General features: G+C 44.5%; 1 protein-coding gene and 1 long non-coding RNA gene across 2 annotated transcripts; one reads left to right on the top strand and one right to left on the bottom strand.

Annotated features, from left to right (window-relative positions):
* Window positions 1-28,875: 28,875 nt before the first annotated feature.
* On the bottom strand, window positions 28,876-55,018 carry GDF6 (growth differentiation factor 6). The gene is made up of 2 exons (XM_082363192.1): window positions 54,125-55,018; window positions 28,876-39,411 (listed from the first exon to the last, which is right to left on the bottom strand). The coding sequence occupies exons 1-2, from the start codon at window positions 54,546-54,548 to the stop codon at window positions 38,450-38,452; spliced, it is 1,386 nt and encodes a 461-aa protein (XP_082219318.1). The 5' UTR covers window positions 54,549-55,018; the 3' UTR covers window positions 28,876-38,449.
* A 591-nt stretch (window positions 55,019-55,609) lies between these two features.
* Window positions 55,610-71,513, top strand: LOC309615214. Its single transcript, XR_014236637.1, has 2 exons — window positions 55,610-63,142; window positions 63,463-71,513. It is a non-coding gene; the product is annotated as an uncharacterized lncRNA (long non-coding RNA).
* Window positions 71,514-72,089: the final 576 nt, after the last annotated feature.

The following is a 72,089-nucleotide window of genomic DNA, read 5'->3' as shown; positions in this document are numbered from 1 at the left end:
GTGACGGGATGAAGTGGGATGGGATGGAGATTGGGATAGGAAAGTGATTATCTTGTTCTGTGTACTTTATTTTTTCCATAGTTTCCACAATTCCATTAATTACCTGCATGTTTGGTTGTTACCATTTTGTGTATATTATTAAGGCAAAGGATAAAACAGGATCTGCCATCCCTAGAATACAACCTAATTATCACCATGACCAATTCTGAACTTATTTTAAGATGGTTTTGTGATCCTAGAATTGCATAGTAACTTACGTGTTAGGGAGAAGATTGAGTTTTGGGGGGATTTGGAGACACAAAGTACTTTAACTTTTGTCTTAAGATCTATAGAAAGTGGGAGGAGAAAGATCTAAACAGGGACCATCACTGAGAGGAAAAAGGCATTGAAGCTCTGAAGACACCACAGCACAGCCTTGTGCGAGGGCAGGACTGAAGTGGCAGACACAGCTAACACCTGTGTGTCTTAGAGGGAAAAAAATGCATGAAGCTCACAGGCTTCACACATACCCAGTTGTAAAGATCTTTTTTCCCTTTTGGGGACCTAATTCCAAGATTTCCAAATGCTGGTCCTCCTTACTCAATGCTTAAAGCAATGCAATAAAGCTTGACAAACTCCCACACTATAAATAACCCTTCCTGCCCCTCCCCAATCTAGACAGGCAAATAGACACCACCTAGCAGAGAAAATGAGCTTTGCCAGACCTCTTTAGGGCAATGAGAAAGCTGGGAATAGGATCAAGCAATTGGGTCCCAACCCCTGTTCAAAATACACCAAGATCTGTGAAAATTTCCTAAGAGCAAAAAGAATGAATGAAAAGGAGTAGACAATGATTTAAAGAGAAATGCTCTATTCTTAAATTTGGTGCACCTCTGGGTTGTTAGGTTATTTTTTTAAAGGAAAAAAAGAAAGAAACACTCAGAAGAGAGCCCCTTGTGGTTACAAAAATCACATAGCTATGTTATGAGGACCAATAAAACTATTAGCTATTGGCCCAAAGCCAAGAATCCATTAATGACAGACTGGTATCTATCCAGGAATGTAAAATGTTTTACTAAATAAACACTAGAGCAGGAAACAGTCAACTTCTGTCATTATGTAAAACTTAAGTGTGATTCTATCCTGAAGTGCAACAGCGAACAGGCCAGTTCAAAAAGAAAAAGAAGAAGCAGCTCTCTGGTACCAGGAGGAACCAACAAAACTTAAAATATGCTACAGAGGAACTTACAAAGACTGCTATATAAAGCATAATACTATTGTTAGAGAATGCCAGTAGTGGCATTTAAAAACGAAATGAAAGAAGGAACTTGTTTAGAAGGAAGTGGAGTTAGCCACCCAGGATAATGGTTAGTAATTAAGCTATAATGACTGATTTTTACAGCTTTTCAAGGCTATACAAACAAAAGATTAAGGCTAATTGAAATATGGGAGTAAAATAATGATTACTGTTTTTTACTTGAGGCTAACTACATCTTTCTCACACATATTTACATATTTCTTCGGTGTAAGGAAATCTTGTGAAAAATTACCAATAAATATATAACAAATTCCCTGAAAGGATAGAGCATCCAATAATAACTTGAAGCAGACTAATGTCTCACCACTCCTAAAACACTTAGGACTTGGTATGTATCTCGTGACATTTAGGATTTTTCATGTTAACTTCATCTGCATTCTCATAGACTACAGGGAATAGTTCTCAATCTGATTATGCTTGAATCAGCATTAGCTTTCATCAAGATTTAAAACTTTATCTAACTGAAGAATCCGTTAAGGAGATCTATGATCACTATACACAATTGCATCATTCAAGCATTTTAGGACACACTAGGGTAGCACCAAACAAGTCATTTTGACTAAAACCATAACATTTAAATAAAGAATACACAGCTTGATATTTCCTTCTAATGTACTTTTAACATCTTTTTTTTTTTGGTTGCACCGCACAGCTTGTGAGGTCTTAAATCCCCCACCAGGGATTGCACCCATGCCCTTTGTAGTGAAAGTGTGAAGTCCTAACCACTGGACGGCCAGGGAATTCCCCTCTTCCCATCTTCCGACACAAATCTGTTGTGTAACTTCTATACCGTCTGGATGTCTTTTATCCTTGGGAAGCCAAAATAAATGTTTAAAAAAAAATGACAAGACCCGAATTATGTTCTTGGAAGAGACTCAGTCAGTGATGAACCAGCTCAGGCTTCTCTATTTGTAAGACAAGATCATTTTCAGGATATAGTTTTTCATCCTCAGCTGTCAGATGAAAACTCAGTCATATATTATAGGGCTCAGGAAAAAAGAAATGTGAATTTAGGTACAGCTTCAAACCTGAGGATGTGAAAATAGAATCGGAACACAGTCAGGCACTGGCTACTGCTACAACTTGACAGGCAAGTACGAGCTCCATTAAGGGGCTAGGAATTTAAGGGGTAGCTCTACAGAATGGCAGGGTCAAGTTAGTAAAGTTAGACCCTTGATCTTTCAAATATTATTACCACCTGTTGATAACACAGAGGTAGAAAAATCTCTGCGTGAGGACACCAGCGAGGGTTGCCATGGTGACAGCATTCACCCAAACCCTTCTCCAACACTATATTATTTCCATTAGAAAGTCCAATTTAAATGTTTTTTTAACAGGACACAAACAAATACTGCAGAAAAGCATACTTTTGAAATCCACTTACTAAAGGTGCTTTTCTAGTACAGTAATAATTCAGAGGCAACCACTTTAATTAACAGGAAAAATAAATTCTGAATTCATGAAGTATGAAATGATAGAATTTTAAAATAAAGGCGGTTTATTTCAAATACATAAACTGCTTGCTATAATAAATAATCTGTTTAAAATTTGAGAATCTCTGCAATCTTATTGAATCACAGTGAAAACTTTATCTCTCTGGATCCTGTTGAGTTTTTGCTGCAATTCACTTTTAGAAGAACGTGTCAACTCACAACACCATAAGTCTGCATCCGAAAATGTCTTTTTAAATTTCCATAGACCCAATATCCTAAATATTAACATCTAATGACAAATGCAGATTTATGACTATTGTCCAGAGTAATATCCCTGAGGAAATATAATATCCATAAACTGACTTCAATTACCATATTAGCCAAAATAGAAAAAGGGGATATATTGGGAAAAACCCAAACAAACTTTTTGGCCAACCTAATATTTTTACAATGTTTAACCAAAAAAAACTTTGTGATGCAAAAAATGCAATGACCCTGTCAAGATTTCATCATACTAGGTTAATGTTCTCAAAAGAATTTGCTCTCTACAATCTGCTTTACACGATTATTTGCTTAGCAAACCCCTCATTCTACAGCAAGGGTATATTTAAACCCATTTCAGGATGAATTATTACAAAGTCTAAATTAGGGAGCTCTTGATTAATGGGTTTTTACCATTTTAGGATATCTCTACCCACAACCTGTTTTACCAAAATCCTGCTGCCTATTGCTGGTAACAATCATACCTGATTTGACCCGAAAGTTGAGAAAAACATTTTACCAGGCCCTGTAATATCAGTGTAACAATAAGTAAAGAAAAGATATTCCCATAGCTTGAATCGGTAAGAATGATTTTTTAAAAAATAAACTCAGGAGTGAAAGAAAAGTTTTGACGTGATACAACAGTACAGAATTGACTGTAATTAGTAAAAAAGGAAAGATTAGGCTAAATCTGGAAAACCTCAGAACAAAAGTATTAGGAGTGGAAGCAGCTTTGCTATTTGAAACAACAAAAATAAATAAAATAATGGGCTGCATGTTATAGATAAAGCTTGGTAACACAGATACACAGACTTTTTTACATTCTCTAACCTTTGTGATCTAATTATTGGATAAAAAACAAAATGTGAACTAATTAAGCAATTATTTGTAATATGCACCAAGAAGACACTAAATTAATATTAAATTTGAAAGGATTGCAATATACAGGTTTGGTTTTGTTTTTTATTATACAAACTAAAATACACATGAAATATTTACATATACGAGTGCCAGAATATAGCAACGTCCTTCTTGGGTCTTGGTATTAATAGAGATATGATGTGTGTGCACAAGTACACACCAACAGCTGGCAACAGTATTCCACAAACAGATAAATGCTAAGGGTAGGAAATATGAAGGTGGAAAAGTGATAAAGTCCTAATGACTCTCTTAAATGAAGTTAAGACCAATTAGGTCAAACACTGCTGGGTAAATAAACTAGTCCCTGGTGTAAATTAGAAACTTTTGGAGGTGCATTAACTTTTTCAGGCCCTTAAGGTACCATTTAGTAAATTACTGTTCCAGTGAACCAAATGATACCCTGGGGGCCTGAAAGACTTCATGCACCTTCAAAAATGAGCCACTGACTCTCTTGTCACCGGTAGGATATCACACACCTGTGCACTGTGCCTCACCAGCTGAGTACTTCAGCTGAAATATATTCATTCATTCGTTCCTACATTCATTCACTCACCCACTCACTGTTCACTGAGATCCAGCTCTGAGCGAGGCAATGTTCTAGGCTCTAGGAATAGAGCAGTGAAACAACAGAAAGGAAGACAAACTTTCACAAAGTTGACATTCGGGTGGGGAAGGACAAACCCTAAACAAGTGAAGAAACAAGACACATCAGAAGTGTCTGCAAGAAAGACAGTAAAACAAGGTGACGTGCTAGAAAGACACGGGAGAGCTACTCTGTCCTGGGTGTTCTAAAGCCTCCCAGGAGCCGACTTGTAAGCCAGTGCCTGAATGCAGAGAAGGAAACAGAAGGGACTGTCTTGAGCGTTATTGTTACACGCACCAAAAGCTTCACACGCAAAGCCCAGCGTCATCAAAGAACAAAAAGAAAGTCAGTGCAGCTTCAGTGAGAGTGGGCAGCAAGAGGAGAGGAGCCCACTGTGGACAAGAAACTCCCAGCTCTGTCAAGTTCACTCTTAGAAAGCAAGCTGAGGGGGGGAAAGGGAAGTGGGGGAAAATCATAATTTTTAAAAACTAGAAGAGTAAAACGTCTTTGGGATGCTCAGGAATGCTTGGACACAGCTTTCCTGGAGGAAGGAAATAACAAGCTGCAGGAGATCCTGGAGGAAAAGTTAAATGATCACTAACAGTTGTAAAGAAATCCTGTTCTAAACAGGACAGGGTCTCTACTAGTTAGGATTCTCCAGAAAAACAGAACCACCAGGAGATAGATAGAATATATATATATATATATATATATAATCTACATATATGTAAATAGATATGTAGATAGATAGATAGATAGGGAGAGATTATTGTAAGAAATTGGCTCATGTTATTATGAAGGCTTGGTGGATCCGAAATCTTCAGGGTAGCCTGGCAGGCTGGAGGCCCAGGGATGAGTTGCAGTTTGAGTCCAAAGGCAGTCAGCTGACAGAGTTCCTTCTTGCTCAGGGGAGGTCAGTTTTGCTCTATGAAGAACTTCACCTAATTGGGTAAGGCCCACCCACATTATGGCAGGCAATCTGCTTTACTCAAAGTCTACTGATTTAAACGTTATTGAAGCACACTCAAGCAACACCCTCACAGAAGCATTGAGAATAATGTTTGAACAAATATCTGTGTCCTTGTAGCCCAGCCAAGTTGACACATAAAATTAACTATAACAGGTTCACAAGAAGAAATGAGAGCAAATGACTCATGTCAGGGGTATAAACCCACCTCAGCATTTCCAGGGCTGTGAGTACCCACTTCCTGTCCTCACAGACCCCACACCAGGTGAGAAGGGTCCTGAAGCCGTTCTGCCATGACTCAAGGTCAGAACTCTAAGAAGCCTAGAGCCCCAGGCCATGCCATTCTGATGGGAATCTGACTTCAGAGTCAGCCAGACCTGGGCCTGGATTCAGGCTTTGTCACAGAACAGCTGTAGGAGCATGAGCAAGTTATGTATTCTAGCTGAGCCCCACATTTTTCATCTGTAAAAGGAGGCAACAATTGTAAACACCTCAGATGAGAATTTTTGGTGATGACAAAATGAGATCACACAAACTGTGCCCAGTTCATAGTAAGCGGACGGTAAATGCGAGTTCTAATTGTTCACTGAAAAGTCTGTTCTCCGAAATCCTTGAATCCTTGTGCACGTGCGTGTACACATGGGCTTTTGAGTGTGTGCACAAGCGTGTGTGTGTGTGTATTCGTACATGTAGATGGCAAGAGCAGGGATATGTCCACAGTAGAATCCCCCTGAGCATGTAAGGAAACCACAAGTCTCCCAGTAACCCAACACATTTCAACAACCAAGGAGAGAAGAAGAAACTTCTTCGGGGGACACACCCCATGCCTCAGAGAGCAAAGTAATTCTTATCATCCTCTCCTCCTCTCTCCCTCCCACTCTTCCTCTGAACGTTCTCAAAGGCCCTTTTCTCCAAAGGTTTCAGGAAATTCTAAAGGCCCAAACTTTGTCTTTGCATCCCCGAAACTAAAGTAAAGCAGGCTAAATTGATTTTCTCAAGGGTGTTGAAGGAATTGGCTGCAGAGAGTCTTTTGAACTCATCTGTAGAGAAACTGGGGGATAAACTAGTATTTTCTAAATAATTTCAGAAAATTATTTGCTAAATAATAATTCAATCTTGCTGTTAAACACCTACATGAATCAGGTGTTTTATAGGTAGCATAATAATAAATCCTAATAATTACGTGCCTGTAAAATCAACATCTTGCTGCTAAAATACTACCAATAAACACAATGGGTTAAACCCCTACTGTTACCTGAGATGTGTGAAGAGGACAGAGCCCTGGGTCTCTCCCCTTGGATCACTCACATATTGTTCAGTAGTCAGTGCCTTACAAGAGAGGATGTCTTTGAGTGAGGGGAGTAAACGCACCACACAAGTTGTGTCAAGTTGGGTCAGATAGCTCACACTGTACGGCACAAGCCTCATGGTCAAAAGCACCCACATATTGCAAGGCGAATCCTGGCCATATTTTGTCATAACTGCTTTGCTGAATGTAAGGCAGCCTATTTAGAAGCTGCTCCACTTAACAGGACAGCTTTTTAAGTAGACCACCCCCATATAAAAGTGAAGGGAAGAGACAACTGGGGCCAAGAACTGAGTAGTTAGCAATTGCTTATTTGTAGAGAGCCATTGAAGAAAGTCATGGATAGCCAACTTGCCTCTGGGCAGAAGATAACCTGATAAGACTTTTAATAAAAAATTTTTTAAAAGGGTATTCTGTTCTGCTCCAGTTCTTTAAAGAAAAAAGAAAAAAGATTGGGATCTAGGATCTGGTGGTCCTCTTACAGTATCAATAGTAGTCCTACAGCTCACAAGCACTCTGTTACAATTGCTACGTAGGGAAAAAGCCCTGGGATGCCAAACCAGAAGTGATGCTTTGGGCTCTAAGTCTCAGCTAATTCACTGGGTTTTGTGTACTTTAAATATAAAGTTTAATGGAGAATCGATATATGGACCAACGATATCAGTCTTATGACATTTTCCTATTCGTTTCCTGTTCATACTCACAACAAACCCCGAAGATAAATGTAGGCGAAGGGTGGTGATGCTTATTTAGTCTGCCCAAAGTCTCATGACTGCTAAGCAGCACAATCAAACTGAAGGCCTTATTTTCAACGTCAATGCTCGTTCACTAAACTACACTGCAAATAATCATACCCTTTGAGGGCCAGAATCACATGCCAGAATGTATGTGAAATAGGTGTGTGTGCCTGTTTGTGTCCTTCTATCCTCATCCCAATATGTCCACAGCAAGCTATCATTGAGTGAGTGTTTTGTATCTAAGGCAGGTTTAGGACATTAATAATTGTGTAAATGACTGTTTAATAAGAATATTTTATGATTTTGGAAAATGTTCATAGCATTTTTAAATCAAAACTTTACATAATGGCATATATAATGACTCCAATTTTGTAAGAAGCCAAATATAGGCACGTGTGGTTGTGTGTGTGTAAATAGACACACATATTCATAGAAAGCAAGCCTGGGAGGTGGATGTCAGCCTGTGAACAGTGGCTGCCTTCCAATAATGGGATTATACTTCATTTTTAGTTCTTTTTTGTACTTTTCTACATTTTCCAAATTTTCTAAAATGAACATACTTTGCTTTTTTAGTCAGAGATAAAAGAACATACATTATCTGTAAAAGAGTAAAGTCTTTTCTTCAACTATAAAAGAGCAAAGTCACCTGATACTGAAATAATGTTTAATTCTAACAATGAGCTCTTGTAGATGACTCAGGAAAGTGTACATTCCTGCAAAGCGTTTGGAAATTACTTTGGCAATACGTATTGTGGGAATTAAAACTGTTCATACCTTCTGAGCAATAACCCCACTTCTGGAATTGATTTTAAACCATCCATCCTAGACGTTTGTGCCTAATGATACATACAACATTAATTATAATAGCAAAAAAATGGAATTAACCAAAATGTTTAACAATAAGGGATTGGTTAAGAAAATTATGACATCCACTCAATAAAATATTAAGCCAGTATTAAAAATAATATTCGGACAGAACTCTTTAAGATAATGGGAAAGGTCAGGTTATGTAATAAATTTATAGAATTGCATAGATTTTAGTCCACAACTCAAGGGTGAAAAAATATTTTTTTATATTTTTTCTGTAACAATTTAATTTCCCTTTTGACATCTGTTCTTCAGAGTGCTAGAAACTTAACCTCAGAATTCCTTTCTCCTAGAGGCTCCTCAATACCAACAGGGTGCTTAGGCATCTATGGAGAAATCCATCCCCCAATCTGGCCATGGTCCTCATTTCCAGCCAAAGTCGTCTTCCAATCTTGGGTCATCCTGATGCTTCCTGACCACAGTGCAGGATTGGACATTCCATGAGACTGGTTTAGGCTTTGTTGCCTGGACACATCCGCAGCCATTTCTTCCCTATAATTATACCACTTCCTCACATCCCACCTGGAAAATGGAAACAACGTCCTCTACTCTCAGATTTGACAATCTGTCTTGAGTTGTTGCCACTTTTCCTGGAGAACACACCCTGAGACCCTCCTCTGAATCCTCTGAATGTCTCCCATGTTTCCTCTCTCTCCAGGGGAAGTGTGTGTGTGTGTGTGTGTATGTGTGTGGGGGTGTTGGTGGGTGTGTGTGGGTGTGCGTGTGGGTGTTGGTGTGTGTGTTGGTGGGTGTGTGTGGGTGTGGGTGGGTGTGGGTGTTGGTGAGTGTGTGTGTGGGTTTGTGTGAATGTGTGGGTGGGTGTGGGTGTGCACGTGGGTGTGCATGTGGGTATATGTGGGGGTGTGTGAGGTGGGTGTGGGTGTGGGTGTGGGTGGGTGGGCAGGTGGGATGAAGGGAAAGATCCTATCCTCCTCCAACCCTGTTCTCAGAACTCTGGTCTGTGATCTCTACACACACAAGCACATGGGCATTTCAAACCCCGAAGACAGGGAGAAACTCTTTGCTCTTTGCTCAGTGACATATTTCTCCAGAAGCAAGGAGCCCAGAATAGTCCAGCTGTTTAGAAAGTATTAATAACCTAAAATGTTATATTTATATAATCATTAATAAGCTAAAAGGAATTAAGTTTAGGGAGAAAATCCACTAGAAGTAAACACGTTAAAATGTTAGTACTGGCTATTGATTCTGGAGAATGGCCTTATCGGTGATTTGGCTTTTTAATTTATTCCCTCTACCAAGTTTTTCTGAAAGTCTGAGACTATGAGGGGTGAGATATGGAACAGCTAGCTATTAGGGAAAGAAGGAAACACAAATATATATATACATGTACTATAGAAAAAATAATAATTGAGATGTTACTGAAAACACAAAATCAATTTTTTAAATCTTTGAAGATAGATTAGGCCAAGGTATAACATGCAGTAGACAAAAGAATGCCATTGAAATGATAACGTAAGAAAAACCGTTTAAGCACTGCTAGGCTATACGCTGCACTGACTGTCTCAAAATACACATTTTACATCTCTTAAGTCTTCATTTTACAGATAACATCTGGTTGCAAAACACTGTTAATTCTACCTGGTGGACTTTGAGAATTTCTACAACATGAGAGTCCAAAACACTTCTAGGTATTCTGATGGCTCTGGTCATTTAAAAGAGTCTTGAGAAAATGAGAAGTTTTTAATTGGGTTGAGCAGAGAATGTCTCTGAAAAAGCAGATTTGAAAGTTAAATTTATAACTGTGCTAGTGCCTACTAGCCTATTGACTGTTCAACCCTATGAAGTCACCAGGATCCACAGTTAATTTTTCTTTCCTTTGGCTTTGCTTATTGTATTGTCAGTTTTATAGCGTTTGTAATGTACTGTCTAATTACATGCTGGACCAGATGAGCTTCAAAGAACTTTTCTACTTTACTGAATGTTTGGTCTCTGCCCCCATTAAAATTAGGTGTTCTGTTTCTGACTCCTGAATAGGTAAGTTCCTGTGAGAAGTACTTCCTTTCAGTTTGTCACTGACAAGCTATGTGACTTGAGTACATCACCTCTCCCTTCTGGGACTCAATTCTTCCTTACTTTCAAAATGCAGGTGCACATGCTCCATTCTGGAGCTTCTCTGCAGACAGTGGGCTCTGAACATAACTGCTGTTTCTCAGGCTGGAGCTTCTCAGACTCCCGCTCTGGTCCCTCATTTGCTTTGGACTTGTTAACATCAGGTCACCCTGGGTTCATCTGGGGCTTCTCCCCTCTCTAAATTCACGCTGAAGGTGACTCCTCCAGACTCATGACTTTCAACCTATACCATTTATATCCTGATGGCCCCCCAGGTGATGTCTCCAGCTGGGACGGCCCTGCTGAACTCCAAGCCCACACATCCACTGATGTTCCTGTGGAATATGTAATTATTGTCTCTGACATAATATGTCTAAATCCAACACCTGCTCTTCCCTCAAAAACCTGTTGCGCCTGCCACTCTCCACATTTCAGTTAACAGTCACTCCATTCTTCCTGTTGCACAGGACAAAAGTCTTGGGGTCATCTTTGACTCATTTTTCTTCTCTCACGCACTATTTCCAACTCATCAGGAAATTCAGTTGACTTTACCTCCAAATTTTATCTCAACTCGTCCACTGCTCCCACTTGGGTCCAAGCCACTGTAATTCTTTTACCCTAGTGGATGCCTTACCCTCTAAATGTCCTCCCCGCTTCCTGTTGTGCCCCCATTAAAGTGCCAGCCAGCTCACTGCTCTTCTCTATTCAAAGTCCTGCAGTGGCTTCACCCTCACTCAGGAGAAAGCCAGATTTTGCAGTGGCTCCCAAGGCGCATCTGCTGCTTCTCTCCCCCTTGCTCACTTGGCTCAATGTTCCCTGGGCTCCTGTCCCCCAAACACGCCAAGCCACCTACAGCTTTTGCCCTAGCTTCACCCTCTGCCTGGAAAGCTCTTGCCCCAGATCCACATGGCTCATCCCTCACAATATACAAGTCTTTGCTCAAATGTCACTCTCAATGAGACTTACTCTAAAAGACATCCATTTTTAAGTTGCAACACCAAATCAATCCTGTCCACCCACTCTATCACATTGCTTTATTTTGACTCCATGACACTCATCACCTTCTAACAAAATTGTCATCATTTACTTATTTTTTAAATTGTGGTAAAATACACATAACACAAAGTTTACCATCTTAACCATTTTTTAGTGTATAGTTCAGTAGTATTAGGTACATTCACATTGTTGTGCAATCAATCTCCAGAACTCTCATCTTACAAACCCCAAACTCTCTACCCATTAAGCAACAACTCTCCATCCCCAACTCCTGTCAGTCTCTAGCAACCACCATTCTACTTTCTCTCCCTGTGAATCTGATGACCCTAGGTACCTCATGTAAGTTGAATCATACAACATTTGTCTTTTTGTGACTTGTTTATATCACTTAGTATCATGTCCTCAAGCTTTATCTATGTCTTAATATGTGTCAGAATTCCCTTTATTTTTAAGGCTGTGTAATATTTCATTGTATGCGTGTACCATAGTTTGTTTATCCATTCATCCATTGATGGATACTGGGGTTGCTTCCCCCTTTGGCTATCGTGAATAGTGCTGCTATGAACATGGGGGTATAAATATCTGAGGCCCTGCTTTCAATTCTTTTGAATATATTATATACCCAGAAGTGGGATTGCTAAATAATACAATAATTCTATTTTTACTTTTTTGAGGAACCACCATACTGTTTTCCATAGCAGCTGCACCATTTTACATTCCCGCCAACAGTATACACAAGGGTTCCAATTGCTCCACATTCTCACCAATACTTGTTATATTTTTAATAGTAGCTATCTTAATGGGTGTGAAGTAGTATCTCATTGTGGTTTTGATTTGCATTTCCCTAATGATTAGTGCTGTTGAGCACCTTTTCATGTGCTTTTTGGCCATTTGCATATCTTCTTTGGAGAAATGTCTATTGGAGTCCTTTGCCCATTTTTTAATCTGGTTAAGTCTTTTGTTGTTGTTGTTCTTGAGCCGTAGGGGTTCTTTATACATTCTAGATATTAACCCTTTGTCAGAGAGATGATTTGCAAAAATTTTCTCCCATTCCATAGGTTGTCTTTTCATTCTGTTGATTTTGTCCTTTGATGCGCAGAAGTCAGTTATTTATTTATTTATTTTACTTACTGTTTTTTTGTCTGTCTCCCCCTCTGATATATGAGCTCCACAAGGGCAAGGCCATGTCTATTTTGTCCGCAGCTGTATCCCTAGTGCTGAGAACAGCGCTTGGCACTTCGTGGGATCTCAGCAAATATTTGTGGAATAAACGAACGAGGGAATGGACAGATCAGAGATGTGGTTCGGGCTTTTTGCAGTTCCTAAAACCTGCAGGCATTGAAAAAAACAAATCTGAAGCATAATTAATACTTATCAAAAAGAATAATGCTCTAAAACAATAACTTCCCAATAGCTTTCCTGAACTTTTTTAAAGTTCTTGTCTCATTGGAAGCCAGTTTCCCAGGCTACCTGGGAGCATGTCTGCCTTCTCCTTTGGAATCCATTAAAGTGACAGCTCTGGATGTGTATGAACACAGACCTGCTCCAGTGCCCACACCCCATCATTGGCTCTCCCCGCCCCACCCCTTCTTGCCTGGACTCTCTCCCCGCTTCCTCTTCCCTTTCCTGTGTGGCTCCCTGTGGCCCTCTCTCACACTGCAGGGCCATGGCTGGGCCCCATATCTGCTTTGTGTCCAAGGTCCCAGCCTGTTCTGTCAGGGATTACTTTGCCTCCATTGTTCCACTGAGGACCACACACAGGGGCAGCTCAGGTACCCTTCACTCTAAGGAGGCCTGTGGGAATCTGGGAGAAAAGCATGAAAAGGGGCAATGATTGAACAGTACTTAGGAGAGGGTTGTTCATGTCAGCCCCGATTAATGATAATGGTAATTTAGAATCCGCTTGTGCTTTCCATTGTTAGGTTTTGCCAAGATGTTTCTAAGTGGTATTTCAAAGGGTTCTGGGTCTGGCTGATGCTGCGGACCTACTTTTCACTGCAGGGACGCCAGCGGAGCAGGGTGGTCATGCCCAACACAGTGCATCCAGTCGTGAACACGGGTCCTGTCTGGTCAGGTAAGTCTTCATCTTTATCCACCAGTATCCACCCACCCCAGTGCAGCCTTTAGAGACTGGAAACCTCAGTTATTTCCATTATAAAGACAAGTTGTTGAGATTGTCTCTTCTCTTTACTCCCTTTTCTCCAGAACAAAGGACTTTAGTAAGCTTTGTTACCAGGAGGAGAGGTAAAACAAAGTGGGTAAGTCGAGGTTCAGATCCTGAGCCAGCTGCTTTCTAAGCCTTAGGACTTTCAGCAAACCACTCAATCTCTCCAGGATTCATTCCTTTCATCAAAAAAATGGTGATGATTGTAGAATCTACCTCGTAATCTGTTATGAGAAATAAATGAGATACCACAGGTAAAACCCTAAGAACAGTGTCTGACACCAGGCAAGCGCTTGACAAATGTTAGTTATTACTATCATTGCACAATTAGTGAGGGTCAGGGGTCTCCTCCTTTAGCACAGGGTTTCTCAACCTCAGCTCTATTAACATTTGGGACCTGATAATTCATGGTCGTGGGAGGCTGTCTCTGTATGGAAGATGTTCAGCTGCATCCCTGATCTCTACTTACTAGATGTCGGCAATGATCACCTCTCCTTCCCCCTTCCGCCTACCCTCCCCAGCTTTGACAATCAAAAACATGCCTCCAGGCATTATTAAACGTCCTTGAAAAGGAAGAGCGGGAGGGAGGGTAACTTCCCCTGGTTGAGAACCACTGCTTTAGAATAAGCAGCAAAAATTATATAAATGTGGGTATCGGTGACTATGCCCCAATAGGGGAAGCAGTTTTCCTTAAATTGGGAATTTCAATCCTCCCAGAGGGGCTTTGAAGAGTTATAAGGTCACAGAAAATAATCCCAACACACTTCTTATCCTTACATTCTTGGTTGGCCACTGTTAACACCTCCATCCAGCCTTAATCCCTGCCCTCCACAGGGTGGACCATTCCCTAGCTCCCATCTGTCTCAACTCCCACTGCAGGAGGCGTGGTGCGTGTGCCTCCCTGCACGATGCCCTGCACATACTAGGGGCTTAAGGAAAATTTATTGAATGAAAGCAAGAGATAAGTCCAAGTGCGTTAGCTCAGTTTCTTTTCTTTTTCCATTTTCTGTTTGATTTTGGCTCATAGAAAAACATCATCTTTCCCAAGAGCAGCAAATTTCACACAAAACAGAATCTGAGTGGCAGAACAGGAAAACAGGAGGCAACAAAAAGCCCCAGGAATAAAAGAAAAACAGAAATTGACGAAGAAGTGACTGTGGGGTGTCCTCTGATCACCACTCCCACACCCCCTCTCCTCTGGGGAAAATTTTACTCTCTTTTTAGATGTTAATGCAGTCCTTTCCCTATTTTAGGGATGTAATGAGCAAGGGAACGTGAGGAGGGAGAGGGATCTTTTCTAGAGCCTAGAGATCAAGGCAGTTTTCTCTCCCCCCTCCCCATGCTGGCTGCCCCAAGAAAAAGGTAAAGTAGGGGGATCACTTTGACAGAGTCAGACAGTCTCCTCCTGAGGAAAATGAGAGCTCAGAGCAGAACTCAAAGGAGAACTCAACATGGAAATAATACCACTAACACCCAGCCCTGAAGCCGAGATGGGAGAGAATGGGAGGGGAACACAGGGAAGCCAGGGAACCACCTGGAGATGGTGCATGAAGGGGAAAGTCAGGATTGACCCTGAGGTTCTACTTGCTGAGAGTCAGTCATCTTGGTTCTCTTTTCTCTTGGCCATAATCTGGGCTCAGATCAGGCCATCTGAATTGTGGGCACTTGATAGTAGATCCTTTGTTGGGAGAAAGCCCCAGATGGAAATATTTTACTGGATTTTAATGGAGGTCCCCCCAATTCAGTTCCCAAAGAGAAGAAAGAGACAAGTCCTCCACACTCAAATCCCCCCAGTATAACAAAGAAGAACAGGGACAGAAAACGCTAATTCTGGAGGGGAAATGGGGCCATGTTGAAAGCTAGGTGAACTGAGATCCTGGCTCTTTGCTGAAATTCCCTTCTTCTTTCTTAGAGAATCCTGATTCTGCTGATTTTCTGAGACAAAGGTGTTCTTTTGCTCTCATCCTCCAGAAATTCCATGTCACCCATCCCTTTCCCTGTGCTCTCACAGAGAAAGCTTTCAGACAGGACTTGGTCCTGAACCTCTTAGATTAGGAGATTCCCTTGAAGAGCTCTTAGATAGTGGATTTTGCTGATGGCTGCCTTGAACCCATGGGCAGAATGTTGTAGATAGTTGTCTTGGCATTGTTGGGGATCTATTCTTCGTAGTAGCTGCTGCTCTTGTTCAGTAGCTTGAGCATCTGTTTATCTACTTCCTTCATAGACGTCTGCCCTCAGAAAATGATGGCAATGGGTCGCATGCTGCTATCTTGCACTAGCATCGAGGGTTTGCTGGGTGAGCTTTGGTTAAGTCAGAACTCAACATTAGCAGTTGGCTAGGCTGGTGCATGAGGCAAAACCTGGTATAAAGAAGTGAGATGAGAAACAGGGACCAAGCAGACCACCTGCTGTAGAAGTTAGTATTGAACTGCCCAGGGAAATGGAGACAGGCAGACCAAGATGTGGTGGTTCAGGTGTCTTAGTTTGAGCTGCTGTAACAAAAATGCCATAGATTGGGTGGCTTAGGCAATGAACATTTATCTCTGACAGTTCTGACAGTTCTGGAGGCTGAGAAGTCCAAGGTCAATGTAATGTGCCGGCCAATTCAGTTTCTGGTGAAAGCCTGCTTCCTGGTTTGCAGACAGATGCCTTCTTGCTGTATCCTCACGTCGAAGAGGGAGAGGGAGAAGGAGAGAGGGAGATAGAAGGAGGGAGAAGAAGGGTGGGAGAGAGAGGGAAGGGGAGAGGAAGGAAACTCTTATTTCTCTTCTTATAAGGGCACTATCATAAAGGCTCTACCCTCATGACCTAATAACTTCCCAAAAGCCCCATCTCCAAATACCATCACATTACGGATTGGGTCTTCAACATATGGATTTAAGGGGAATGCAAACATGCAGTCCATAACACTCAGGTCACAACTTGAAGTTTCAAGAGCAGATGAGAGCACTCCATTATTGATGGTCTCCATCAACCAGTGGACAGAGCAGTTGGTGTTTGACCAAGGTGTCTGGGACTTTGGGTGAGGGTACCGTGAGGTGGTCAGGTCCCAGGAAAGGTCTTGCAAATGAGCAGGGTGCCCATGCCAGAGCCCACGTCCCCCACCCAGAGTCAGTAGGAAACCCCAAAGCCTGTAACAGCTCTACATACCTGGGATACCTTCTCATGATGGAGCTTCTCATCCCTGCTTCTTCCTTTCTGTGGCCCTGGTCTGTTCCAAACTGACTAAAGACAAAGTTGTTTGGCCTGAAGATCCAACCAAAAGGACTTGAGCAAATGTATTTCATAGTCCTTGGTTTATAATCGTTCTAGATGGCATGAGGAGCAAGTCAACTACCTGTAGCTTCATGGCAGCACGTGGAGCTCTGGTCTAGCTACAGATCAGGGCTCCACTGTAAGTGGTAGGGGCTCATCGCTGGACACCAACCAGATCTCAGCACCACGTGACTGCCACACAGGACAATTGGGATAGGCAAGGCTTCCCTCAAGGGTAGAATTTATTTTTATTTTTTACTCACCTCAAAGGATGTGGAGAATGAGAGAATCGTACATTTTTTTCTGCTTATCACATACTTTAAGAATGGCATGTGGCCCAGGAAGCTGCAGCCGCTATGCCTGAGTCCAGGGATTCTGCAACCGCTGCATCTCTTTATGTTTATTTTCCTAATTGTTTTTGCCCATTTTAAGTTAGAAGCTTCTGAAAGGCAAAAGAGAATGTCTTCTCCATTCTATTAGCTGTCACTGTACCTAGAAGAGTGTTCAAGGCTGACCAATGATTCAATAATCATTGACTATCTAAAAGAAAAAACCTTTGCAGACTGTCAACTTAACAGATGTCTCTCGTGCTTTTCATTTCTCAAACATGACACGTGGGTGGATTTGGCTTGAAAGAAGGAGAAATTTCAGTGGTATCAGGACAGCAATTTTTCAAGGCTCCATTATTTTCTGATGCTCACTTTTCTTGTTGTCAGAACTGAAGAAGCACCAGCTACACATACATCAAGATAAGAACTGTGCTTCCATTAATGAAAGGGGAGGCTTCACTGGGAATCAAGGAGTTTTTTACATTACAAATGGTAAAAGGGAATTTGTTTCAGGGCCTTATCTGGCTTTTGATCATCTGGACAGGCTTACAGAAGGAGAAAAGTTGGTGTTTCTTTTAAAGACAAAAATTGCTTTTTTATTGCATCGAATATGTGTTGCAGCTGCTTAGACACACTGCTCTGAGAGGTAAATAGGATGAGCCTAGATATACAAAAGAGTCAGTATACTGATTTTTTTTTTAAAGAGAAGAACTGTACTTAGTGCAACCAGTTGGTGAGAGTCAAGAGGACTTTCAAAATCCACATCTGATTGCCTGGAGGAACAGCATCCTACAATAACCAGAGGTTAACACAGTTAATAAGTCAGTGTCCATTCTCATTAAGAGAAACAGAACAGGAAAACAGAGAGAACCACATTCCTCTTTTCCAAAGTGGGACCAAGACTCCAAGAGAGAACAAAGTTCACCTAGACTGCCAATGCCAAAACCAGCAGTCATTTGAGGCATCTGATAGATGCACAACTTTTATTAACTTATTATGTCTGTGTAGATCCCTCCCTCTGGCTCCCTCTGAGCTCAGACTCGTGGACTTTGCTCCAGTCTACAGACCACCCAGAACTATGATGACATCTGACTGCTGCCCTGTCTCAAGGAAGCACTTCGAGGGAGAAGACTATTACTTTTCTCCCTTATGATTCTCAACAGAGTGTTTTGCAGATACTAACAAACTTTTACTGAGCGAATGAGTGAATGAATGAATGGGTTTCTATCAATATTCCAGAGTGTGATTATCATCACTAGAAGTTGTTCTCTTGGTGTTCATGAGAGAAAAATATTTGAATCCCCAGGGCAGCTTCAATTCCCAGGCTGATGTCCATAGTGAAATATACTGTCCTCCAAGGGTGCTCTTCACATGTTAAATGTCTGACCAGCCCTGGTCAGGCCATCTTTTCCTTTTAATCCCTATCCACCTTATTTTTATAAACTTCAACAATCTCTTTGCTTCTGCCTCTCTTCCATTCCCACACTCAACTATCTCCCTTCTTCGGTCACCTTTTTGTGTTTCCATAACCTTTCCCCTATATCCTTTGATCCATTGTAACTCTTTCTATTGCAAGTAAGGAAACCCAATCCAAATGGCATCCAGAGCTAGAGCTATCTTCAGGCTTGGGGTCCAGATGATTACCGTGGGGCTTGGTTTCTCTCTCCATCTGTTAACTGTGCATCACACTGTGTTGTCCATATTCTCTGATAGGCTCTCCCCTCGAGGCTGTAAACTATCTGTAGCAGCTCCAATTTATAGTCTTCGAGGTTCAAATCTAGCATCAAAGAAAGGGTCCTCTCCCTCAGTAACTCCATTATGAATCCCAGAATTGAGCCTCCCTCACTCTGGCTTAGCTATGTGCGTACGCATGTGCCAGTCACCATGCCCAGGGGGTAGAATACACTGTTAGCACTGCACCAAGTCTCACATTCCTGTGCTGGGGTTCAGTGCAATCAACTAAACTCTAAGCATGTGAGTTAAACTTTGAACAAGGATGGTTTCTCCAAAACAAACCCAGGGCATTCTCACCTCAAGAAGTAGGTATGAATGTCAGGTGGCAAAAACAACCAACACCCACTACCGTCTTCAACTTGCTTTCTGGTTCTCTTATCTTTTCTTGCATTATTGGCACCCACAGGATTCCATACGCTCTCTCTCTTTCTCATCCCTTCTCTATTGATATATCAATGCCTATCAAACACACAGTAGTTCCATTTTTGTCCCTGGCTGCTCTCTACCTCTTCAGCAACGTTTCTTTTTCTGCCTTCCTTCCCCAGTTTTCACCTGGATTTTAACTCACCAGCATCATCTTCAAGAATTAGAATACCTACTGGTAGGAAGCCTTGTACCAGAACTGTAACATCTGCTAGAACTATTTGCTTTCTCTTGTGACCACAGAATCTCCCTCATTTTTCATCAGCTTTTTCCTTCTGTTTCTATAACCCCATCAAAACCAAATATACCCAGGCTTCCCCATCCATCTTAGAAAACAAGACAAAACTACTTTCACTCAACCTTGGCAGTGTGCCTGCCCCCACCCTTCCCCTTCCTGTTCTCAGTCTCCTCCCCCCAGCTCAACCCCCCCAGGCTTAAGCTCTCTCAACCTGTCTCTGCTTTCTTTCACCAAACTCATTTCTTACATCTCTGAAGTTCTGTTTCTGGGGCTGTCTCCTTTCACCACCCTCCCAAAATTTCCTCATAGTCAAAATATTTGAGTCCTCTCTCTCCCTCACCTTCCACATCTAAATTGCCCTTGAGACCTTTCAAATAGACGCTGCAAGAGTCCCTGAGCTCCATCCCCTCCTCTCTATTTCTAATACCATATCATGATCTCGCTCTCATAGCTCACCTGTCTCCCTTGTTCCAGCCTCTCCATCCTTCAATCTGTCCTTCCCTCTGACGCTCAGAGTTAATTTGGGAAATACGCCCCTTCTTTTTTTTTAAACTTTGGGTTTTATTTATTTATTTATTTATTTATTTATTTATTTATTTATTCATGGCTGTGTTGGGTCTTCGTTTCTGTGCGAGGGCTTTCTCTAGTTGCGGCAAGCGGGGGCCAGTCTTCATCGCGGTGTGCAGGCCTTTCATTATCGCGGTCTCTCTTGTTGCGGAGCACAGGCTCCAGACGCTCAGACTCAGTAGTTGTGGCTCACGGGCCCAGTTGCTCCGCGGCATGTGGGATCCTCCCAGACCAGGGCTTGAACCCGTGTCCCCTGCATTGGCAGGCAGATTCTCAACCACTGCGCCACCAGGGAAGCCCTATTCCCCTTCTTTAACAGCTTGTCATGGTGAGCCACAGGATAAAATGTATGTGCTCTGGCTTTGAATTCAAGACCACTCATCATGTGCCCTCATCTGCTGTCTCATCCTAGAGATACTCTGCCCGCCTGCTGCAGCTCTCTGCATGTGCTCACACTGATCGCTCCACTGGAACAATATTCTCATCCTCCCTTCTGCCACCTCTGTAACTGGAAAAGCCCTATTCTTTCTTCAAGGTTGGACACTAGCTTTGGCCCCTCTCCTGCAGGACCCTCTCCCCACCTTCCTGACTGTCCTCCTCTAAATTATCACTTTGATTTATTACTGTTTGTCATTGTCATCAAGTGCCAGACCAGGAACACCATGAGGGCTGCCTCTGTACATCACTCACCTCTGTCTCTTAGGCCTAGCACAATGGCCGGCACACACTGGAAGTGAGATCTTCACCACCTCTCCATTCCTGAAGCTTCATCTGCTCTGCATCTCTTTCATTCCCAAAACCATTGCCTCCGTATTTCTATTCTGTCCCCTGTATCCAACCCAGCTAGGAGTGAGAATCCACAGAGGCCTCTGAGCTTCTTCCTGGAAAATCAATCCTGCTTCCAAGTGGTCACTCTCAGGCTCTGGTCTCTCCCCTTCTTCACATCAGGCTCTGGTCCCTCCATCTGCGCACAGTTTCATTCATCTAACAAGTGCGTATTGTTTGTTTGACATTTTTTATTTAATAAATATCAGTTGTCCCTAGGGTCATGCTATTCAACGGAGCAATGCATCGTGCCCTCATGGTCCCCCCATCATGTCCCCTTGTGACAGGAAATCACCAATTAAGTCACTTTTCACTGTTCCCATCACCATGTGGGTTTTTTTTGCAACAATCTCTCCAAAATCTATTCCTCCCCCTCCATGTGCATAGCTAAGTATGTGATTTATTCCTTGACCATGAACCATATGTAAACTAAGGCTAGGGTGACTTTGTCTTTGACCAACCAAACCAGGACACTAGGACAGTGAACAAAGGAGCTATTAATAGTTTCCTCCGGGCAACAGGTATAAACTGGGACCTTCCCTGGCCAATCAGCACATCTGGCCTCCCTAATAATTTTGGCTTTATTTCTCAAATTTCCCCCCACCAGGATCCCCTGCTTTAAATGCCTCCCCCATTATCTGAGGTGGCCAGCACCATCATGTCCCTACTCTTCATTGCAGCCTCAATGCTTTTCAGTCATTTCCCACTGCTTTTTTTTTTTTAATTTTTTAATTTATTTTATTTATGGCTGTGTTGGGTCTTCGTTTCCGTGTGAGGGCTTTCTCTAGCTGCGGCAAGCGGGGGCCACTCTTCATCGCGGTGCGCGGGCCTCTCACTGTCGTGGCCTCTCTTGTTGCGGAGCACAGGCTCCAGACGCGCAGGCTCAGTAGTTGTGGCTCACGGGCCTAGTTGCTCCGCGGCATGTGGGATCTTCCCAGACCAGGGCTCGAACCCGTGTCCCCTGCATTAGCAGGCAGATTCTCAACCACTGCGCCACCAGGGAAGCCCCTCCCACTGCTTTTAGCATCAAATTCATGCTCCTCCTCCCCCCCGCAGTTTGCCGCAAGTCTGCCTGATCCTAATTCTTTATTCCATCTGCTGTCAAGAAGACACCGGTGACTTTGTTCTTTTTTACATGTTCTTCTTCCGTCACATTCTCACCAGTAGGAATCACTGCCCCTTCAGAGTTTCAACTGACTTTTCTCCTCCTAATTAAAACTCAACCTGAAGTTCACTTTTACCAGGAATTTTGCCATGACTATGAAGAATCAGGGGAGAAAATATTCCCATCCAAAGCCAAACATTAACCCCGCACATTTACTTGCATTCTGCATTATTTACAAGAAAGAAACACAGAAAAAATAAAGGGGGGTGGAAATTAAGGTGTTTATCCACATAATCTCTTTTACATTTTATCTTATCTTTATCTTAAGGCACATAAGATTAATGCCTTCGGTTTCAAACCCTGGCACATGTGTATCTTGACAGTAACAGTATCAAGCATGTTGACGGTTTTCTCAAACAAGTAATGCACATTTAGGGGCAGCTTCTGCATCTTTCAAAATGAAGTTGCCCAGAATGGTACCCAGGGGCTCAGAGCTACCAGAAAATATTGGTAGCTTTCTGTCCTCGGTGGCATTTTTTTTTTAACATCTTTATTGGAGTATAATTGCTTTACAATGGTGTGTTAGTTTCTGCTTTATAACAAAGTGAATCAGTTATACACATACATATGTTCCCATATCTCTTCCCTCCTGCATCTCCCTCCCTCCCACCCTCCCTATTCCACCCCTCTAGGTGGTCACAAAGCACCGAGCTGATCTCCCTGCGCTATGCGGTTGCTTCCCACTAGCTATCTATTTTACATTTGGTAGTGTATATATGTCCATGGCACTCTCTCGCTTTGTCCCAGCTTACCCTTCCCCCTCCCCGTGTCCTCAAGTCTGTTCTCTAGTAGGTCTGTGTCTTTATTCCTGTCTTGCCACTAGGTTCTTCATGACCTTTTTTTTTTTTTCCCTCAGATTCCATATATATGTGTTAGCATACGGTATTTGTTTTTCTCTTTCTGACTTACTTCGCTCTGTATGACAGACTCTAACTCCATTTAACAGATGTTTTTAAAAGTCCGAGCCTTTGGGGAGATAGGTGCCCATTCCAACGTGTGTCAGTCCACTCCTCACCTTCCAACGGAAGCTGCTCCCTCTTCTGGTCAACACGAAGGGAAAGTGCTGAGGAAGGAACGACCTCTCCCTTTCCCTGGAGCGCGCTGAGATGGAGTGTGAGAAAGACGGTTCATTGTACTTTGGCAAGACAAACGCACAGATGTGAGGTGGGCTCAACTCAATTATCACATTTGGTTTAATCAGCTTTGTGAGGCTTTCAGTCTCATCAGAGAGGCAGAAAATGCCCACCATCATTCTCAGCAACTCCAGAGAGTGAGAACAGTCCCTTCCTTTCTCAGAAGAGCCTGCAGCCCTGCCAGCACGCTGGATCCCTGGAGTTCGGGCCCACCCTGAGCTCCACAATGGGGAGCCCTGCCAAGCCGGAGAGGAAGGAGACGGCAGTTTGGGTCATTACAAAGACTTGCCAAAAAGTGCTCAGAAAATGAACAATTAATTTCGGCTGTCAAAACAGATACTAGAGGAGCCTAGTTAGATTTCAAGCATTTTTTTCTCTACCAGCAAATCCAAGGCTTTGTCGGTGATAAGAGATGGAGCAGATTCTGGGGATGTTTGTGAGACAATATTACATAGTGGTTAAGACTGCTGTGGGCTGTGGGATCAAATTGCCTGGTGTGGATCCCAGCTTTGCTTTTTTTTCTGGCTGTCTCCACAGGCATTTTATTTAACCTCTCTGAGCCTCGGTTTTCTTATCTGTAAATTGGGGATGGTACAAGTAGAGAGGAAGAAATGAGGGGGGAGGGGCAGGATGCAGGGGAAAGCACTTAGCATCCCTCCTGTAAGCAGTCGATAAATGGTTGCTGTTGTTTTTTTTTTATCATTATTGGTGGTGCAGATATTATCACACAAAAACTCCTGCTTCTCTTGGAAGTTAAGGGGTTCGATTTGTTTGTTCCCTCCTCCTGAAAGATTAGTACTTTGCCCAAATTTTAGAAAATTTTCTGAAGATCAGTTCCTTTGGGGAACCCTCACTGGTTAAGCAACGATTTATTGACTCATTAAAAATGTTCCCGGCGAATGTAAAACCTCAAAGAAAAGAGAAATACTTTTTGTTGTTGTTCTCCCCCGGTGAGGCTGTAGTGTCTATGACACATACATAAGTAAAATGGAATTTGAAAAGCAAGAGGCAGAGCATTTTGAAAAATTTAAAGTTTCTTATAAATCTTTATGAAAATGCATCTGTGTCAACACAATAAAAATAATATCCCAGCCTACTGGTTTTCATCTTCTAGCCCCGGGTAAGCACTAGCTCATTAACCCTTCCACTGCTGCTCACAGGATAGGAAACACAACTGCTATGCTCTTTAGGAACCGTAAGTGAGCACTCAGTCCTCATCTTCTGTGACATGAGCTTTCTCCCCTCATAGGGTCACAATTTTCCAGATAATTGAAGAAAGCAATATCTGACAGTACATTGTTCAATAACAGTAAACAATATCAATGATAAATCATCTTTATAATTGAGAAAATAGGCAATTTTTCTGGTTTGTTTAAAAAAAAAAAAAAAAAGCCTGGACATAGAGAATAGACCTGTGGTTGCCAAGGGGGAGGGAGGTGGGAGAGGGTTGGATTGGGAGTTTGGGGTTAGCAGATGCAAACTGGTATATATATTGATAGAATTGATAGACAACAAGGTCCTACTGTATAGCACAAGGGACTATATTCAATATCCTGTGATAAACCATAATGGAAAAGAATGTATATGTATAACTGAGTCACTTTGCAGTAAATTAATACAACATTATAATTCAACTATACTTCAATAAAAAAATTTTTTAAAAGAGCTAACCCTACATTTCTGGCTCCTCTTTCTTCCCATTGATAAATCCCATACTACTAAGGAGAATTTATGCGAACACTTTTCTTTAAAACCAATACCTTCCCAATATCCATGTCCTCCCTTCTTCCATGATTACAGAACCTGTTTTATTTCCAGAAATTATGTGCCCAGGTAAAAGACTACATTTCCCACCCTCGCTTGTAGCCAGGTGAAGTCACATGGCTAAGTTCTAGTCAAGGAGACGTGAGTAAAAGTGTTATGTGAAACTTCAGAAAGGCTCCATAATGGTACCTGACTGCTAGGATAATTGAGCTGAGCCTTTCTGCCTTTCTTCCTCTTTCTTGCTTACTAGACCATGGATGTGATGACTGGAGCTCCACCAGCTTGAAGTATGTGGTAAATTTGAGGATGGAAACCACATTTAAATGATGAGAAAATTCCCTGATGACTCAGAAATCATGGTAGCGACCCTGAAATGTCAAATTCCAATTGTTGTGGGGGTTTTTCAAAAAAGAAATAAACTATCTGGTTTGAGACACTCTAACTTGGGGCTTTCTGTTTAAGCAGATAAACCTGATCCTAATGGACACACCTATTTTTTTAACCTTTTTTGGCCCCAGGATGAATTCTCTGCATTGACTCATTTGAATATCTGTCCTCAGAGTTTGTTCTACCCAAGATAACATAGCAAGATTTATTATAATGCTCACCCTATAATTTTTTTTCACACCTCTTTCCACAAATGACTTTTTTTTTTTTAACATCTTTATTGGAGCATAATTGCTTTACAATGGTGTGTTAGTTTCTGCTTTATAACAAAGTGAATCAGCTATACATATACATTTATCCCCATTTCTCCTCCCTCTTGTGTCTCCCTCCTTTCCACCCTTCCTATCCCACCCCTCCAGGTGGTCACAAAGCACGGAGCAGATCTCCCTGTGCTAGGTGGCTGCTTCCCACTAGCTATCTATTTTACATTTGGTAGTGTATATATGTCCATGCCACTCTCTCACTTCATCCCAGCTTACCCTTACCCCTACCTGTGTCCTCAAGTCCATTCTCTACGCCTGCATCTTTATTCCTGTCCTGCCCCTAGGTTCTTCAGAACCTTTTTTTTTTTTTTTTTTTTTAGATATCATATATATGTGTTAGCATACGGTGTTTGTTTTTCTCTTTCTGACTTACTTCACTCTGTATGACAGTCTCTAGGTCCATCCACCTCACTGCAAATAACTCAATTTTATTTCTTTTTATGACTGAGTAATATTCCATTGTATATATGTGCCACATCTTCTTTATCCATTCATCTGTCAATGGACACTTAGGTTGCTTCCATGTCCTGGCTATTGTAAATAGTGCTTCAATGAACATTGCAGTACATGACTCTTTTTGAATTATGGTTTTCTCAGGGTATAGGCCCAGTAGTGGGATTGCTGGGTCATATGGTAGTTCTATTTTTAGTTTTTTAAGGGACCTCCATACTGTTCTCCATAGTGGCTGCATCAATTTACATTCCCACCAACAGTGCAAGAGGGTTCCCTTTTCTCCACACCCTCTCCAATATTTATAGTTTGTAGATTTTTTTTAATGTTGACAGACTTTTCTTTTTTTTTTTAATTGATTTATTTTATTTATTTTGGGCTGCGTTGGCACGTGGGCTTTCTCTAGTTTCAGTGAGGGGGGGAGCGGCTAGTCTTCGTTGCGGTGCGCGGACTTCTCATTGCGGTGGCTTCTCTTGTTGCGGAGCACGGGCTCTAGGCGCGCAGGCTTCAGTAGTTGTGGCACGTGGGCTCTAGAGCGCAGGCTCAGTAGTTGTAATGCACAGGCTTAGTTGCTCCATGGCGTGTGGGATCTTCCTGGACCAGGGCTCCAACCTGTGTCCCCAGCATTGGCAGGCAGATTCTTAACAACTGTGCCACCAGGGAAGTTCTGTTTGTAGATTTTTTGATGATGGCCATTCTGACTGGTGTGAGGTGATATCTCATTGTAGTTTTGATTTGCATTTCTCTAGTGATTAATGATATTAAGCATCCTTTTATCTGTTTGTTGGCAATCTGTATATCTTCTTTGGAGAAATGTCTATTTAGGTCTTCTGCCCATTTTTGGATTGGGTTGTTTGTTTTTTTAATATTAAGCTGCATAAGCTGTTTGTATATTTTGGAGATTAATCCTTTGTCAGTTGCTTCATTTGCAAATATTTTCTCCCATTCTAAATGTTGTCTTTCCGTCTTGTTTATGGTTTCCTTTGCTGTGCAAAAGCTTTTAAGTTTCATTAGGTCACATTTGTTTATTTTTGTTTTTATTTCCATTTCTCTAGGAGGTGTGTCAAAAAAGATCTTGCTGTGATTTATGTCATGGAGTGTTCTACCTATGTTTTCCCCTAAGAGTTTTATAGTGTCGGCCTTACATTTAGGTCTTTAATCCATTTTGAGTTTATTTTTGTGTGTGGTGTTAGGGAGTGTTCTAATTTCATTCTTTTACATGTAGCTGTCCAGTTTTCCCAGCACCACTTATTGAAGAGGCTGTCTTTGCTCCATTGTATATTCTTGCCTCCTTTATCAAAAATAAGGTGACCATATGTACGTGGGTTTATCTCTGGGTTTTCTATCCTGTTCCATTGATCTATATTTCTGTTTATGTGCCAGTACCATACTGTCTTGATTACTGTAGCTCTGTAATATAGTTTGAAGTCCGGAAGCCTGACTCCTCCAGCTCCGTTTTTCTTTCTCAAGATTGCTTTGGCTATTTGGGGCCTTTTGTGTTTCCATACAAATTGTGAAAATTTTTGTGCTAGTGCTGTGAAAAATGCCAGTGGTAGTTTGATAGGGATTGCATTGAATCTGTAGATTGCTTTGGGTAATAGAGTCATTTTCACAATGTTGATTCTTCCAGTCAGGAACATGGTATATCTCTCCATCTATTTGTATCATCTTTAATTTCTTTCATCAGTGTCTTATAGTTTTCTGCATACAGGTCTTTTGTCTCCTTAGGTAGGTTTATTCCTAGGTAGTATATTCTTTTTGTTGCAGTGGTAAATGGGAGTGTTTCCTTAATTTCTCTTTCAGATTTTTCATCATTACTCTATAGGAATGCAAGAGATTTCTGGGCATTAATTTTGTATCCTACTACTTTACCAAATTCATTGATTAGCTCTAGTAGTTTTCTGGTAGCATCTTTAGGATTCTCTATGCATAGGATCATGTCATCTGCAAACAGTGACAGTTTCACCTCATAATTTTTAAGATAGCTTATTGAAATGTAGGCTCCACATGAATTTGCTCAGCAAAGTTAATATGATGTGTATCAAAACTTTGATTCTCCAAAGGCATAGTTCATTTTAGGTAGAGAAAAAAAATAATTTTGTAACCACAAGCTGCATACTAGCAAGGCAATCCACCTCACCAATGTAAGGGATTAACAATCAGGGTGGATGGCTCACTAAAAACTCGAGGGAATGCCACTTTTGTAGGAAGGAGATCTGCTTCCTCCACGTTAGCATATTGTTCAATTCTCTAATGATGCTTACCACATTGTGCCCCAATGATTGCAGCGAGTCTTCTCTTTTACAGAGACTTTCCTATTAAGTCATTCCTAATGCCAAGCACAGCACCTGGCATATGATAGATGCCAAAAAAGTATTCACAACTCTTTCATGAATAAATGAGATCTCTTATAGAGGACTAGCTCATTTGAACTATCATTTCTCTCAGCAGTCAAACATTAATGCAGCTTTCAAAAATCTATCCAAAAACAATATAATAATAATGGTGATAATCATTAACAATTACTGAGTACTTTATACATACTAGTTCATTTGTTAAACTTGAAAAACCCCTGTGAGAGAGATAAACATATGTGTGTGCATATTTCTATGTTATAGCTCTGTCCTTGGTCCACGTTTTCAGATCACACATACTCTCAAAAGGAGCCATATCATTTGGTGCCAAGATCACGGAAAGCCCCTCCTCTCCACACCCACACCCACCTGAACTGACTTCTGAACATCTTGTTGAGCATAATTTTTGGAAGAAATATTTGTTCTCTAATCTACCTTTGGAGCAAAAGAACACATGAAGTTATTGGGTACTCAAGGCTTGGCCCAAGAATGAAATTCATCTGTTAACATTCATAGAAGTTTACCATTTTGCCCATCTGTAGAATAAAGATCAAAGTGTTAAATAATGAACAGAGCAGAATGTTTGAGATGTGGGGCAAAGATGCCATTTGAATGCAGATGCATTATTTACAGAACTTCACAAAACCCCACTGGAAACATCCAAGGAGTGGAATACTGTTTTTGGTTTTGTTTTTCATTATAAAAAGTGTCACAATTATCACTGACACTATAATGTCTTGGAGTAACCTAGTCTTTTCATCTATTTAATTAAAGGTCTTTGGTCCAGAGGCTAAGGAGATTTAACAATGGTTAGCTTGACTAGTTCTTACCTCTATCCACTGAGCACTGACCAAGAGCCCAGGTTAGCACTGCATTTCAATCAAAATTTGGCTTGGCACCTACAACTAACTTGAGTTTTTACTTATTCCCCATCATTGATAAATGACAAAGTGATAGTCTCATGGCACATACATGACGTTGCATAAAATAAACTGATTTATAGCAGTGCTTGCCAGCATTTTTGGGGCCAGAGCACACATTGAAAGTGGTAATGTTTCTGAAACACTCTGGGACAAGCAGACGAGTCTGCTCTTGGATAGAAGTGATCTGCTATAGGCTCTGATTGACCCAGGCCCAATATCTTAGCACACGTGTAACCCTTTCCAGGCCCATTGGTTACAGAGCTCAGAGTTATAACACTATTGCTTTATATTATATATAGTACATGGAATATATAGAGATATAGAATACATCTGCATCCATATAATAATAAGCTTTTTTATTCATCTATAAGTATCTATGTCTTATACACGTACAGCCTACTAAGAGCACCTACAGTAAGAAAGTTAAGGTTGAGATGGGATCTCCCACCTATGCCGTTTCCCTTATCATCACTTTCCCACAGGAGGAGGAGTTCCTCATCTGATGGGTCAAAGTCAATCATTTGCCTTCCTGGACAACACTCTCCATATGTACTCATTCTCTTCTTTCAGTTTAACCTTCTTTGTTTCTGCAATTAAGTAGTGAAGTCAGATTGGTGTGCATTTTCAGCTCTGGAAGAAGGGAGCAAAAGGCTTTGGTCTTCCAAGCCTCAGCCTGGTTCTCCAGTCAAGCGTTTACTAGAGAACCTGCACTTTTCAACCATCGCTTTAGGGACACTTGGTTTCCCTGTGGTTAACTGTACTGTATGTGAAGAGCTCTCAGGGCTAGGAAACCTCCAGGGAAGAGGAGGCATAAGTGATAGGACTGGGTCTATGCCGTAATACCATAGTATTACAAGGCTACTTGTTGCCTAACCAAAAACAGCCATATACTATATTGAGTAGGACTGAATTTCCTAGTCTCCCTGGAAGCAATTGTAAGTATGTTCTGGCCAATGAAAATTAAAGAGAAATGTTGTTTGGGATATCTGGGAAGGCTTCTTAAAGGGAGCTGAGCCAGCTGGGAAAAGCCCTTTTTTTCCCTTCTGGCTTTCTTGTTTCTTTTGGCCTACAGCTGGGGTGTAATGGCTGGACTCCAGCTGCCATCTTGGGCCATGAGGTAACCTTGAATATGAAAGCCATGCACTAGAATGGTGGAGCAAACAGACAGAAGGGGTCTCAGGCTCTGAAGACATTGTGGAACCCTCATTAAACCTTGGACTGCCTATCATTAAACTTTTCCTTTTTTATGTGAGAACTAATTTTTCGTATTGAAGTTACTCTTAACCTGAGGGTTTCTGTTAAATAAAACTGAATAAGCCTAAATGATACAACCATCTATTATCATCAAATATTTATCTCTAATTTCTAATGGTTAAAATGACTGACACTATCATTACAATTACCACCACCATTACCTATACATTATATAAATAGCAGAGAGTCGAATTTCACCACCAACCACTAAATCCACGAACATACCAGCAAGAGTGAGCAAAGTTCCTGCCCTAATAACCTCTCCCTCACACTCTTGACTTGCTAGGAAAGATATAAATTTCTGTCTACTTCCCTGCTAGAGAACAAGGATAGACCTACAAGGACCCAGGAAACCTGATCATAGAGTGACCACCTGAGTCACACCAAGAGATTGGAAGACACTAATGTGAAGGAGCTAGATCTGCCTGTACCTGAACCACACCCCTAAACAAACAGCCCAAATTCAAAGATTTGGGATAATGTGGAAGAATTCTAAGATACAGTGGTTGTTCAGATCATGCCTCATATGGGTCTTCTTCAACCACTCTGCTGTTCCCCTGTTCAATCCAGGACACTCTCACTGCCAACTAGGCAACAACAACTACCAATGTGCTGGCTAAGAAGTCACTTTCCAATCGATAACAAGTAAACATTAGAAAACGGAAATTGTTTCTTAATAAAACACTTATTTGCTTATTTGGAAAAACTGTTCACTGCAATGGCAGAGGTTCTTTCTCACTGGCAACTCTTTCGCAGCAAACTTCAGTAGTCAGGTTTTAGTAAAAGTTGAAATCTGGAATGAATACATACAATATTGTTTAAGCCTAAACCAAACATTCTTATAAGTTTTGTCCATTTGTTCTGGACAGCAATTTTAAAATGAGCAACATTAAAAGTTCTTTCTGATATGAATAAACTATGAACTGAGCCCTCTAACCAAGGGCCTTGAATACATTTAAATCTTCTACCATGATGTGAATGCTATTGGTGTCCAATAAACATTAACCACTAGTAAGGACAAAAATTGTAATATAACTCAGAAGCTAATTATCTCAATGGTTTGCTCAATTTATTAGAGATTTTAGGTATGAAACTGGAGATAAGGGAAGTTTCAAAATTAAAACTGAAACTCTGAAACTTTTAAGACTGTCTCAACGTAGACAGGTAAATATTCCTCCATGTACATGACTGCAATAGTTTCAAAGGAAAAGAGTGAAGACATTTGGCAGTCCAAGTGCCCCTTCTTTCTGACAAACTGGGGCACATCATTTCCCTAGAACTTACGAAAGAATTCTAACAAAGTAGAGATCAAAGCAAGAATTTTTTTTAATAAAAGCTTAAGGCACAGCTGGCTGGTGTAAGTCACTTGGCACTCCCAAGTAAACCATTAGGTCTTCAGGATAGAGATACAAGATTCCCTCTGTTCCAAAGAGGGGCAATCAAACATGGAGCTGTGGACAGCTGAATCTCTGCATCAGGGATGTATCCCATTTGGTCATTGCCCTAGGTCAAGAGTAAATAATCCTGTTAAACTTGTTTTAAAATTCCCTGGGCACTTACTGTTGGTTTCCTATCAGTTTTGAGGAGAAAACGCATATTAACTAGTTTCACATTCCTGCTACTGAAAAATTATCATGCTTAAGAACTCCCAATAGAGGTAAAGGAATCATCACTTGGAAATATGAATTTTCAAAAACAAAGTTGCATCAAGAGGTCCTAATTTCCACTCATGTGATCATCCTCAGTTACATCTGGTGAATTCTGCCTCTAGTCACAGATGACACTAATATATAATAAGTATTTATTAAATTCTTTCTTTTTAAATCAAACACATTTTATTTCTAATAAGTTTGGACTTTCTTGGAAGGGTTAGCGTTACACCCTTTGTAATTCTGAACATCTGAATGGTACAGAGAACCCATGGCTGCAAATATTGCCCTTTTCCTCATTTCTCAACGTCCTATTCTCCCTGCTTCCTCAACAGTTATGGATGAGGGGGGATGAAGATTTCAGAGAATTTGTGAGTTGGAAAGGAAAGGAATAAGTCATTAAAAGCAGAACTTAGGTAGAGAGAGCAGCCTGCCTTTAGGAGTCTGCAAGTCTTGGAAGTTCAGCTCAATTTTGGAACTTCCTTCACCTCTAGTTCTGTTTGTAAAGTTTCCCAGAGCCTCAAACAGAGCTTTCCAGACTATGGGAACTTATTAAATAACCGCCTGGACAGATGCAAATATGCTCAGGATTCTACCAAATTAAATCCTAGCTTCTCCCCAGCAACTGATTGAACCTCTCTAAGCCTCAGTTTTCTCATCTGTAAAGCAGAGCAATCATAATTAGAGTTTTTGTGATAATTACCCGATGAGATAATAGTAACACTAACAATACTTATATTCCTGTGAACTCCTCAAGCACAGTGACTGTGTTTTCATTCATACAACTTTGTATTGTGACCACAGAACCAGGCAAGGAATGAGGATGTGCAGTTCCCATTAGATGTCATTTCAATATCCATAAGAGTTGTAGATTTTCCAGACACGAAGAATATAGAAAAAGATTACAGAATTCTGATTACCAGAGTTTGATGATAAAGTTGGAAGAGGTTGTGGAAGAACTATGTACGGGTAGAATAATTCAATAAAGTGGCAGTAAAGCAATTTTAAAGCCAAAGGTGAAAACAAGGAAATGTCCTAAGGACATTAAACAAATGTGAAATCCAGTTAATTAATGAAGACAGTTAGCCACAATCTTAATGGGGAGCATAGAATTCAATTTACCCATATCAGAAGGAAAGATGAGTTAACAGCCTCTCTTGAACCCAGGAGAGACCAACTCATAAAAGATATGGGTTTGGAATTCCTGTTGGTACAGTGACTATTAAAAGGGAGTTGGAATTTTGGCCAGTATCCCAGGGAGAATCCATCTCCTTTCTCAACCAAAGCCTCTGGTAGATTTGCAGCCACAGTCTGTTGACATGGTCTCCCCACCTTGCTTGTGAAACTATACTTTGTCAGTAGTGGGTTAGTGTTTTTAACCCAAAGAAACTTTGGAATAGAGTACAAAGATTAAGTAAATCAAATCCAAATTATTAACACTTTTGTATTAAGTTCAAAAATAGTGTTTTTTTAATCATTGAGACAACCTATATACATTTGATATTTTAAGTGTTTGCATGTTTTAAGAAAATGTGGTTTAGTAAGGTATCTAACAGGTTAGCCTTCTGACATCAATTTAAATGGGCAACTAAGTAATTAACTTTAGATTCCCTGTGTTCAATCAAACAGTATAAGCAGTATTGAAATGCTTAATAGAACTTAAGAATCATCATCTTTAGAGGTTTCATTTATTAGCTTTACTTGGAGTAGCTTAAGTACATGGGGAGATTTTTCCTGTTAGAGAAATGTGAAGGGCTTTGCAAAAAAAAAAAAAAAAAAATATTAAATTGACAAAAAACAATGTATGACATTTAATAGAAGTTTATTAGCTAGGTTGTAATGAGAATTGGTTGATTCAGGGAGGTTGTTGCACTCAACTTGAGCTGAACAGACAGAAATCAAAAGCTCCCTTAAAAATTCTTGTTAAAATTACTAGATTTACAAGTAAAATAGGATTTGTAAATTTATTCATTCAACATATTTATTGAGTGTATGCCATGTGTTCGGCACTATTCTGGATACTAAGAATATAGCAATAAACAAAACAAGGGCAAAAAAAAAAAAGCTTTATGGGGCCTACATTCATTAAACTTAACGAGCTTTAGGAAAAAACTAAGTTATTAAACGTTTTGCTTTAATACATTGGATATTAATTTTTTAACAAGTTAGCTACAAATAGTCTCTTTATTGCACAAAATGTTCCCCAGTGGACAGCAAAAAATTTCACATTGGTAAGTGTCTTCATTCATCCTGTGTCATTAGTGCCTAGTTCACATACAACTCAAAATTGTGTGTGGCTTGTGTGTTGAGTCCTCCTATATTGACTTTCACATCACTCACAAGAGATCTGAGTTAAGCAAGATTTTTTTCTTAAACTGCAAATGTCCCCAAGGTTAAGGAGCTTAGAGATATTTACATCTTCATGTAATTCAACCAGATTGTGTTTCTTCTAACATCTGAGTTAAGAAATAAACTTTCTGATGGAGGAAAGAGAGGAAAATAACTTTGGGGATGGAAATATCTGTGCAGAGAAAGGAAATCTCTGGAATGGGGGCATATTAAGGGGCAGGGCTGGGAGTCCTCAGGGCAGTTGGGAGGTCGAGGGACTTGGGTGATGGGTATAGAAAAAGTGGTGGAAAAATGCAAAGAATTTTCAACTATTTCAAAAAGAGCCTCCACCCAGGAAAGAGAAAGAACTTCTTTTTTGCTTTCCCAGGTGATTATCTGTACCCAAAACCCATTGGTCAAACTTGCTTTGTTAAAAAGTTCCACTGGGGTAAATAAAGCTTTTGCAAAATGACCTGGAAACTCATACGAACATTGTTTCCAAAGGAAAATGTTTCTCAGTTCTAAACAGCCCACTTACAAGTCTATTGAAACATAACCTGTCTGTAAACTGACCAGTATTTTGATAACCAAAACTCACAAAAACCACACCCAAGGCAGTTCCAGAAAACTGCAGAGAAGCTACAGGAGCCCAGCAATGACCTAAACCATGCATCTGCAGAAGCGAGCTCTAAGCTGAGAACTCTCAGAGCTTTGCAATCCATACGCATTTTTCAGCTTCCTTATCCCAGCAATCATAATTCACTTATTCCAAAACTTCAGGCAATGCTGGTGGCCCCTGGAGCAGCAACTCCTCCTCCAATTGGCCACGCCCAATAATAGTGGCTAACTGCAAATTCCCCACACTGACATTCAGGGACCAGTTAGAGAGCAGGTAGATATCTCAGGGCAGAATTTTATAGTGGTTAATTCTTCAGGCTCTAGAGGCTGAAAGAGCTACGTTTAAATCCTAACTACCACTGGCAGGCTACTTAAACTCGCCACATCTCAGTTTCCTCATCTGTAAAATGGGGATTATAATAGTACTTATTTCGTGGAGTTTCTGAGGAGTTTAAATGAGATAATGCCCGGACAGCATCATGCTTGACATAGAGTGAGCACTCAGACTTAACACTTGTACACGGGCTCCCTAATTTATAGCAAGTGAACAAATAGAACAACATTTCTATATCTTCTGCTCCCGCTAAGGCATAATGTAAATGGTAATTATAGACATCTTGGCTGGCCTAGTTAACTTACAACTTTTTTTCAACATTAAAGAAACTAAGAAATAATCCAGTTCCTATTTGGGCTCTTGAGATGTTGGAATGAGTTACAGGCTTATAAACACTGTTCTAATAGTTGACAAGGATTTGGCTTTAATCTGGTGAATGAAAATCTCATGAAAAGAGTTATGGAAGAGTTGTGAGGAAAAACTCCAATGTTCTGAATGATGGATTTCAAAATAATCCTCAGTGCCTTTTCAGACATTCAGTCCCATACTGGACCAAAATACCACTGACGGTAGGTAATTCCTTGAGAAAATGATTTTTCTAAATAGATCCATATAAACCAGGCTGATTTATTAAGGGGGGAAATGAATTTAATAATACAGTATTAGACTGAGTATCATCCAGGAAAAGTGTACTGTAAAAAATGTTTTGAATATTAATTGACCTCTGGTAACTTTCGTGTGGTAAATACTTGTATTATAGTGAGGTAGACAGTTAAAAAAAAAAACTCTCCATTAGACAGACTTAAAATTTTGTAATAATATTTAAGAAAATGATAACATTATGAAAGAATGAAATATCTGATGAATGCTTAACTTTGTACAACTCGAATATAAACTTTAAAAATATTAGAAATTATAACATTTGAGTGCATATAACGTTTTGTACATTAAGATGAATTGCATGCTGTCCATTTCCTCTTTGCACTTTCAGTCACCTTAAATAAACAAATATATACAGCCTTAACAGAACAACAGTGCATCCAAAGCAAATGTGCATTTTAAATTATTTCTCCGGGCCAAGTCTTTTTTTTTTTTTTTCACTTAGCATTTTATATTAGCATTTATTATCAGTCTCACCCTTTCTTGGACAGTTGGTAGTTCTCTGAACCAAACAAGCAACAGGTTTAGATCAAGAGAGAGCAAAACCACTTAGGAAAAACAAAAACTTTTTGTAATGGTTGGTACAAGTTCCCTTGTTTAAACCATTTCATGGTCAAAGATGAGAAGGAAGCTAACTCTTCAAAGGGCCTACTTACTTACGGGCAATGTTTGAAAATAATACTGGTGCAGGCTGGGGGAAAGTTCATGTTTTTGGCAATCTGGGGATGGGTATTTAACTTGTGCTCTGCTCTCTCCTGCTTCCGGAAGATGAATTCCATCCCTGCCTCCTTCCTCACCATCCGTCCCAGTCGTCTCCCACCTCAAGCTCAATGTAACACTTTGCTCTTTTCACAGTTTCTCATTACTAAGTTTTAAAAACATTGCCTAACTGGTAATTACAATCTGAAACAATTCTTTTGGGGGAGCCCTGGGCTATTGCTGGCTAGTAATCTTTCAGGAATGTCAGAGAGAGGGGAGGGAACAGAGATTCTAAAGAAACTTCGGAGACAAGGGTTTGTGTCTCCTTTCATCCCTCTCCTCCCTGTTCCTGGCCTGTCCCTCTATCCCCATCCTTGGTGAGGGAGGTGGGGAACCACCTACCCTCCTGACTTCACCCTCCCTTTTCTTGGGTCACTTTCCCATCCTCTGCAACTCTTACCTTAGTTCTACAGTTCCCCAGCCCTACCCATTTTTTGCCTAAATGGGAAATCACCTTCCCCTTCAAAGGGGATGTCTGAATTCTGGCAAATTCTGTTCAAAGAAATCAATGAGAAACAGACTTGAGGAAGGGCTTTTCCATAGGTGACCTCCAGCCTGGGCTAAGGCACCTCTATGTCAGCCCCTCAGAGGCAGCCTTGTGGTTTCTCATTATCCTTTAGGGGGTTCCACTTGGACTCATTCTTGTCATTCCATCCATACCAGCTCCCTTTTCCCCCAGAAAAAGCAATAGTAATGGCAGTGACCTGAGCCCCCTGGAGTGAGATGCAGGTTGCCACTTCCCTATACGGGCAGAGGCCAGGGCAGAGCTGGGTATACAATCAAGCGGGAAAAGGCCCGCTTGGGCCCAACTCTTGCAAAGCTCTTCTAAAGGCAGGACCCCTCCTGGCTTTCCTATTTCTCTACCTTAACACTTTCTGTTGCGGGCAAGGGCGAGGGGACAAGGCACAGGCTACGACATGGCCAGAAAGACCCCACCTTCTTTACACAGGTAGCAAACAATCAGACCGAGATGTGGTCAAAGGTGATTCTTCCCCCCAGTTTCCCTTCTTAAACTATTAATTTTTCAATCCTTGGAGCAGCTGAGAACCAGGTATGTGTCTCCCCTGCCCCCACCTCCCATCAAAACCTGTGAGACACACAAGGAAATCCAAAGCCACAATAATAAAGACAAAAACTAAAGAAATCCTCCTTGGCTTGTTTTTCCAGGGTGGCCGGGCAAGGTGTGAAAATCCGTCTCTCCCTCTGGGCTGGCAGGTGGAAGGTTCTGGAAAGGCGGAACTCCCTGGTCTCCCACCCGGCTGAAAGCCCAGGCTGTTGCCGCACTCTCTGCCTCGTCCAAGGCCAGCTCCTCCTCCGCCTCTCTGCAGCCAGGCCTCCCCAGCGGTCCCGGGCCAAGGCGGCAGGGAAGGCGCCGCTACCTGCAGCCGCAGGACTCCACCACCATGTCCTCGTACTGCTTGTAGACCACGTTATTGCCCGCGTCGATGTACAGGATGCTGATGGGAGTCAGTTTGGTGGGCACGCAGCAGCTGGGCGGGGTAGAGCCGGGGTCCATGGAGTTCATCAGCGTCTGGATGATGGCGTGGTTGGTGGGCTCCAGGTGCGAGCGCAACGGGAAGTCGCACACGCCTTCGCAGTGGTAGGCCTCGTATTCCAGGGGCGCGATAATCCAGTCGTCCCAGCCCAGCTCCTTGAAGTTCACGTGCAGGGGCTTCTTGCTGCAGCGCAGCCTCGACTTCTTGCCGTGCCGCTTGCCGTGGCGGCTGGCGAAGGCTGTGCGCCGCCGCCGGCGGCCGGGCGGGGGCAGCCAAGACCCGGCGTCCGGGGTGCCCGACGGCGGCGGCCACGACCCCTCGGCGCCCGCGCCCGGGCCCGCAACCTCGGCCGAGCCCAGCTGCTCGCGCATCTCGGCGAACAGGTTCTTGCGCTGGGATCGGGTGAACACCACGAGCAGGGCGCGCTCCTGGGGGGTCCGCACCCTCCGGCCGAAGCCCAGACTCCGCAGGTCCGGGGGCGGTGGCTGCTGGAGCCCCGGCGCGCGCGCCTCGGCCTCGCCGGCTCCCGGCTCGCCCCACGCGACCCGCAGCTCCAAGCACAGCTGCTCCCAGGGTTGGTGGCGCAGGCCCTGCCACACGTCGAAGACTTCCCAGCCGGCCCGGGGCGCCCCCTGCGGGTCCAGGGTCCGCGCGTCCAGCAGCAGGGGCGACAGGCAGGGGAAGAGCTGCACTTGGAGCGGCCCGGCCGGCGGCCCCCAGGGCGCTGCGGGCGCCTGGCGAAAGAGCCGCAGCTCCGCGCCCACCAGCTCTTCTTTGTCTGAGAGCGTGGACACATCAAACAAATACTTCTGTCTCCGGAGAGGAGTGTGCGAGAGATCGTCTGCGAGATAAAAAATAATTACAGTCAGTTTCACTTAAGAGGGAGATCAGCCCGGTGCTCTGCGGCCGCCCCTGGGAGGAAAAGGGCGGGGAGGGAACGGGGCAGGCCGGTAGGGGTCCAGCTCGGCCCGCCCGGGGCTGACCACCCCGGCTCCCCGCCCGGCGGTTCGCGGCAAAGAAGGGGAGGGCACCAGGGCGGCCCCCTCCTCCCCTTCAGCCCGGGACTCCCTGGGCGGAAGTCGGTGGCTGCTGGAGTGGCGGCCGTGGCGGCGGCCTCCCGGGTTTTCCCCCAGGAGCCTATGTAACCACTAATGTGCCCTTTGTGGTCGCAGCCCGGCCCGCATTCCCCCAGACCTCCTCTCGGCTGGCTCATTCTCATCATTCACGTCTCGGTTCAAGTGTCACCTCCTCCGAAAGGCCATGCTCGACCACCCTGATCTAAAGTAGCCTCCCTCGGTCACTATCACGGGACCCTGGTTTATTATCTTCACGGCACTTAGCACTATCTACAATGACCTCGTTTATATTTGTCTCCTTAGTGGTCTGTCTTTCCCAGCGTAAGCCCGCCCCTCTCCAACAGCCCATAGGAGCTAGGACCCTGTCCTGTCCATCTGGTTCACCGCAACGGCTACAGGCCTGCTTGACCTAGGATACACGCTGGTCAGTAAGTGGGAAACATCTAGAGCAATCATTCTCAGTCTACCACCTAGAGAATTTTGAAATTACCAGCGCCAGGGTATGCTTCAGCCAACTGAATCAATATCTGAGGACAGGGCCTGGATATTGGACTTTTGTTGCGGTTTGTTAGCTTTGGTTTTTTTAAGCTCCAAGTTGATTTGAAGGTGCAGCCCTAGTTGAGACCCACGGGTCTGGGAGAAGATGCCGCCCAGCAGGCAGTTTTGCTGAAGCATTTAGGCCCAGGACGAAGTTGACACAATGAGGAGCTGCAATGCGATTTCTTTCTTTTTAAAATTCATCAGCCACTTAACAAACAAAAGAGCAGGGAGGCTTTCAGAAGTCTGCAGAGGGGCAAATGAACCAACACAAACACAAGGCATCTATCTATCCATTGAGAAGATCCTGCAGCCAATGAGAAATAAATATATCAGTAAGGAGAAAACCTAAGCCACACACACACACACACACACACACACACACACACACAGTGACATTCTCCCCTCCCCCACCCACCCAATCTGAAATCTTCTTGCTTTGCAACTAATCCTGAAGATAAAATTTTTGGTTACCACTGAGAGAAAGAATGGGGACACATAAAGGGGGAACAATAACAGGCTTTTAAATCCAAGGTGAATTCTTGGGGACCCAGGCAAAACTGGACTGGACTTCTTTTTTGACACATTTGTGCATGAAGCCAACCCCACTTCAATGTGCAAGGCGGAAAGCTAACCAGATTTTCTTGGGCTGACTTCTCATAAAATATTTACAACCCAGCAAATACAAAAATCCCCAAAGCCCCTAGCTTTCCCCAGAAGCTAGTAAAGTTTGGGTAGATTTCAATAGTAAAAGTGTCACCGGGTCCCAGGTCCGACCCTCACTGCCTGTCCAGATGTAGCCCCAGGGCACTGGACCTGGAGCCTCGGCCACACCCAGTTCCCACTCTGGGCTGACCGCTGGGCGGCTGCCTCACTCTAACACACAAGTCCCGACCTGAGACGGAGCTGTGGGAAGGGTTAGAGAGGTGAAAAGGGAAAAGCTGCTGGAGGCAGTTGATTTATGGAAGCCAAGACCTTCAAACCGACCAGGGCACATTAAAATCAGTGGGAATTCAGCACACTTTCCTCTCCTCCTTTAAAGAAACCTGTGTCTGACAACATTCAGCCACCACCCAGATCTCTGGACCTATTGCCTGAGGCTTCACTTTCCTGCCTCTCATATTTCTCTCCCCCCAAACTGAGGATGTGATGAGAGGGACAAACCTAAGACACTTGCTGCACCAGCTAAATGTCATGAGGGCGGACATATTTTTCATCCTTTATCCATGAGCACAGATCAGTTCTGCAAGGTAGGTACTCATATTGTTCCAATTTTACAGATGGGAAAACCAAGGCTTGGAGAAAACAATTACCAAAGTCTGACAACAAATAAATGGTGGTATTGGGACCCAAACCTAGGTCCGTTTAATTTCAGAGTTGGAGGATTTAGCCTGTAAGCCCCATTGCCTGTCCATTAGAGTCCAAGTTCTGGAGCTGAGGCAACCAGGAGTGACCAGGGTACAAGGGATGGAGGATACAGTCCCAACTGTATTTTCAGGGCTTGCTAGGAATAAAACCTGGGCTCCTTTAGGAAATCATTTCCATCTCTGCTTACATAACTCTTGAGACAGTTTGTCACTGGTTGGAGAGCATTAGGCAGGTGTGAAGGATGATTTATTTATTTCTCTCTCATGCAACACGGAGAAATCAGCCTGCTTTTGTTTTCATTCTTTTTTTTAAAGTGTGGGCTAATAAATGGTCTGCACAGCTGAGTCACATTTCTCTAGCCCTCGAGAGTGGTCAAAACAGAGGAAAGCATCTGTAAAAAGAGGGCTCCACTGGTTCTGCAGCCTTGGGATTTCGCATGATTTTTCTAGCAAGATCAGCCTGCTCCTACTCTTTCCAGGGCTTGAGGAAAAAGTGCAAATGAGACTTCAGCCTGTATCCTGCTCTCTTTTCTTCCCATGCCAGCTCCATTCCACAGTTTGAGGGGTCTTACCTGCATGGATGTGGACACCCTTGCCCACAGGTACAAGCTTCCCAGGCTACAGGTGCACACATCAGCGATGTGACACACCCTTAGGAGGACAGACCCAAAGAAGAAGCTGCCCAGGCCCTGGAAGTGGGCTCAGCGCTATTTGAGCAAGAACTCTGTGGCTCAGGTACCAGACTAGAGTAGTAGCTCTCAAAGCCAGTGAACCTGCAGTGGTCCCTAAATCTGCATCATCAACATTACACAGGAACTTGTTAGAAATGCAAATTCTCTTGGGCCCCAGAGGTTTGTAGCAGGGCCCAGAACTTGCATTTCTCCTCAGTTCCCAGGAGATGTTGATTCTGCTGGTTGGGGACCCCACTATAAGAACCACGAATCTAGATAAGCACATTTCCTTGACTCTTCAGATTCCCCACCAGGTGGGGAGGGCACCATGGGAGGTGAGAACAAAACAGGGCCCTAGGGCCCCAAAGCACTGGGCCCAAGACAGGATCTAAGGCAATGCTCACCAGAACCAAGTCCCTACTGCTCCATGCTCCTTCCTGCCCCTCACAGCCACCTCCACGTTTTTTCACTCTTTCAGCCACATGTACTCTCACTGGGTCTCCAGAACCTCTAACGCGTGAGTGTGGCTGCTCTGTGCAGCTCCCCTGCAGACCACATTCTCCACCTGTCTGGACCTGCTCTGGAGGCATGCATCGCAGAAATAGCCCAGAGGAGGCATCCAACCTGGGGAGTACACACACCATCCACTGTGACCCTGCAGACACTTCGCCTGCTGACCTGGCATCACAAGGCCTGGCCCTGCTGCCATGGCCATCTGTGGGTAGGAAGCCAGTTCTTCACACCTTCTCCCACAAGCCTCCTCTCCCATTAAGTCCTGTATAAAAGAGAGCTGATGTCATCAAGCGACACTCTCTCCCATCCTCTTGCCTAGAAACAGGTAGTTTTCAATTCAGAATCTGTTGGTGGCACCTTCTTACATCCTGGAAGTCAATCCTATGCTTCAGGCCTTTAAATTGAAATTGATCAGTAATAAATCATGGGAGCTATCTTTTTTGCTTTTTATTTGTATCAACCTGGTCTGTTACAGCTTGGCTTACACCCAGGTTAATTCAGTGTTTGCTGAGCATTAGACATAGAGACCCCTCAAGTTATAATCGCTGGATTTGTGCTTATCAGCTTGCTCTGGTGGGTGGGCAGAGGAAGGAGGGGCGAAGAGAAGAAGAGAACAAACCACCTTCATATTTGAAGAAAATTCTTCATAAATAGGTCAGCCTTTTTTGAGTTAAGGGCAAGTCGGTTAAAGGTTAGGAGCACCTCAAACATATACATTTGATGTGGAATTGATTAAAAAAATAAAATAAAAATTTAAAAGGAAAGCAAATAAGGGAACGAGAACGAATCACTTCAAGGTAGGGACTATCACGCCCATTTTAAATGAGGAAACTGGCTTAGAAAGGTACGTGGCTGGAGGAAGCTGAGAAGCAAACACCAGATCGTAAAGAAAAGGATGCCCGCGGCGCCTAAGTCCGGACACCCCGGGAACCGCGCCCCGGGAAGGCGGCGTAAGGGTTAGGGTTGCTCAGCGGCAGGACCCGAGCCTCGCCCGCCCACACGCGCCCCTCCAGCTGGGGGCGGCTCCCCCGCGCCACCCTGCAGATGGCTTCCGAAAACCCGAATCGTCCTTTGGTTTGGGGCGGAAAGGCCGCGTACTGCCTTTTTCCCCAAGACGTCTTGAGATACGTACGCAGCTTGAGGTCCCTCTTGAGAGTCCTGGTTGAACTGTGTGTCACTCGCTGGCCCCGAGGGCTCCCCCGAGCTCCAGCTCGCCCGACCCCCAAGACCCTTCGCGCCCAGACGCTGGGCTCCCCAACGCTGCTAAGCGTGTGTTCCGCTCGCGTCCTCTGAGTTCGCCGTGACCTGAGCGGCCACTCGTGGGCGCCTGGCCGGGCCCCACACGCCTCCACCCGCCGCCCCTCCACGCGTCCCGCCGCACGTCCTCCGAAGGCACATCCTCCAGCGAAGGGCTGCGGCTCAGAAAGCCGAGATGAAAGGGGGCTCTCCCACCCCTACTCCCCTAGGTGGGGATGGAGGAGGGGAGTATAATCACCCGTCTTCGCAAAGGAAACTCCAGACGTCTGCAGCTCAGCCTTTCCCCCATCCTCAAAAGCATCCCTGAACGCTTCTGGGAGTGCCTTTGTGCCGGGCTCAGGGCTCGGGTGGCCTCGGTCCGTGAATCCTCACCGAGAGCGTCCGAGGCCCGTCGTACTGTTACACTCTTTTATAGGTGACGGAGCGGGCTCCAAGAGGCGTCTTCACTTGCCCAATGTCTTGCAGCTTGGAAGGGACACGATTTGAAGGTCTTTATTCCAACCGAGGCCCTCAGACCTGAGGCCACGCCCCTCTCACAGGGTTCTGATTTGGCGGTGGAGCAAAGAGGGAGGGAGGACACCAGACACACATCCATCACCAATGCCGTCAACACACAGGGAGCTGGGTTCTGCCAGGAATTCTTTTTTCCTTTACTGGAAGTAAGAAGACCTCCAAGCAGGGAATTAATAGCTAGGTTTGGAGTCACTTCTTCCTAGGTCCCTCAGCCCTGAGGGTGCCCTGAGGCGCCAAAGTCCACAAGTTGGAAATAGAGTCAGGTATACTGGGTGAGTAAAAATGAGCCACCAGCCCTCTCTCCTCTGGGGTATGAAGGTCTCTGAGTAATTTGTGCTCCAACTATTACCCTCTTCTGGGGCAGTGATCTCCTGGGCCTCCCCCTGTACTCTTGTCCTGCGCCCTGCCTCCATCCACTGAGATCTGAGACTTGCAAACTGCTGACCATCCCCCTGAGGTGCAGAATAAGGAGACCACCCACACAATTCACCCTTTCTGGGGTGTTTTTGCTCACATCCAGTATGATCATAACAGCAAACACTGGTGTAAGTCCTTACTATGTGCTGGGCATGATCTAAATTCTAAACTTATAATAAGTCGTTTAAGCTTCAAAACGACCTATGGAAAAAAGAAAAGATATCATTATTATGTTATGGATCACAAAACTAAAACACAGAGAGCTCAAGGTAACTTGTCCAAGATAGAGGTAAATGCAGCATTCTGGTTCCAGTATCTGTGCCACCACCCCGGACATCCCAGCCCCTGATCTTTGTGTCTGGTAGAAACCCTGAGAAGGCTCCAGTTCTTTCATGCTGCCTATGAATTTGGGGAGGCCATCAATCCCTGATCTCCAAGTGTCAATCACTTCCTAATCAGCAGAACTGAAGGGATGCCAACATCTGGACTTTTGAATGAGAATTTCCAAGGAAACAATTTTCTCATCTGCAAAATGAGAATATCAGGCCAGCTCACAGTCACTGAGGGAAGGGTGGCAAATGAGATAGAGTAGGAAAGACATCTGAAGATGTGTGCAAATGTTAGTTACTACTGACAACATGGAATGAGCATAGGAATCCTGAGTCTGAGTCCTGCCCTGTAACTTATTGGCTGGGTGGCCTTGGATGGACTGGGTCACATAATCTTTCCCAGCCTCATATACCTCATCTGTAAAATGGGAGAATGACCCCCACTTTGCAGAGTCATTGTAAAGATCAGAGTCAAGGCAACCAGAGCAGGCTGTGCGTGACAGACAGAAGCACCCAGTGAATGCAGCCAATATTACTGTAACTGCCTACGGCCAGGTAGGGGGCCAGGTAGGGGGAAGATACACCTGTCCGTCCTCCTCTTGGCCTTCTTTGAGGAGATGCAATCCAGTTCTTTCCACTGGATTTGCAGAAGTGAGTGGAAGAAAGGTGCTGGGCAGAGGGGTTAAGAGAGAAGCAAGGGCTTCCAGCAAAGGGCGAGGCCCATAGGGGTTCCAGCTTCACCCCCATCACCTTGCTCCTTCTCATTCCCCAGGCCTTATCCACTGCTCTGGTCCCTCCCACAATGCTAAGTGAACAAACGACCTCCAGCCAGAACCTCGTCAAGGACAGGGCCTTCCTCGCAGGGTCCCTCCTCTGGGGTTAACCCATATGCGAACCCCTTTGGCTCCGGGCAGCTGCAGCCCCGAGAGGCCTGGTGGCTGATCTCCTTGCCTCACCTGTCCCACTTCTCCACTGGCACCCTCGTGGGCAGGAACTGTCCACGGAGCCATTGTAGGGTGCGGGCGGGGGGGTGTGTGTTCCCTAAGTTTTTCAGCCTGCAGGTTGGAGGAGAGCGGGGTGGTAGCAGTGAATGACCCCTCGGGCTGCGGTGTGAGGGGCGGCGGCATTGCAGCCCCACAGAAGTTCCCGGGCCCGGTGCCTCCCACCATACAGTCACCGCCCCACTTCTTTCTAGGTCTCTTGGCTTCCCCAGTGTTTTCCCCAACAGCTTGCCCTGAATTTCCCAGCTTCTTTCCTCCTTTCAAAGACCAGAAAGGCCCAAGGAAAGTCCTCCACAGAGGACTTTCCAACCTCTCTCCAAAGCCTGGCAGATCCCTGCCTTCCTCCCTGTCTCGAGCCTGGGCTTGTGAACCACACAGAATTCATCGAGTCTGGTGGTCTGCCTGGATCCCACAGAGAAACCTCAAAGTTCCCACGGCAAGTTCTGACTCAGCCAGCGGCAAACCAGTGAGGCTGGGAAGGGGAGAGAAGGGGAACCCCGATTTCCACCCGACTGGGAACAACTCCACGCTCCTAGGGAGCCGCAGAACAGCCTTCAGTAACGCAGCTCTCTGGCAGGAGATGGGCCAGCCCTCTACTCTGAGCTCTGGGCCCTGGGCACCCCCAGCAGGAGTCCAGAGGCGCCTCCAAGAGACTCCTTTTGTCTTTCTAGGACGAAACGGATTCATTTACAAAGTAGTTTCCACGCACTTGGTATGAACTCTCACGGCCTCTCAGGGGCTCAAGAGCCAGAGATGCAAAGCCCAGATCAAGGACACTTCACCAGGCGACTCTTTTCACTGGCATCCCACCCTGGGCTCTTGACCACAGTGGCCCAAATCTTAATTTGACACCACTGCAGATGAAATCCAAATAGAAGCTGGTGACGCCCCTCACGCTGGAGCCTCTCTCCCCACCTTTCCGCTGCAGCCAAGCAGCCTGTGCCTCGCGTCCTCAGCTGCGGCATCCCCGCAGGTCGCTGCCTTCTCTTGGAACCTCGGGAGCAGGGCCCGGACCTGGTTGATTTGCCCGAGGTCGCCCTCCCTGCAATGTCGACCTGTAGGGTCACCTGGGAGCCCAGGGGAGCAACCCAGGCCCAGCGGGGAGGGTATCACAGCCCTGAAACCACCCTTTGGGCTGGAACATGATCGCAGCCTTTTGACTTGAGAGCTTGGAGATGAAAAGTAGAAGAAAAGGTTCCCATTTTATGTTGTTTCCCCTCCCCGACCAGTTCTGAGGTTGCTGGTGGGGAGACGGGCTCAGACTGGCGTGTGGTCATGGGCAGGATATTGGACCCTCGGTGTCAAGGGGTCCTGCGCAGGAGAAACCTCAGTGATGTGTTCTTTAAAGTGCTGGGCCGGACGCAGCTTCTGAGGAAGGGATCGCGGCAACTCAGCTCCCCTGTGTTCACCTCGGGCTGACTCCCGAAATAACGTCCTAGCAAAATGAGATTCGTGGTGGTAGTTATGGGCCATAGCCTAGCATCGTTCAATTTCCCTCCCCACTGGGCGTGGGAGCGGCGGTCAGCTGGGAAGTGGGATCGGAACTGGACCAACTTGCCTGGAAGCCAGATTTGCAAAACAGGCGCACGGGTTCTCTTCGGTTCCTACGTTATTTAGGGGGTAAGGGGGACGGGTAAGCCACCCCTGACCGACCCCAAAGCCAACCCTCTGCTCTTGCTTTCCGCTCCGCTCCAGCAGCCAGACCCGCGCCAGCCTAGGCCAGAGGCCCGCCCTTCTCCTCCACTGCAAGCCCACTATAGGGTCCCTAAACCCTGCCCCGCCCCCAGGCGCCCGGGCCGCTCGCTGCGCAGCGCGCGCCTCTCTGCTAAAGCTGGTCAGCGCCGCCCGCCCACTCCCAGCGCACCCAACCCTCGGCCCCCAGCAGCGTTAATGGACTGTCCTGGAGGGCAAGGAACAGCAACCCTGGAACCCATTAGGCCGACGAGGACCTATTTAATTCCTGTAAACAGGAGACACCATTTAACCGACATTGAGCTTAAAAATAAACAGCCAGGCTTTAAGGGCGGGGGATGGGGGCTTGAGGGAGGTGGTAGATGCCAAGCAAAGAAGTGGCGCTGTGGCTCCACATTCCTGCTTGCCACGCCTCGCGGCCTCGGCTCGGAGCCCTTCCCGCGTCCAGAGAGCATTGCTTGACCAGGGTTATTCCATACCCTAAGAGTTATCGAACCACTGTCCTTCACTTTACTCAAAAGTCCCCAGGGATTATCGTGAATTTGCTCTGGGTCGTTTGATGCAAGCAGAAGTCCTGGCAGGAAACGAAAGTTTTCGTTCTGCCCTATTTCTATCAAACCATCTTTCCCCCACCTCTCTGTTCAGTTCCCTTCTCCCTTTCCCCACGCCGCCCCAGGAAGACGTCACCAATTTCAAGGAGGTGAGCCGCCAGAACCCCGAGAACTCCAGCTGGGAAAAAGCGAGTTGCCCTAGGGCCTCCATCAATGCAACGCTCTGCGTTCCCCGCGGGTCCAGACGACACGCATCCCCTCTGGTCGTAAGGGGGAGGTTTCAGGTCTTGATTCAGTTTGCGCGGGAAGGGATTCCCAAGGCCTGTCGTGGGTTGCAGCTTAGGTAATTTTTTTTTTTTTTTTTTAATGTGCAGAAACGACAAGGATGTTTGAGCACGTTTTTCGATCCCCTCCCCCACCAGCAACTCTACCGCGCAAACTCCCAGAGCTCGAGAGCCTCCCGCGCCAGGAAAAAGCTCAGTGTCCTTCTCAGATTAGTCTCCCCTGCCAAGGAAGTCCGCCCCAGAATGCCGGCGCTTCTTGCGCTCACGCTGCAGAAGACACTAGGTGTTTGTAGCTTCTTGCTAAGGCAGCCTTTGTAAGGCAACCCTTAAGGCCTTAGGGGTGGGAGTGACATTAACTTCTATTTAACAACAAACCAATGGCTAAGGGTTTGGTTTGTGGCCTGAAAAATGTTTTAATCATTCCAACCAGAAAAGCAGAACAAAGTTCTGGTTTAAGGTTTCCTTCCCTTACCCCGGGTTTCTTCCAGGACCTGCAGTTCACCAGGTTTGAGCAGGATCCTGAACCTGGACCGCGACGCAAACCCCGCGCGGTGCTCACACCGGCGCGTCCTCACACGCACGCACTTGAAAGCTCAGCAATCCTTTCCCAAGGCTGTTCCCTCTTTCCGGGGAAATAAAGCCTAGATTGGAACCTTCTGCCGGCTTCCTCACTTGGCCGTCTGGTCTGCATTAGTGTTTTTATAAGGGACTCAAACAAATCGAATACAAGGTCACCAAATAATTAACAGTTGTGAATTCCCTCCGTCCCCATTAAAATACTTCCCTGCTTATATTTCATTTTCCGTTTGCCAACGACAACAGGGTCCGGGCAAAAGCACCACTGCGTTGATTGCACCACTCTGCGGCCCAGGTCCACCCAGAAACACGCTGTTTTGCATAAACATGCCACACCAGACGAACTTCAATCAGGAGGGAACTATGCCGCTCTTAGAATGTCCTCCCCGTTAGCTGTCCTGCCCTGCCCCCTTGGCAATCGTGACCCAGAAGGTAAACCTAGAAGCCAACAAACAATCAGCGGCAAACTCTCCCGAGGTTCATTTCTAGGGTGTCAAATTCCTCAAGGATGTTCCGATCTCGTTTGGGGTTTTTTGTGTGTGTGAGTGTTTTTTGGTGTTTTTGTTTTTTGTTTTTTTGTTTTTTATCTCTTCCCTGCTGCCTCCTTTCTGAGAGTGCTATTGTAACAATAACAACAAATATTTAAAGAGAATTCTTATTTCAAAATCGTCTGGAAACCTAACTCACAGCAATATTCTTAGATTCATTTTGGTTTCTTCATCCTTAAGAGGCTTTTTTTTTTTTCTCCCTTGTTGGAATTACATGGTGCTTCTCACTACGTAAACTAAAGTCCAAGTTTTGCCTCTCTCTCCCCCCGCCTCTATCTTACAGCCATGTTGAATTCATAGGAGTTCTCATTGTCTGCCTTTCCCAGGCCCCAGGGTTGGAGTTCCAAGCCTCCTGTACTAGTGGTCTTGTAATGAGTTCTATCAGGTGCTAACTGTAATTTCTCTATATCCAGCCTGGTCCATCCTGATCCTATGACCGCACCAACACAAACATTCACACACTTTCTCATCTTTATGGATCCAAAATCATCTTGAAAGCACAATATGGAGGCATTTTTAAAGGTCAGGGATAAGGCAGTTAGTGCCTTTTACAGGGAGTACAAAGAAGAAGCAAGGCACAGCACAGTTTTAGACCCCTGAATCCAAAGTTTCACTCCAACTCCTAACTGGGTCTTAAGAGATTACAGAGGAATATTAGACGGGGTGGAAAATCTGTCAATTTTTTCCATTTCTGCTTCTTGCCACCATCCTTTAGAAACCTCCCCACCACTTACCCTACCCATGTAGTGCCATAGGTAAATATGCAGGGGCTAGAACTGGATATGTGCTTCAGCTCTCACTAGCTGTGTGACCTTGAACAACTTGCTTAACCTCTCTGTCTTCCTTAATTCACCTGTAAAACAGGGACTGTAGCACTTTCTCCCCCGGGGTGGGGGTGGTGTTGTTAGAATTAAATGAAATAATTCATGGAACAAATGTTAGCCCAGTACTTGGTACACAGTAAGTGCTCAACATGTCAATATATCTTAGTTATTATTACTACCCCTAGTTGTTTGGAAACAACAATATGTCCCCGCGAAAGGGGGGACATATTTTTTTTAACTTGCAATAAGGTCTCCTCCTCATAGGGGTTGGGAGAAGGAGGCAGGGGCTGAGGCAGTACAGAACACGCAGTCTTTATAGACCTAAAGCGCTCTTCATTCATTCACAATGGACAGAGTTTACCCCGTTCTCCCACTCTTAAACGCAAGCTTTAGGTGTAATTTCTAGGGTTCCGGGGTCCCCGGGTGAGGAAGGCTTTTTACAAATAGTGTACTGTACGTAAGTAGTTCATGCCTCACGAGAGGGTTTCAGGATTCCTTCCGTTTTCTTTGCTCCTCCCCCTGAGGGACCCCTGCTTCTCGAAGCCAAGCCTGCCACACTCGACGGCGATTTAAACATCCCCGAGGCAAGGCGCCAAGTTAGCGCGGCTGGCCCAGCTCTCGGTTGGCCGCCGCTCTTTCCTCCTTGTCCTGCCGTCCACGGCTGGGGGAGGGGATGCTGGAAGGTTTGGCGCGGTTTAAGAGTCCCCACGTGAGAGGGGCGGAAGTCCTCGCCAGGAGTCGGGGATGCGCGGCTGGCGGGTCCCTTCCATCACGGGAGACTAGACACCATTTGATGTGTTATGACATGAACCCTCAATTAGATCGCTGAGTTGAAACACTCCAATCAGGGGCCCGATGCTAAGCAAGCCCCGGAAGGTCCAGCCCGAGGTCACCGCCGGTGACACATCAAATCAAAATCAGTGAGAGAGAAAGTGAGGCTTTCCCTTTATCAAGCTGGGGCTGTGGCCCGCAACATACCCCCTCCTCCGCGCGCGCCCTCCAGCCTGCGGCTTCGCACTCCTTCGCCCCAGCGCGGCGTGCTACCAGCCGCACAGCCTTCGCGGTCAACTAACTACCTTTCTTCGCGTTTTCTGGGAACCGGAGGGCGTGGAGGAGACCGCGCCTTTGAAGCTGCGGTCCAGGTGGTCACGCCGCGCCTCCTCCGGCGGGGGACCGCGTTCGGGAGTGGAAGCCGGACGTCTGGATCTCGGTTCGGCTAGCCTAGAGAGCTTGACTCGGGAACTGAGCCCCCCCCCCAACCTGGGCGCGCAGCCAGTCCCCTCCCTACCTCTGGCGCCCCGGGGGCGCCCAGCGCGGTGCCCGCGGACAGGCTGCTGCAGCGCGAGCCAGGGTGAAGCGAGCCAGCCTCTGCGCCGGACCTGGAGCCCCCAGAGACCTCCCACACTTGCCCCAACGCTGCAGGCTTCGGGAGACGCCTCCCAGCCGCCCGCAGGGTCCCTTGGTCCCGTGCCAAACTCACAGGGCGCAGCTTACGAGTTAGGGGGTGTCCGCTTGGGGGAGGGACAGAGGTTCTGGCCACTTCCCGTGGGGAGAAGAAAATGCGCGCCCAACCGCCCGCCACCCTGGGCCTGCGGGATTTCTTCCCTTGGGGAAAGGCCTCTAGAGTAATTTTCTCTGTGCTTCCTTACTCTCTCGACTAGGCAAGTCTAGGGTAGCCTTCGATTAGGGTATTAGAGAAGGCGAACGATAAACAGAAGATTTGGAGGGAGAGAAACAACAGAGGCAGGGAGAGGGGTGGAGGTGGGGAGAAGCCGAGCTGCGCTGGCAGCAGGGAGGCCGGGACCCCAGGTGCAGAGCTACGAAGAAGCCGCTTGTATTTGCCAGGGTGACTTTAGTAGTTGTAAAATCACCATAAAATACCTGGCGTTAATTTGCCGCCCAGACTTTTCAGCAGCTCGTGAACCTCGCTGACCTCGGGCTGCAGCCGCGAACCGAGCGTGGGCAGGACCCATGCCCGCAAGGAAGGCGGCTGCAAGGGAGGGGGCTCGGGGGCTGAAGCCTGGGAAGAGCCCGAGGCTCGGGGCCGTTAGCCTGCTCTGTAAAGCTTCGAGGGCGTGCAAGTGCCCCCAAGGCAGCCGGGGCATAGCAGCCCTCCCAGTCCGAACCCCCATGCTCGCCGGTTCCTGGGCGACCCCACTTTCACTGACCTGGAAGTGGGAGGCAGGGAAGGCGTCCGAGCCGAGGAGCTAAGTCTGGGCAGGGTGGCGGAGTGGATAGATGCCCAAATCTCTTTTATCTCCTCCGTCCTTTCTTCTCGTCCCCTACCTCCCGTTTGCCCTTCCTTTGCTTTTTCTCCCTTCCTTACTGCCTCCTTCTACGGTATTGTCTCTTCTCTTTAGGAACTGAGCTCCCGGCGCCTGCAGCGCGAGGTTCTCTCCAAGGCTGCAGACCAACGCAGGTGGCAAGGAGGGGGCGCAGGGGTTTCCGCAGACTCCCACACATGCACCCGCTCCCACAGAGGGGACCAAAGATGGGGCCCCTGGTAGAAGCGCAGAGAGAGGAGAGGTGCCTAGCTCAGAAAGGTGAACGAGCACACGCAGGCACCCGTGTGAGTTAAGTACCAACAAACCCCCAAATTTAGCTCACTTGCCCCTGCCCCCGGCCCGCCCTGCCAGTTGCTGCCACTGCCTCTGCAGAAATGACTCTGTTGCGGGCCCCGGAGTGGCCGAGAGCGCGCTGCAGGAGCAAAAAAACAAAAAAAAAAAAACAAAAAAAACCAGAGGTCGCGGGGTTCCTACGCGGCTGACCATCCCCACGTCCTGCGCGGGGACGAGCCGGGTACCTGGGCAGCGGCTGGGCCAGGGCACTGCCAGACGCCAATCGCCGACTCGCTCCTCCGACCGCGGAACTCTCTTCTGCCGGCTTTTCCCGGAGCGGATGGGAGCTCAGGGCTTTCCAGCGCTCACTCAGGCCCCTGGGCCGCTCGGTCCGCCACGGCAGCTCCGGCCTTGGACCGCGCACCCGGTACAACTAGTGACCCCTTGCCACGGGTTCCGTCAGTCCCCGTCGCGACGCCTCTCCAGCCCCGGTCATTTGCCCGCCACCTCCCGCCCTCCACGCTTCCTCCACCAGCCACCAGACGTGCGGCCGCCACGCTCCTTTCTGCAAAAGGCAAGAGGAAGAAGGAAGGAAGGGCGAGAGAAAGGAAGGAAGGAAAAGAAGAAAGCGAGGCAGGGAGGATTGCATACTGGAATAAAATCTGCAGCCGCATTCGGAAACTTACTTAGGCTTGAGAAAAACTGTTTAAGAAAAGAAAGGGGGGAGGTAGCCAGAGCGGGAAGGGAATTCACAAATGCAGCCTCCTGCCAGAGCCGGAGCTGTGCCCTGGCTGCGGAGCTCCAGGGAGAAAGGAGTCGGGCGTCTTCTTTGCCACTTACCTAGTCCCCTGTCTACAAAGCTAGTGATCGTATTAGCCGACTTGGAAGACTGGAAGAAGCTGGCATTGATGCCCAGCTTCTCGGCGATGGAGTAAGTCCTGTAGATTGACAGCATGTACTCGTGGGGCACCACGCGCGGGCCCCTGCCCGGAGGCTCCTGAGCCTCGGGCTGCTGTGGCGGCCGCCGCCGGGGCTCCTCCTGCGGCCTCGGCTGTGGCTCCTGCCGCTCCAGGGGCGCCCGGGCCGTGGCACTCTCTCGCGACGCCCGCGGCATCTTCCCTTCCTTGCGGCTTCGCATTCCCTTGGCGGAGCCCAGCTGGGCGGACGACGAGGAGGATGAGATGGAAGCTTGCTGGAAACCGGGCAAATCCCACAGGAAGCTGATGAGGAAGACGGCCGAGAGCAGGACCCTGGGGGTATCCATGGCGAGCGTCTCCCCGAGAGGCGGCGGCGCGGGTCGCGAGGGGCGCGGAGCGGCTGGACAGCGGCCGGGGCCCGGCTCCTCGGGCGGACTCGGAGTGCGAGGAGCCGGGTCCCAGCCACACAAACCTCGGCCCTGCCACGCCCCCTCCCGCCCCTCGCCGGGAGGGGAGGGGAGAGGAGGGAGGGGAGGGAGGGGAGGGGAGCCGAGGGTGGGAGGAGAGGCCGGGTGGTGCGGGCAGGAGGTGTGGGGGAGAGGGGCCGCTGGGGGCCGGGGTGGCAGGGGGACGCAGCGCCCCCGCGGGACGCGCGCGGGGTTGCCAGGCGGTGCGCGCAGAGCGGGCCTGGAGCGCCGGGCAGGGGTAGGCGGGCGAGGCCGCCGGCGGCGAGGAAGCCAGGGGCATCCGCAGCGCCAGAGCCCCCCCAGCACTGTTCGAAGCTCGGTCCCTCCGTAGCGCTCCGCCGGCTCTCGGTCTTCCCCAGCCTCCTCCACTTTGCTGGGAGCGTGCGGCCCCGGAGGAGGGAAGCGGCGGCGGCGCCCCCCAGGGACAGCTCGGAGCAGGCGCCTCAGCAGCCGACTGCGCGCCGGCCCCGGGCGGTGGTACCTTCCTTCCTCGGCCCCAACCTCCAGGCCAGTCGATCGCTCCCCTCAAGGGCCAGCCCAGGGCCAGGGAAGCCTCGCCGCGCGCCAGGCGTACGGCCCAGCCCAGAACAGCCCCATTCTCTCGGTGGGGTACCGCTCTCCACAAAGACAGGGCGTCTGTTCCCGACCCTCGAGGTCAGGCAAAGGCCACGAGTCTTTAGAGTCTGGACGGATGCTAAAAGCTGCTGCGCTCTCCCGAACGCCCCAGCCTCTCTTCTCGCGGTCCCCAACCTCTTCTGACGCTGGATTTAGCCGATTCTTTTCTCCTCCATCTGTTCCCCGGATCCTCTTCCCTCTCGCGGCCTGGCCCCCGCCTCCACGGCATCCCCATTTTCCCTCTCTTCTTTCCCTCCCGCCTTCAATACTTCCTCCTTCCCCAAGTTCCTTCTGCATTCCAATCCCTCTTTCCCCAGCCTGCTTTTCTTCTCACACTGCCCTCCCATCTCTCTCGGCCTTCCCACCCTCTCCCTCCCCGGACTCCCTCCTCCCCTTTCAGTGGACCCCTCCCTTTGCAGCTCTCCCCCAATCTGTTTCTCTTCAGCCCAGCCTCGCCCCATCACGAGTTTCCTTTATCTGTCCCCAGATTCTCCGTGCCTGTCTTCCCCGCCTACCGCCTCACTCATTCCCGGGCCTGAAGGCTGGAAGACGAGACGGAGGGCTGCTTCTCTCCCACCATGCTCCTTGCCCTAACGCTGTGGACGTCGAGTTTCCCTTTGCATTTATTGCGTGCTCAGCCACCAACCGTAAAAAGATCTCCTTGAATCACCCCCAGCCCTTCTGTGATGTTGGCCTTCCTATTTTCACTTTCACAGATTTAAACAATGAGTCTGAGAGGGGATAAATGACTTTTCCAAGGACACTCAGCCAAGAGGATGTGCAGCCAGAAACAGACCCTAGGGCTCAGACTCCAGACCCAGTGCTCTTCCCTCTCCAGCAAAGAGGAATCATCCCTGAGCCAATGTCCCTATTTCATTCTTGCTTTTTCTTTTCTTTATGGTTTTATTTGCTCTCAGGTGATTTCCTTCCCCACACTGCTTTGAGTGTGTGTGTGTGTTCCCAGTCTCCATACTCCCCACCCTCTCACTTTCTTCCCCCTTCCCCCTTTTGCTATTTCATTCCTTCTGCAGGGACCAGTCACCTGACTGCAGGAAGAGGCAGTTTTGCTTCCTTGTTCCCTTCATTCCGGAACTTCCTTAAGGTCTTGGCACTGGCCTCCCCCAGGTAATGGCAAACACCCAAGAGACCTTGTTTCCTTTAATCTTCAAAACAACCTTATGAGATAAAGATTGGATTATCCCCATTTTACAGATAGGGAAACTGAGGCCCAAGCTCACACTGCTGCAGAGTCTGAGCTCTTAACCGCTGGGCTATTAAGCCAGCTTCTCTCCTCTCCATCTCCTCCATGGATGTCCCTTCTGGCCTTATCCCAAGCCTACTTATGCCCCTAGTTTTGGTTTCAAGATTGTCAAGTTCTGAGACTTTAGACTCAAAGCTGCTTTACCATAACCTTTTCTTCCTTCCTCTCACTGTGCTTTAAAATAGTTTGTTTTTTTACTAACTTAACAACATAAAAGGAAATGGAACTGAACAAAAAGATTGTTTTTCAGATTTTTGCCACTACAAGAGACCAAAATGTGTTTGCCTTTATGGGTCCCCTTCCAATCTGTCTCTGTCTTTTGTGTACATGTTATTGCAATCCAGAGATAGATGCTATGTTGTACCCTCCCCTTGTCACTTAACATTATGTCCAAAGCATGTCTGCTGGTCCTTCTTTTCATTTTTTGGTTTAGTTTTGTATTACTGCCAAGGCTGTTTTCTTGGATAGGTCTCCTCTGTGCCCTTCTGTCCCCTCTGCAGGTCTTCAACAGCTCTCTGCCAAACCACAAACTCGAAACCCCTCGTTTCTCACTTGAAGAAGCAACATTTCCCCTTCCGCCTACCTGTCACCCCTGGGATGCACATGGTCTGCTCTGGCCTGGCCTGCAAGCTCTGTACGTCTGCTTCTCTGGTGTCATCCAGGAGAGGCTTCCTCCTTGCCGTCTGTCTCCATCCCTTCCCTGGGGGAAACGAACCCTTGTGGTTTGTGTTATCAGTATTTTAATTTCTATCAGTATGGAGTCTGGTTAATGGTGATTCATGGTTTCAGACCCCCCAGCCAATAAGAAGGCTTCCTCCCTGCAACTGCAGTCCTGTATGTTCTCTCTTCTTTTGGCCCACGGCAATTATTATCTGCCACAAGTTATCAGTAAACAGGAAACAAAGTAATGAGCCTATTTGCTGTGGCTTAGGAGCGCTCAGCGCACTGAATGTAGTCATGGGTAAGAGTAAATGACACTAGGACAGGAACCACAGAGGATGTGGTCTGTCCTCCCGCCGTCAGGATTCCCCTGGGGCAGATATTCTCCTCCTTCATTGCTACCAGCCTCAAGTCCAAGCAAGGAAGGTGCTGGCTCTCCTTTGCCTGAAAGCGCTGCAGTCTTCATGTCACAGGTGAGCAGATGCACAAACTCGGTGGACGGAGCCCAAGGTCGCAAGCCAGTCAGGAATCTATTCACAACTAGGAGACAAGTCTTTCTGACACTTAATCCAATGCTTTCCCTATACTAAAAAGCATTTCATATTTCAAATATTATGACAATGATCCCCAGTCATGTATAAAGCCGTACCTCTTCCTCCCTCATAGATATGCCTCAAGTAGGAATCCACCCCAATGTTAACAAGGACACACCAAGGCCTTTGCTCTGTGGGTATGTGTGTTGTAAAAACAAAGATACGAGAGCAAACTACGAGTCAAACTCTGCCTTTAGACCTTCTCAGAATGTTTTGAGAATTTGAAATAATGCTATAGAAATTTTCAGTCCAGCCTTAGATTCTCTTGGAATTTCTTCAACTGTTTGATCTATGAAGAATGTCAAAAAGTGTGAAAGGTTCTTGAGCTGAAATGAGAAGGTCTGGTGTAGGCACCTTTAGCAGCTTAACTGGCATTCTTTTCATGGTTAGATTTTTTTCCCCCCAAATAGAAGGAAATACAGACAACTGTGCAGTATGGTGTGTCCTGCCCCCCTGTGGACGCTAAGGGAATTACCCGTGGAGAACCAAAACAGGGCTGGACGCGGGAAAGTTTTCAGGGGCTTACGAGATGAGCAAGGAATAGTGACACCTATATTAACATTAGTTTGAGAAATGAGAGAGTCATATATAAGGTGTGTGTAGCAGTTGGCCACAAAACTTCCATAAAGAGAGCTCTACCTGCCCAGAGATACAGGACCAAAAGCAAACAGAATTGCCCTTGCTCTCTGAAATCTGTGCTATTGTTGTCTTCAAAGCATTATTTCATACTAACCCAGGGAGAGAAGATTCTCTTAGATAAATAAAAGAGTTTATCTCAGGGTGGGGAAGGAATGGAGTGGGAGTTTGGGGTTAGCAGATGCAAACTAGGGATACATATATAGAATGGATAAACAACAAGGTCCTACTGTATAGCACAGGGAACTATATTCAATATCCTGTGATAAACCATAATGGAAAAGAATATAAAAAAGAATGTGTATATGTGTATAACTGAATCACTTAGCTGTACCGCAGAAATTAACACAACATTGTAAATCAACTATACTTCAATTAGAATAAATAAATAAATAATAATTTAACTTTTAGTATGACATAACCATTCTGTAAAGTCTCTGGAAATATATCCTAGGAAGGTAGTCTAACACCTGAAATTTGCACAAATGAAATCATTTCTTTAGTTTGCAGTACTGTTTTCATAAGGTCCCAGTTAAAACAAAAACATTCTCGGGTACGATCCCTATTCATATTTTACTACCACTATTATACTATTCTGAATAAATTGACAAACTGATAACCTGAGAACATTAACTACTTGACACCTATATGGTCCAAGAGAAATGAGACTTAAGACTGGCAGGTTTTGATTAAAAGAAGGCTAAGGACAAAAAGGAGTAGAGCAGTGGGTTTAAAAGTCTGCTCCTTTGAGCTTCTAGAGCTTTCGGCAAGAGGAATGAGAAGGAAACCTACCAGGTGAGGTTCCTGTGTCCCACACTTTCTCCAAGCTGAGCAGCCCTGCTCTATGTTTTTGACCTTTCCATACAACTTCATCTGCAAGAAAAAGTCCCTCATAAAAGAAAAAAAAAGCTTAGAGTACTAAGTAATCTTCCTCAAAAGGGGTCAAGGGTGAAAAATGAATGGAGTCCTGAGCGACAGGGAGAAAGGTGAGGACTGCTCTGGAGAGGCAGAGGAAGAGGCAAAAAAAAAAAAAAAAAAAGGGCTCTTAGGAAAGTGTGCACATGAAGATAAAGCTGCTCCTTCACAACTTAGCCTGGGAGGTACCAGCCCCTAATTCCTCCTGCTTCCCTGATGTAATATTGAGACCAATTATGCCACTTGCTCTGTTTGCTCTGGCACTCCCATTCTTTCGCGGGATGCTTCGCAGACAAGTTAAATGAAATGCAATGAAGAGTTGTGCCCGATAATATAACACATCTAACCTCTCTGGGCCTCTGTTTCCCCACTCTATCAGCTGAACGGGTGTGACTCGGACTTCCGGTAGGTCAGCCCCATGCCTGGCACCAGTGCGATGGTACTGAGTTTGGCAGGGAACTCGAGTTCCAGTTCTGGATATTGAAAGAAGCATGAAGACTCACTAGGGGTGTCAAAACGACCAAATCACTGCTCTCCTTGTTTGGTTGCACCACGGGGCACACAGACGTCCAGGCATGATGTAGTTTGCCAACACCAGTGGTTCTTGAAGGGTGGCCCTTGGACCAGCAGTATTAACATCACCGGGAAATTTGTTAGAAATGCAGATTCTTAGGCCTCACCCCAGATCTACAGAATCAGAAACTGGGGCCCAGAGATCTATACTTTAACAAGCCCTTGAGCAGATTCTAATGCAGGCTGAAGTTTGAGAACCATTGGTCTTCACCATGAAATAGGGACAAGCTACCTGCCAAGAACTTCAAGAAATGCTTTGATTTTTGAGGGAAAGTTGTAAAGGAAACACACAGTATGCAACTTTATTCTTAAATGAATGATTCTCTTTCCTAATGAGCGAATAATTTTCATTCCCTGTGCGAACAAGGTGTATTTAATCACCTAGTCGTATCAGGTCAAATTGTGGCTAACCTGGCCAGATTTCTAAAAATAAAAAGGGCTGGGCCCGTTTAGAACCTGGAAAGGAGACAAAATCCATATCAGGATGAAGCAGACTGTAGACACCTTCTTGTATACCATGGATGCTAATGAAAGAGGAGGGGTTTGGAGCAGATGACTAGAATCCCAGCTCTGTCACTTCTTAGCTTTATGAACTCAAAACCTTCTACTTTTAGTTTTGGCACCTCAGATGGAGGTAAGAATACGTCCCTCTGGGGTTTTTATGCAGATTATATACAACAACTTATGTAAATTCTTATTACAGATGTATGTAAGTATGGCGACCATTAATTACTCAACCATTCAGATGTTTTAAATATCAGATAATTCCCTGGTAATTTTACTATTTCTCAATCTTTATGTTTTTGCTCTGGAATTACATTTTCAAACTTCAATCTAACCAGCTCTCATATTCTCTTAAGAACTTCTTTTGTTAAGTAACTTCTCTAAAAAGGCTAAATTTGTTTGACATAGTGAGCTTTTACTGTATTTCACTGTGAATCTGTGGCAACACTTTTCTTCTATAATGATTCGACATGTTTTATGTTTGTCCAAATCATCTAGATTAAAAACACATTGCAGTTCGCTAGTAGGTATTGGGATACTTAAATTGAGCAAAGTGCCTTCTCAAATGAATATCTAGGATGCTTATGAGTGTAAAGATGATTAAATTCTACAAACAATTTGATCTTTGCCAAATCTTGCATAGAAAATTATAATTACATAGGAAATTGTCTTTCCTGTTTAGGATCAGACTTGGTTTTAAAAATTACTACCAACTTTGTCAACATTAAAATAGAAGCAACAAAGATGTGAAATTTCACACAGGGGATCTACAATATTTGGATAATTATAAGCATATGGCTACTTTACATGAGATCTCTGTTAAACGTGTATTTACTAGGGCTCTGGGAAAACAGATGTTCTCAAATTCAGGGCTTACTTACATGTGCTGAGAATGTCACGTTTATTATCAATGTAGCATAATCTATTCTTGCTTTAGAACTCTAAGTAGAATTAGCTAAATGATCGCAGTATCTGTTGTTTATTGCTCTCTCCTCTGTTTGTTAATATCCCAGGCTTTACTTGTAATAGAAATGGCAAAGAACGGTTAACTACTCCATCAAAAGTGGTGAATGCTTTCTCAATCTTTATAGAAACAATTTCATATATTTTGTTAATATTTAGGGCATGAGCCTACACTGACTAGTTTCAATAGATTCTAGTCAAATAGAAATGATTGGTGTAATGACAATTTAATTTCATGTCCTTTTTGAAAATACTTCAATGTATCCATTCCTAGGAATCACTAAAAATAAAGACAAATTTGTTGCCTATTCTTTTAGAATTAATTAAATGAACACTTTAAATGTGAGAAATGGTGGAAACTTCATTTGGAAATTAATAAATATGGGATTTAAGAGTTTGAAAAATCAGTGTAAGCCCTACCTTTCCTCAAAAAGCTTTCCCTCCATGACTTTGCTTCTCACATGCTACGATTATGAAACGCCACAGCTACAACTTATAATGAATTGGTCTTAAAATACAAAGCACAGAGACAGAAAGTAGAATAGAGGTTGCCAGAGGCTGGGGGAAATGGGGAATGGCGAGTTAGCGTTTAATGGGTACAAAGTTTCAATCTGAGAAGAAGAAAAAGTTCTGGAGTTGGATGATGGGGATGGTTGCACAACAATGTGAATGTACTTAATGCCACTGAATTGTACACTTAAAAATGGCTAAAATGGTCCCTTTTTTGTTGAGTATATTTTACCACAATAAAAAAGTACAAAGATTTAATAAAACAATTCAAGAAATGCCCATTTGTAAAATTGTATGCTTAAAACTTTCTAGATAGCTTTGTAGACAATTTTAGCTTTTTAAGCCCTTTACACAGAGCCTGTTAATACGCATAACCAAGAGTGGATTTATACCTATCTATACAAACGTCAAATGGAAAATCGTATTAGTTCTTTTAGGATTAAAATCCAGCCCTTCTTCACCTCTTCAGCTATATCATGGGAACAGTCTTAAATTCCTCTTCTTCTTTTTTTTTTGTTAAATAAGATCATTTCACTTTGCCTTCAGTTATTTCCACTCCTGCCTCTTTGAGACTTTCGGATCACAGCCCCTTTCACCCTGAGCTCTTCCTGTTCAGCTCAGCGATCAACTCTCACTGTCCCCACTCCTGGTCCCTGAGTCTCTCTTTTCATCCCTGCCACCTTCTCTTTCTCCCTGCCTTTTGTTTTACTCTTCCTCATTCCATCACTCACTCTTTCTAGTCATCTCCTTTAACTAGCTGCCATTGGGGACTGAAGCACCTTTTAAAACTTTCCTTTCACATTGATCCTAATTAAAGCACCACATGAATTAACCCTTATATTTTCCACTTTAAGAAAACCACTTGAAACTAATCTACATTCCCTTTATTTAAACGTGTCCCTTGACAGATTTATTTTCCCACAGTGGTCCTGAAAGTGTTGGGGGTAGGGGGAGAACCCTGTCTCCTCCATGAGGATTTTATTGTTTGATATTTGTTTAAATAGAGCATCAAATAAATATGGATTCCTTCCCTGTGAGGTGCATTTTTATGATTGGGCAGAGCCAACACTATGATTCCCTTGCTGCATTTTTTTCAAGGTTCAAATGGCTGCCGGGGATTGTTTCACCCTCTCTTAGAAGTTAGCTCATATTTTAGCAACATTAGGTAGTGCCCAATTTGCCAAGAATAATGCTTTAGGAGTGTAACACAACAATACCTGAAATTATGATTTTAGTTGCTAAAGGTCTCTTCTATAAGCATCTTTTTTTTTTTTAATTTTTATTTATTTATTTATTTTTTATTTATTTACAGCTGTGTTGGGTCTTCGTTTCTGTGTGAGGGCTTTCTCTAGTTGTGGCAAGTGGGGACCACTCTTCATCGCGGTGTGCGGGCCTCTCACTATCGCGGCCTCTCTTGTTGCGGAGCACAGGCTCCAGACGCGCAGGCTCAGTAATTGTGGCTCACGGGCCTAGTTGCTCTGCGGCATGTGGAATCTTCCCAGACCAGGGCTCGAACCCGTGTCCCCTGCATTGGCAGGCAGATTCTCAACCACTGCGCCACCAGGGAAGCCCTATAAGCATCTTGACTTCTCCCGGCATTCAAGGCCTGCTGCAGCCCAGCCCTAACCTCGTCTCCCATCACCCCTGAGCGCACACCTGGCCGTTGTGTTGACACCTGGTGTCCTGTATCCTTCAGACGCTGCCTGTGTTTCCTAACCTCCTACTTCGTGCACAGGCACAGGCCCCATCAGGAAGGCAGGCCTCCCTACGTCCTCTCTACACCTGCTCTTAGCGGTAATAGTTACAGTTTCATGATGCCTGCTTCTACCAAGCCCCTGATGTGGACATCGGGGGTATGGATGCGAAGGGTGAAGCAAGAAACCTGCTTGGGTGATTTTACCAGCTTCCCTGCTTTCCATGTTCCCTGACCACCTACGCGTGCGCACACACACACACACACACACAGACACCTCTTCCTAGAATAAGAAACATTGGTTGGGGTTTATCTTATAGAGGTAATAATGCTCTAGGGCCATATATCACAGACCTTTTCCAAAAAGCTACAAGGAGGTTAATTTGAATCTTTGAGAAACTCCCAACCACCATGACAAGGAGAAACACAGAAAGTCAGATTCGAGGAAGACCTGGGAGATCACCTATTTTAATGAGCCCCAAATAGGGTGTAAAATAATGGTACAGGCTGCCCAGGCACAAATCCTGGCTCTCCCGTTGCAGGTCTACAGCCTCAGCACATAGACCTTAGCAAAACCTCTCCTGGGCTTGACTTCCACAGCTATAATGTCGGAGCAAACACAGCATCTCACTCACAGATTTACAGTGAGGAGTCAATGAATTCGTGCACAGAAAACACTTAGAATAGTGACTAGCACATAGTCACTAGAAACATCTTAGCTGTTAATAATATTATTATTTTACAGACTACAGAAAAGAGGCTGAGGTGGATCCTGTGCAGGGTCTCACAGTTAGTGGCAGAGCTCGGAGAAGAGCTGGTCCTCTTGACTCCCGTTCAGCCAAGTAAGAGAAAGGGGGATGTCCCTTCGTGAAATTCAGAGTGATTTTTAAAGGATGATTCATTAGATCAGAAAGTGGACTGCTCAGGGAGCAGAGATTTTTATTAATGCCTTCTAATCACTTTCCAGCCATGCTGGATTAAAAACAAATGGACAATTTTAATATTGTGACCCAATGTCAAATGCTCTAGATTACAGTGTTTTACAAACTGTCAGTTGTAACACATTAGTGGGCTATCACATCAGAGTAATGAGTAATGGCCAGCAGCTTTTTTTAATTGAAAGAACAGAGTGGAATGGAATAGAATAGAACAGAATAGAATAGAATGACGTTCAAGATGGCGGAGGAATAAGATGTGGAAATCATCTTCCTCCCCACAAATACATCAGAAATACATGTGGAAAAACTCCTACAGAACACCTACTGAATGCAGGCAGAAGACCTCAGACTTCCCAAAAGGTATATATATATATTTTTCCCTATATATATATATTTTTTTTTTCCTTTTTCTCTTTTTGTGAGTGTGTATGTGTTTGCTTCTTTGTGTGATTCTGTCATTATAACTTTGCTTTTACCATTTCTAGGTCCTAGGGTTCTCTCTGTCCATTTTTTTTTCTTTTAGTATAGTTTTTAGCGATTGTTATCATTGGTGGGTTTGTTTTTTGGTTTGGTTGCTCTCTTCTTCCTTTCTTTCTGTTTTTTTCTTTTTTTCCATTTTCTATTATTTTTTAATTTTTTTAATCTATAATAACTTTTTATTTTAATAACTTTATTTTATTTTATTCTTTCTTCCCCCCCCCCCCTTTTCTTTTGAGCTGTGCTACTGACAGGGTCTTGGTGCTCTGGCCGGGTGTCAAGCCTGTGCCTCTGAGGTGGGAAAGCTGGGTTCAGGATGTTGGTCCACAAAAGACCTCCTGGCTCCATGGAATATCAAACTGCAAAAACTCTCCCAGAGAGCTCCACCTCAACACTAAGACCCAGCTCCACTCAATGACCAGAAAACTACAGTGCTGGACACCCTATGCCAAACAACTAACAAGACAGGAACAAAACCCCACCCATTAGCAGAGAGGCTGCCTAAAATCATAATAGGTCACAGACACCCCAAAACACGTCACCAGACACAGTCCTACTCACCAGAAAGAAAAGATCCAGCCTCATCCACCAGAACACCGGCACCAGTCCCCTCCACCAGGAAACATACACAACCCATTGAACTAACCTTAGCCACTGGGGGCAAACACCAAAAACAATGGGAACTACGAACCTGCAGCCTGCGAAAAGGAGACCCCAAACACAGTAAGTTAAGCAAAATGAGAAGACAGAGAAACACACAGCAGATGAAGAAGCAAGGCAAAAACCCACCAGACCAAACAAATAAAGAGGAAATAGGCAGTCTACCTGAAAAAGAATTCAGAGTAATGATAGTAAAGATGATCCAAAATCTTAGAAATAGTATGGAGAAAATATAAGAAATGTTTAACAAGGACCTAGAAGAACTAAAGAGCACACAAACAATGATGAACAACACAATAAATGAAATTAAAAATTCTCTAGAAGGAATTGATAGCAGAATAACTGAGGCAGAAGAACAGATAAGTGACCTGGAAGATAAAATAGTGGAAATAACTACTGCAGAGCAGAATAAAGAAAAAGAATGTAAAGAATTGAGGACACTTTCACAGACCTCTGGGACAACATTAAATGCACCAACATTCGAATTATAGGGGTCCCAGAAGAAGAAGAGAAAAAGGAAGGGACTGAGAAAATATTTGAAGAGATTATAGTAGAAAACTTCCCTAATATGGGAAAGGAAATAGTTAATCAAGTCCAGGAAGCACAGAGAGTCCCATACAGAATAAATCCAAGGAGAAACATGCCGACACGTATTAATCAAACTATCAAAAATTAAATAAAAAGAAAAAATATTAAAAGCAGCAAGGGAAAAACAACAAATAACATACAAGGGAATCCCCATAAAGTTAACAGCTGATCTTTCAGCAAAAACTCTGCAAGCCAAAAGGGAGTGGCAGGACATATTTAAAGTGATGAAAGGGAAAAACCTACACCCAAGATTACTCTATCCAGCAAGGATCTCATTCAGATTCTATGGAGAAATTAAAACCTTTACAGACAAGCAAAAGCTAAGAGAATTCAGCACCACCAAACCAGCTTTACAACAAATGCTAAAGGAACTTCTCTAGGCAGGAAACACAAGAGAAGGAAAAGACCTACAATAACAAACCCAAAACAATTAAGAAAATGGTAATAGGAACGTACATATCGATAATTACCTTAAATGTAAATGGATTAAATGCTCCAACCAAAAGACATACACTGGCTCAATGGACACAAAAACAAGACCCGTATACATGCTGTCTACAAGAGACCCACTTGAGACCTAGGGACACATACAGACTGAAAGTGAGGGGATGGAAAAAGATATTCCATGCAAATGGAAATCAAAAAAAAGCTGGAGGAGCAATTCTCACATCAGACAAAATAAACTTTAAAATAAAGACTATTACAAGAGACAAAGAAGGACACTACATAATGATCAAGGGATCAAGCCAAGAAGAAGATATAACAGTTGTAAATATTTATGCACCCAACATAGGAGCACCTCAATACATAAGGCAAATGCTAAGAGCCATAAAAGGGGAAATTGACAGTAACGCAATCATAGTAGGGGACTTTAACACCCCACTTTCACCAATGGACAGATCATCCAAAACGAAAATAAATAAGGAAACACAAGCTTTAAATGATACATTAAACAAGATGGACTTAATTGATATTTATAGGACATTCCATTCAAAAACAACAGAATACACTATCTTCTCAAGTGCTCATGGAACATTCTCCAGAATAGATCATACCTTGGGTCACAAATCAAGCCTGGTAAATTTAAGAAAATTGAAATTGTATCAAGTATCTTTTCTGACCACAACGCTATGAGACTAGATATCAATTACAGGAAAAAATCTGTAAATGATACAAACACATGGAGGCTAAACAATACACTACTAAATAACAAAGAGATCAATGAAGAAATCAAAAAATACCTAGAGACAAATTACAGTGAAAACACAACGATCCAAAACCTATGGGATGCAGCAAAAGCAGTTCTCAGAAGGAAGTTTATAGCAATACAAGCCTACCTCAAGAAACAAGAAACATCTCAAATAAACAACCTAACCTTACACCTAAAGCAATTAGAGAAAGAAGAACAAAAAAAAGTAACCCAAAGTTAGGAGAAGGAAAGAAATCATAAAGATCACATCAGAAGTAAATGAAAAAGAAACGAAGGAAACAAGAGCAAAGATCAATAAAACTAAAAGATGGTTCTTTGAGAAGATAAACGAAATTGATAACCCATTAGCCAGACTCATCAAGAAAAAAGGGGAGAAGACTCAAATCAATAGACTTAGAAATGGAAAAGGAGAAGTAACAACTGACACTGCAGAAATACAAAGGATCATGAGAGATTACGACAAGCAACTATATGCCAATAAAATGGACAACCTGAAAGAAACGGACAAGTTCTTAGAAAAGTACAACCTCCCGAGACTGAACCAGGAAGATATAGAAAATATAAACAGACCAATCACAAGCACTGAAATTGAGACTGTGATTAAAAATCTTCCAGCAAACACAAGCCCAGGAAGAGATGGCTTCACAGGCGAATCTATCAAACATTTAGAGAAGAGCTAACACCTATCCTTCTCAAACTCTTCCAAAATATAGCAGAGAGAGGAACACTCCCAAACTCATTCTATGAGACCACCATCACCCTGATACCAAAACCAGACAAAGATGTCACAAAGAAAGAAAACTACAGGCCAATGTCACTAATGAACACAGATGCAAAAATCCTCCACAAATTACTAGCAAACAGAATCCAACAGCACATTAAAAGGATCATACACCATGATCATTGGGGTTTATCCCAGGAATGTAAGGATTCTTCAATATATGCAAATCACTCAATGTGATACACCATATTAACAAACCAAAGGATAAAAACCATATGATAATCTCAGTAGGTGCAGAAATAGCTTTTGACAAAATTCAACACCCATTTATGAAAAAAACCCTCCAGAATGTAGGCATAGAGGGAACTTACCTCAATATAATAAAGGCCATATATGACAAACCCACAGCCAACATCATTCTCAATGGTGAAAACTGAAACCATTTCCTCTAAGATAGGAATAAGACAAGGTTGTCCACTCTCACCACTATTATTCAACATAGTTTTGGAAGTTTTAGCCACAGCAATCAGAGAAGAAAAAGAAATAAAAGGAATCCAAATCGGAAAAAAAGAAGTAAAGCTGTCACTGTTTGCAGATGCCATGATACTATACATAGAGAATCCTAAAGATGCTACCAGAAAACTACTAGAGCTAATCAATGAATTTGGTAAAGTAGCAGGATACAAAATTAATGCCCAGAAATCTTTTGTATTCCTATACAGTAATGATGAAAAATCTGAAAGAGAAATTAAGGAAACACTCCCATTTACCACTGCAACAAAAAGAATAAAATACCTAGGAATAAACCTACCAAGGGAGACAAAGACCTGTATGCAGAAAACTATAAGACACTGATGAAAGAAATTAAAGATGATACAAACAGATGGAGAGATATATCATGTTCTTGGATTGGAAGAATCAACATTGTGAAAATGACTATACTACCCAAAGCAATCTACAGATTCAACACAATCCCTATCAAACTACCAATGGCATTTTTCACAGAACTAGAACAAAAAATTTCACAATTTGTATGGAAACACAAAAGACCCTGAATAGCCAAAGCAATGTTGAGAAAGAAAAATGGAGCTGGAGGAGTCAGGCTCCTGGACTTCAGACAATACTACAAAGCTACAGTAATCAAGACAGTATGGTACTGGCACAAAACCAGAAATATAGATCAATGGAACAGGATAGAAAGCCCAGAGATAAACCCACACACATATGGTCACCTTATCTTTGATAAAGGAGGCAAGAATATGCAATGGAGCAAAGACAGCCTCTTCAATAAGTGGTGCTGGGAAAACTGGACAGCTACATGTAAAAGAATGAAATTAGAACACTCCCTAACACCATACACAAAAATAAACTCAAAATGGATTAAAGGCCTAAATGTAAGGCCAGACACTATAAAACTCTTAGAGGAAAACATAGGCAGAACACTCTATGACATAAATCACAGCAAGATCCTTTTTCATCCACCTCCTAGAGAAATGGAAATAAAAACAATAATAAACAAATGGGAGCTAATGAAACTTAAAAGCCTTTGCACAGCAAAGGAAACCATAAACAAGATGAAAAGACAGCCCTCAGAATGGGAGAAAATATTTGCAAATGAAGCAACTGACAAAAGATTAATCTCCAAAATTTACAAGCATCTCATGCAGCTCAATATCAAAAAAAAAAAAACAACCCAATCCAAAAATGGGCAGAAGACCTAAATAGACATTTCTCCAAAGAAGATATACAGATTGCCAACAAACAGGTGAAAGGATGCTCAACATCACTAATCATTAGAGAAATGCAGATCAGAACTACAATGAGGTGTCACCTCACACCAGTCAGAATGGCCATCATCAAAAAATCTACAATAAATGCTGGAGAGGGTGTGGAGAAAAGGGAACCCTCTTGAATTGTTTGTGGGAATGTAAATTGATACAGCCACTATGGAGAACTGTATGGAGGTTCCTTTAAAACCTAAAAATAGAACTACCATATGACCCAGCAATCCCACTACTGGGCATATACCCTGAGAAAACCATAATTCAAAAAGAGCCATGTACCAAAATGTTCATTGCAGCTCTATTTACAATAGCCAGGACATGGACGCAACCTAAGTGTCCATCGACAGATGAATGGATAAAGAAGTTGTGGCACATATATACAATGTAATATTACTCATCCATATAAAGAAATGAAATTGAGTTATTTGTAGTGAGGTGGATGGACCTAGTGTGTCATACAGAGTGAAGTAAGTCAGAAAGAGAAAAACAAATACTGTATGCTAACACATATATATGGAATCTAAAAAAAAAAAATGGTTCTGAAGAACTTAGGGACAAAACAGGAATAAAGACACAGATGTAGAGCATGGACTTGAGGACACGGGGAGGGGGAAGGGTAAGCTGGGACGAAGTGAGAGAGTGGCATGGACATATATATACACTACCAAATGTAAAATAGATAGCTAGTGGGAAGCAGCCGCATAGCACAGGGAGATCTGCTCAGTGCTTTGTGACCACCTAGAGGGGTGGGATAGGGACGGTGGGAGGGTGACGCAAGAGGGAAGAGATATGGGGATATATGTATATGTATAGCTCATTCACTTTACTATAGAGCAGAAACTAACACACCATTGTAAAGCAATTATACTCCAAAAAAGATGTTTTAAAAAAAAAGAATAGAATAGAATAGAATAGAAAATATCAGTATGTCTTGTGCACAGTACAAATATTCTCTTGGAAAACTTTTGTTTGAGGTGTGTGTGCGTACGTGTGTGTGTTGTGGGTTGTCCCTGTAAAATTCTAAGGGATGTGGTTAACACTTTTTAAAATACTTCTTTTAAGAAAGTATTCTCTAACACTTTATAGCAAGGTATACAACTATTCCTTTGGAATAAATGCCCTTTTCTACTAATTCCTTTGCCTGGGTGCTCACCTACTTCAACGATGTCATTCATTCCAGGCAAAGGAACAGGAGAGGGCTTCCCTGGTGGCAAAGTGGTTAAGAATCCGCCTGCCAATGCAGGGGACACGGGTTTGAGCCCTGGTCCAGGAAGATCCCACATGCTGCGGAGCAACTAAGCCCGTGTGTCACAACTACTGAGCCTGCACTCTAGAGCCCACGAGCCACGACTACTGAGCCCCCGCGCCTAGACCCCGTGCTCTGCAACAACAGAAGCCACCATGATGAGAAGCCTGTGCACCACAACGAAGAGTAGCCCCCGCTTGCCACAACTAGAGAAAGCCCACGCACAGCAACGAGGACCCAACACAGCCAAAAATAAAATAAAAATAAAAAATAAATAAATTTATTAAAAAAAAAAAAAGAACAGGAGAACAGAGGAGTCAGGGGACGGGGGGGAGGGGAGGTGCTGGGGGAGGGGGGGAGGGGAGGGGAGGGGCTGTTCATGGCCGCCATTCTCCAGAAAATCCATCCAGGACCAGCCCTAACCATAGACTCCAAGTTTCCAGTGGGACCTGTTGCACTGGTCACATGATTGATGGCTGAAGAAAATATTAGAGGCATCAGCTTGAATTCAAAGAGGATTAAAAGCTGGAGTTAGTGTCTCCTAGGACAGAGCTCACCCAAGGAAGCCAATTAAACAAGCAGATGCTTCTTTAAAGGTTGTCTGCAAAATGTGCAAACTGACAAAATGTTTACAGAATCCCTAGTACTCCACCAGCTAGGTTTACCTTTAACAAATCGTTCCAGTGACTCTACAATTACCACAGTCCTGGGGTTATCTTTCTTACGTGGCTGCAGATGAAAGAAAACCAATAACTGAGGCCAATTAATTCAAGCTGCCATTCTCCCCCACATGAAAACTGAAAGAGATCTTTGCAGCAACTGTCCAAAGTGATTATTTCATTTGAGGCTCTCTTTTATAAAACTCAAATACATA

Source organism: Balaenoptera borealis, assembly GCF_965194805.1.
Source record: "Balaenoptera borealis genome assembly, chromosome: 17".
Lineage (NCBI taxonomy): Eukaryota > Metazoa > Chordata > Mammalia > Artiodactyla > Balaenopteridae > Balaenoptera > Balaenoptera borealis.
The sequence above is the reverse complement of the archived record's forward strand: the minus strand, read 5'-3'. Positions and strand labels throughout refer to the sequence as shown.

Excerpts from the sequence above, each read along its gene's own strand:
- GDF6 (XM_082363192.1), bottom strand. The coding sequence starts at position 54,548 with ATGGATACCCCCAGGGTCCTGCTCTCGGCCGTCTTCCTCATCAGCTTC. Across the intron at positions 39,412-54,124 it reads CTTTGTAGACAGGGGACTAG|ACGATCTCTCGCACACTCCT; the intron begins GTAAGTGGCAAA and ends TTTATCTCGCAG.